This window comes from Teleopsis dalmanni, chromosome X (assembly GCF_002237135.1).
Source record: "Teleopsis dalmanni isolate 2A chromosome X, ASM223713v2, whole genome shotgun sequence".
Classification (NCBI taxonomy): Eukaryota; Metazoa; Arthropoda; class Insecta; order Diptera; family Diopsidae; genus Teleopsis; species Teleopsis dalmanni.
In genome coordinates this window covers 23,848,156-23,920,244 of record NC_051848.1, presented here as the reverse complement: position 1 = coordinate 23,920,244, position 72,089 = coordinate 23,848,156, and the positions used below count along the sequence as shown (strand labels likewise).

The 72,089-nt window shown below is 28.5% G+C and overlaps 4 protein-coding genes across 4 annotated transcripts; all 4 read left to right on the top strand.

Moving 5' to 3' along the window:
* Window positions 1-2,306: 2,306 nt before the first annotated feature.
* LOC119688007 (V-type proton ATPase catalytic subunit A) lies at window positions 2,307-10,376 on the top strand. Its single transcript, XM_038102605.1, has 5 exons — window positions 2,307-2,409; window positions 8,201-8,296; window positions 8,418-9,115; window positions 9,183-10,160; window positions 10,215-10,376. The coding sequence occupies exons 2-5, from the start codon at window positions 8,221-8,223 to the stop codon at window positions 10,305-10,307; spliced, it is 1,845 nt and encodes a 614-aa protein (XP_037958533.1). The 5' UTR covers window positions 2,307-2,409; window positions 8,201-8,220; the 3' UTR covers window positions 10,308-10,376.
* A 3,328-nt stretch (window positions 10,377-13,704) lies between these two features.
* On the top strand, window positions 13,705-45,438 carry LOC119687957 (protein YIPF5-like). The gene is made up of 7 exons (XM_038102521.1): window positions 13,705-13,806; window positions 14,213-14,302; window positions 14,368-14,531; window positions 14,969-15,003; window positions 33,450-33,560; window positions 33,946-34,130; window positions 45,103-45,438. Exons 2-7 carry the CDS (start codon window positions 14,217-14,219, stop codon window positions 45,263-45,265), a joined length of 744 nt encoding a protein of 247 aa, XP_037958449.1. The 5' UTR covers window positions 13,705-13,806; window positions 14,213-14,216; the 3' UTR covers window positions 45,266-45,438.
* Window positions 45,439-53,420: 7,982 nt separating this feature from the next.
* On the top strand, window positions 53,421-59,851 carry LOC119687956 (probable peroxisomal acyl-coenzyme A oxidase 1). Its single transcript, XM_038102520.1, has 2 exons — window positions 53,421-54,777; window positions 58,680-59,851. The coding sequence occupies exons 1-2, from the start codon at window positions 53,783-53,785 to the stop codon at window positions 59,734-59,736; spliced, it is 2,052 nt and encodes a 683-aa protein (XP_037958448.1). The 5' UTR covers window positions 53,421-53,782; the 3' UTR covers window positions 59,737-59,851.
* A 4,290-nt stretch (window positions 59,852-64,141) lies between these two features.
* LOC119688248 (proteasome subunit alpha type-7-1-like) lies at window positions 64,142-64,780 on the top strand. Its single transcript, XM_038102928.1, has one exon. It carries the CDS (start codon window positions 64,142-64,144, stop codon window positions 64,778-64,780), a length of 639 nt encoding a protein of 212 aa, XP_037958856.1.
* The last annotated feature ends 7,309 nt before the right edge of the window (window positions 64,781-72,089 follow it).

Here is a 72,089-nt window from a genome sequence, read left to right as displayed (position 1 = left end):
CTTTCTTCTTCGTGGGTAGAAAAATAAATTTTATAAAATAAAATAATAAATCTTTATATTAAAAAACCCTTATTTTTGAGAAGGAATAAGGGAATTCGAGAAAAGATGTCTAAGTTAAAAATATTCATCTATTTATACGTGAGAAGTCTGTTGGAAACACGCAATTGTTTCCTCTTAATATAATACATTATTTTTAACCTTTTAAAATTTAAATTTTTTAAAGAGGTTTTCGGAAAGTAGTGAACTACAACAACAAAAATATATTTTTATATCATTTAATTAATTGAATTTTTGGTTGACTATACAGCTGTTTTGAGTATTGCCAAATACCCATAATCAGTGGTATTGGAAATATGTAATTCTTGTATTTAACTATTCGTAAATAATTTTTTGAGACTGCAGGTACCAGGTATCAAACTCGTGCCCCGCCAAATTTGAAGCTCAGACTCAGCGCACCTTAACCAACTGAACCAAAACCGTACTTGACTTTTATATTCGGAAAGTTTTATTAACAAATTCACTTGCTATATTTATATTAGAACGAAATCATAAACCAGCTGTAGAATAATTGAATTAATTAATTATATTTTGTATTTTTAGTTATTAAATTTCAATACTATTCTGTTTGTAGAGGCATTATTTCTTGCATGTTTTATATATTAATTCTTATGTATAGAACCTAATCTAGGAATGTTGTACTGAGAAAATCATGTTAATGTTACTCCACGATTCGCATGGGCGAATGAAGTTAAATTATATAAGTTATAATTTAACTTCATATTTTTTTGACGGAAATGATTATTATATTTAATAGAAACTAGTATATTTCATAAAGAGGTTTTCGAAAAGTAGTGAACTTAAATTTTTGCAATTTAATCCGTAATTATTAGAGGCCCAGATGTCTACAATAAAATCAGTATGCAGATTTAAGTTCAGCAGTCTCAAATAATATAACTCATCTCGGTGATGAATTTGTCAAGTGTTAAGTATAAAAAATAAAAAAAAAATATGATATATAATATCACTTTTTGTTATGTTGGTTAAATCTTGTCTTTAGTTCCGTTACTTTTTCGGGGATTGCCACCTTGACAGGTTGAAGAGGTCCAGTAGTTACGTAGAATCTTCGAGTGATGCCGGCGTTAGCATGCTACTGGTAGGTCCCCCCTTCCTGGTAAGTTCGAATGGGGAGTAATAAAGCTAAGTATAGTCCGCAACGTGGTGACGGTACTCATAATGAGCGGCTGCAAAAGGCGTCTGTTCTCCATGTTAAGAGCGGCCTATTCAAAAGTGATCTGTCACTACAAGCAAAGTTTACAGGACTGGCATTGCGCTTGTAACCCATTGTCAGGGCTTTGTTCCATTCTTTAACTATTTTCTGAAAATAAAACATGAGTCTAAACCCGATGGAATCACACTCTCCAAGTGGTACTCTTACACATACGGCAAAACCACCTGTTCTGACAGCACACATAACGGATTTGGAGGTGCGAAACTCACGTTTACACAGAATCTCTTCGTTAGGTACAACTGTAACCTAGGAATGCAATGAAATGAAGAAAAAGAAAATAGTTCCGGTAGCCTTCCGGCGCTAAGGCTATGGTAAATAGTTGCGCATAGCTGTTTTCCTCTTATATATAGGGTGAACTATTGTTGTTAGTAATACAAAGATGTTTCTGTCGTGTTTTCGTGGTACGCTTATGTCCAACTATATATTTATTTATTATTTACATTTTATATTGTTTTGCATTTTTATTTCAAAATTAAAATTATTCACGCGTATATCACGCATATATTCTATATAAATTTTTGCTTTCCAAATTAAATCCAATTAAATCGAGCATAAACAGCAATGATTGTATACTCTTTTTGCTTTAATTAAATAATAATAGAGTAATTGAAAGTGAAATCTTGCGTGTTATATGCTCGAACCTTCTGACAAATACAGTCTTCACAGTCTGAACGGTGGTGCTACACAATGTTATTGTCTAACGAACATTCTGTACAATAAGAGGTGACCTTTTCCTGCAAATATACTCACGTCTAGTACGAACGTACACAACAAATCAGTAACGCAACACAGATATACAGATACACAGATTCGAGAAGATATATCAAGTGATTTTATAGTGGATTTTTTTAGTGAATTTTTTAGTTTCTAATATCAAACATAAATTAATTGAACGCATAATTATCTAGAGTAGGGTGCACTGCGATTGTGTCAAAGAATTTCACCACCAAACTTGAAGTTTGTTTTGTGTTGATTTGCGAAAATCCACCCTCAATAATCGATTCAGTTGTCATTTTCCTTCTGCAGTCGCAGGCCAAATAGAACTCGAGCACACCACGAATCAGTAGTTGTGTGTATTTTCAGCAGTGGAAGTGTGTTTAATACTTGTGCGCTGTAAAAAAGTGAGTGAAAATTCAAATAAAAATTGTTTTAATTCACAAAAATATGCAATAAAAATTAGTCAAATTAAACTAATTTCAATAAAATATATAACAATTTGAAAATATTTGGGTATAGTGAAAAGTCTTTATTCATCTTTGCCTGGACAAGAAATTATGAAAACAGTATAAAAACCTGCAAGTGTCAAATGGTGAAAAATCGAAATTTTCTTCGCCAAGCTTTTGAATGTTTATTATCACTTTCCCAAATTTTCTCAAAGAGCACATATATCAAGTGTATGCCAAGTGTATGCCGTGTATGTGTACGCTAATGCTCGACCAGTGTCTTACGTGGGGTGCAGGGTGTTGTTGCGAGAGCACAGCATTCTCAAAAACTGTGTAATGTGCAAGTCGGTGTAGGTCGGTGTAGGCTGTGGGCACAGCAGAAAAACAATTGCAAATTAAGTTTTTTTCCTTAATATCTTTTTGTTTGGTAATTTGTTGTGATTCCAATAAGAAATAAATTTTGTTATTAAATGTAAAAAACAAATTTCGATATTATAAAGTTTATCTTACAAAATTATTATTAAGTATTAAGCACTGAAAGACAACAAAATACTATTTGGATAAAGGATAAAGGAAAATCAATAAAATTGCGAACGAGGACGTTTTCACTATCAGCAAAAAATTTGCATAAAAAATTAAATTCAAATAACTGATATTGGTCTTAAAAAATTATGTTCAAGACTACGATTTAAGACTAGGATTAAGAATAAATTCTTCCTTAAAAACAATTCTAGATAACATCTTCAGTATACATATTTGTAATAACCGCTTCTCATATAGCGAAAATAGTTATATAAACTTGTTTTTATTTTTACTAAAATTGTATTTATCATGATAAAGCAGTTATGACCATCTTCCAATTAAAGTCTGCCTACGTAAGTAAATATATTAATTCCAAGAATTAAGCATCGTTCCACGGAAGAGCAAATAATTCAAAAACACATTAAATAACATTAATAACATTAATCAGATAGAGAATAGATTTAAGAATTTTATTAATTTTATTTTAAAGACCATTTTAACGAAAGAAACTAAATTCTTAATAGAAATTATTTTTTTTTCAATAGGGAGGTATTTTGAACAGTAGTAAATCACAACAACAAAATTTTATTAAATGTGTTGTTTAATTCTAAATAGACATTATTCCATAACATTTATGAGATAGAATAGGAATAGAAATAAACGGGGTACCAGCTCCCAATGGAGCGAAGCATTGCGACCATGGTTGATCTTTTGTGGTGTCAGATAGAAAATCGATTTAAGAATTTTATTAATTTTATTTTAAAGACCATTTTAACGAAAGAAACTAAATTCTTAATATAAACTATTTTTTTCAATAGAGGGGTATTTTGAACAGTAGTAAATCACAACAACAAAATTTTATTATTTATTAATATAATGAATTTTTGATTGACCAGTGGTCAGTGGAATCTTATTAACATGAATTATTTACTAATAATAAATACTAATAATAAATAAAACAACAGTAATTTTAAATTTTTTGATTAAATTCTAGTTAGTATATAACCAATTTCAAAAAAATAACATTAAAAATTTCAAAAAGTTTACACTTGTAGTCCAAACAAATTATATACGGACTATAAACTAATTAAGAAATTCGAATATTTCCTAAGATCATTGATGATGAGTACTTGGTAATACTCGAATTCGCGTTGTATGATCAGCTAAATTTCAATAAATTAAATAAAATTTTTGTTCCTGTCTTTTCTTTGCTATTCGAATCCGTATAACTTTTAAATAGTTTCTTTTTGTTATAAAGAAGCGTCACTCTAGACAAGAAAAAATTAACAATAAGAGAAAGATTTTCTTTTAGAGTAGTTGTGAGTTATCTTTCTTGAATGTTTCTGTTTTTGGAAAAGACTTATATGCATAAAATAAAAGATTGTAAATTAATTTATATTTTTATTTTGATTTTTATATAGTGCTCTATATAAATATCGCCGACGTTTTCAAGTTTGTTTGACTTCTGCTTAAAGGTGGAGTATTATTACAACTGTTCTTGGAAACATTTAAGGTGGTTATTTATAATGGAATCTATTTAGAAAATCAGTTTTATATAACAAACAAATAACAATAAATTACACACTGTACAATATATAAACAATATACAATATAAAGATTATACAATCATGGTTATAGTGGTAGCAGGTAGCTGTTGGTAATGTTGTCACTATTCTATTATTTATTAATGGTTCTGTATATGTTTCTTAGTTTTTTAAAAACAATTTCAGTTATATTTTCATTCACCACAATTAACAATTTTTCGTCATTTAATAATAACTTGTTGCTAAGCTATTCGTTTAAGTGTGGCGGTTTCTGAACGTACCGGAGTGGTCTGCGTACCAGCAAAGCCCAAACGTACGACTACCCCATTCAAGTAAAAGTGAACCAACCTTACAAGTCTATGAACTTGGAGTTCCAAATTTTTCAAAATGATAGCTCTGTCAGATCGATAAGATAAGAAAGGTCAAAGATTTTAAGTCTGTTCTTAGCCAATTATGAACACTAACACATTAGGTGGAGTACAGTTTCCTCCTTATCCGCTGAGCCACAACCACGACATATATATGTAATATATGTTTTGGGAATAATTTGGCGTTGACCAGAAAATATTCTTCCAGTAGTTTCGATATTTACGTCATTCCTGCATAAATGATTGATGCTTGAACTTGTTGTTTTCAATAAATTGTTGATAGTAAAACTTATTCGTTTCTTTTACAGATAGTACATTAGGTTAGGTTGGTTAGATTGGAGTGGCGGCCTTGTTTACCAAGAAAGCCCACTTGAGCACAAATAATGGCCCGTCGTGATACCACAGGAAAAAGCGATGCTTGTATATAGACAAATGATGGTACAATGGTTTTACTCTTATGGTGTTCAAACTACATTTAGGCTTATATCAGGTATGACTACCGTCATGCCTTCAGAGTTTACGCTTGTTATATATAACTCTGCCTTTATATATGTAAAAGTATATTTCTGCAACTGCTGTTAAATTTTTTGTAATATCTTGTTCAAAATTTCTAAATATTTTCTATTCAATTATCGTGAGCTCTCTAAATCATTGACGTATCTCTAAATCATTCAATTGCTTTTGTCGAAATCTGTAAAGAAAAAATAATTTATTTCGAAAATTTAATTAAATATTTTTATGTGTTGCCTTAATGTACGTATGTATCCAGTACTTATTGTCTATCAGTAATACATTTATTTTACATTTGTTGTTACGAAATTTCTTGACTTCAAATCATTGCTTAATTAAGAAAAAATTATTGCTCAAAAAATATCTAAAATTAAAAAATAAAAAAAAGATGTGCAGTTTAAAAATCTGAAATATTTTTTCTCTATTGATAGTTTTAGTGACAACTTTCATTTCAATTTTAATCATCGTTTGAAGGTTAGGTTGTTTACATCAATTATTTGACTGAGCCGTGATCTGGTACTTCATACGAACTTACTTATTCCAATACGTTTAGATTCTACAGGGCGCAATACATCCGTTTGTTGAAATTACAAACATTTGTAGGATGCAGGTATATTTTTCACAAAAACATATAGCGAATCGAAACACACTTTATTTATTTTATTTCGTATAAAACAGCTGTTAATTTTAGGGTAATCTTACTACTCTGGCAAAATATCTAGAGTGTTATAATTTAATCTGGAGTGTCATATATTTTGCTCCAGATTTACCGCCATTAGTATCTAATCATTTTGACTGATATTTTGAACTTTCAACGCAACTATGGTCGAGTTATAACAAATTTTGGTTTCAAAATGTTTATAAAACCTGTAAACTAAGCCATAGTGGATCAAAAAGCGGGACAATTGAGATTGTTACCATCAATTATTGTATTGTTGTTTACTCGAAGCTTTGTCAATAAAAAGATTTTATTGCATATTTTGCAATTTAAAAATATATATCTATCGTAAAAATACAACTTGTATATTTTAGCTAATTGTACCGGAATCTACGATCGAATAAGCATTTTATTCTTCACAATTTGTCCCAAGAGGTTTTTGTAAGTGTTCGTAAATGACGCATATATTGACAAAGCGATATAAATGAAATCCATATCAAAATCGTTTAATCAGGAAAAATCAATTTAGGAAGCAGGTTGGGTTAGACCCATTGTGCCGTATTATTAAAAACCCAATTGTTAAAACCATCTAGAACCTTTCGAAAAGCTTATGATTCTATTTAAAGGGAGATCCTAAAGTTCGCCAAGATTCTTAAAAACACTCCTAAAATGTTATGGCGGCGCCGTGCATGTGCCGGACAGAAGCAAAGCAGGTAAGAGGCACTCTCATCATCCTCACCGCAACTGCGTCAGATATGGCTGAAAGGGTGATTTAGTCTCCTAGCATGGTTTAACTAGAATACAATCTCCTGTAAGTAAGACTGATATCTCTAAGGGGCATCTCTATGAGAGAGTTCGATTTTCTTCTATTGGTGTGTCGTCAAATTGCATACAGATGCCTGCATATCGTAGATTCTTCCCATTTTTTTATTAAAAAGTTCAGCACAGGAAGAACTCAATTTACCAATCTCGAGTAATTTAGTTACTGTTGATTTATTGGTTGGTTCATGTGGTGCTCCTCCATGGGTCCAATAAGCGCTTTCGCATCAATTTGTTATCAAATTTTCGCTAGCGAAAATGTATTCACCAGTTATAGTATCATTTGTATGCAAATAAAAATTCAGAATTTTGAATGAGTCTTCTACTTAATTCTTGGAAGACTGATAAACAATTTCATCCACCGAACCTCATCATCACTTTCCGTTGCGCTTAGGATCGTATCCACTAATTCAGAGCTATAATGCTTAATAATATCGTTATCTGTAGGAAAGCTATAGATGTACGAATTTCATTGTCAATCTAAGTAGCATTGGAAGTTATTTTATTTACTTTAAACTACGCTTTATAATTATGTTCCATCAATTCAGGGTCTACATCAATATTATTCAAGAAAACTAAAGGAATATATCGTCCTATTCGTCCCATGTAGAAAATTAGCCAAATCCAGCATTTTATAGCAGTGCGCTATCGTTTGACTACTTACATCAATATCTCAAGCTTTTGTTACATGATTTATACAATCTATAAGTTTAATATCCTCCTTTTTGGTTGCTTCTACACGCTTTAGTACTTCTTTTAGGATTCTGTTGCGATAATTATACTTTAAATTTTGAATTACTCCCTGATCAAGCGTTTGCAATTTAGAGGTCATATTCGCGGAATTCCATGCTTTTGCATAGATATCAGCGTATTCCCATATTCCTATTTCTGACAATATCTTTATGCGAGTTACAGAAGTTCGAGTTCTAGAAGCAGAAATGTATGTAATTTGCTCTCTGAAACCCTGTTGCACTCTTTTTAGATCGAGTTATAGTGAATTCGAGTTATAGAAGTTCGAATTACGGAAGTTTGACTGTATTTAAAATAAACGAAATCTTATTAATTAATAATGATTTTATTAATAAATTAATAATGTTATTTTTATTGTCGTCTTTTATCTTTAAGGATCTCAATCACATAAATCTAGTTCTCAAGTGTTAGGTATAGTAAAATTGCGTATTTAATCTGTGGTAATTTTTATATACAAGAAATGTCTTAATATTAATATTAATTAATATTGTTTTAAAAAATATATTTAATTATTGTTTCAGTATTATTAATATAATATAAATTATTACTATAATTAAATTTTTTATGTTGGCTTTCAGAATATTTTAAATTAGTAGAGATGTCGAATTTAAAAAAATTCAGTGACGAGGATAGTGAATCCCAATATGGACGTGTCTACGCAGTATCAGGGCCAGGTAAATAATTATTGTAACAATTTGTTAGTAAAATATTTTATATAATTTTAAATATAGTTTTAGTTGTCACAATTAGTACATTTGTTAAGAATTTATTTTATTTATTTTAAAATGATATTAGTTGTCACTGCTGAATGTATGTCTGGTTCTGCTATGTACGAATTAGTTCGTGTTGGTTACTATGAACTCGTGGGTGAAATTATTCGCCTAGAGGGTGGCATGGCCACTATACAAGTATATGAGGAAACATCTGGTGTAACTGTTGGTGATCCAGTGTTGCGTACTGGAAAACCATTATCCGTCGAGTTAGGTCCTGGCATTATGGGGAGTATATTTGATGGTATACAACGTCCGCTGAAAGACATCGGTGAACTAACTAGTTCCATTTACATACCAAAAGGCGTTAATATACCAGCATTGTCACGTACGCAAAGCTGGGACTTTAATCCATTGAATGTCAGAGTTGGCGCACATATTACTGGTGGTGACTTATATGGCATTGTGCATGAAAACACATTAGTTAAGCATCGCATGATTGTAAGTCCACGCGCTAAAGGCACTGTACGCTACATAGCGCCAGCGGGCAATTATAATGTAGAAGATGTTGTACTGGAAACTGAATTTGATGGTGAAATTACTAAACATACCATGTTACAAGTGTGGCCTGTGCGACAACCACGTCCAGTTACCGAAAAATTACCAGCAAATCATCCACTGTTTACCGGGCAACGTGTGCTTGATTCATTATTTCCATGTGTTCAAGGTGGTACCACTGCTATACCTGGTGCTTTTGGTTGTGGTAAAACAGTTATTTCACAAGTAGGTATTCATAATTTTAATAAGTATACGATAGCTGATAGTTAATCTATTAACTACTTTATCGCAGGCTTTGTCAAAGTACTCTAACTCTGATGTGATTATCTACGTCGGTTGTGGTGAACGTGGTAACGAGATGTCAGAAGTATTACGAGATTTTCCTGAGTTGACTTGCGAAATTGATGGTGTAGTGGAATCTATAATGAAACGTACTGCACTGGTAGCGAATACGTCCAACATGCCTGTGGCTGCTCGTGAAGCATCTATTTATACAGGCATTACACTTTCTGAGTATTTTCGTGATATGGGCTATAACGTGGCTATGATGGCTGATTCAACATCTCGTTGGGCTGAAGCCTTGCGTGAAATATCAGGACGTCTTGCTGAAATGCCTGCTGATTCTGGTTACCCGGCTTACTTAGGTGCTCGCTTAGCATCCTTCTATGAACGTGCTGGTCGTGTTAAATGTTTGGGTAACCCTGAGCGTGAGGGTTCAGTATCAATAGTCGGCGCTGTATCTCCACCTGGTGGTGATTTTTCAGATCCTGTTACCTCAGCTACTTTGGGTATTGTGCAAGTATTTTGGGGCTTGGATAAAAAGTTGGCGCAACGTAAACATTTTCCTTCAATCAACTGGTTGATATCATATTCAAAATATATGCGCGCACTGGATGAATATTATGACAAGAACTTCCCCGAGTTTGTACCTTTACGTACTAAAGTTAAGGAAATCTTGCAAGAAGAAGAAGATTTGTCAGAAATTGTACAACTAGTTGGCAAGGCTTCGTTAGCGGAAACAGATAAAATCACATTAGAAGTTGCAAAATTGTTGAAAGATGACTTTTTGCAACAAAATTCATATTCGCCTTATGACCGAGTCTGCCCATTTTACAAGACTGTGGGTATGCTGCGTAACATAATGTCATTTTACGAATTAGCGCGCCATGCTGTTGAATCCACTGCCCAATCCGACAACAAGATCACATGGAATGTTATACGTGACGCTATGGGTAACATTCTATATCAGTTGTCGTCCATGAAGTTTAAGGTATGAACTGTTGCAAATCAATTTATCATAAATTAAATTTTGCTTTTCACATAGGATCCCGTTAAAGACGGTGAGACTAAAATTAAGGCAGACTATGATCAGTTACATGAAGACCTACAACAAGCCTTCAGGAACTTGGAAGATTAAATAACATTTAAATTTTATGCTTTAATATTACATAGAAAATTAATATTATTTTAAACAAACTGTTAAAGCAACCTCTCTAAAATTTTAATTACGAATGTTAGTTAAATTTTATTTTAAAAAGACGAACAATAATTAGTAGATAATAATTATTTAATTTTGGAACGGTTTAAGCTAATAAATGTTTTTAAATATATAAATACGTACAATGTAAAAGATATACTTATTAATTTATTGTAAAGATGGTTCATAAAACAAAAACAAAACAAAAAAAGTATCATAATATAAAACCAAAGTAAATAAATCCTGATTAAGTTAACCTCAAGAGTCTCAGGAGTTACTGCTTTACTCTCAAGTAAAATGCCCGTATTAATGTGTGTCACTAAAGTATTCATAAAATTTAATATACATAAAGTTGTTAATATTAAATGTACTGTTTCTATAATTTATAACTTCATTAAATTTACACTTTTTAAGAAAGTATTTACAGTATAAAATTTATATTGTTTATTTTATCAGTTGTAGTCTATTTATTGCAATTCATTAATATTATATAAAATATTTACTTTATTTAATAATTATTATTATATATACAAATAGAAAAACCTATGTATTATCAATGTTACTATTAAATCTAAAAACAAAATATAAATAAATATTTAAAAAAAAAACAAAAATTGTTGAAATATAGCTAATAATATATTTAATTGAAAACACAGTTTTTATTTATATTTTTTAATTTATTAAAAATCTTAAGGGAATATATTAATTCATATATTAAATATGTACAAAAGTTCTTATATAATTTCAGTTTATTAAGTTCCAATATGCATTAAAAAATAATTATATCTTCTATTTTCAATAATATATTTTCCGTCTACATGTTAAATAAATAATTATAATATGTGTTTAAGACAAACTCCCACATTCTTTTATTGTCAGTCCTCTATCTTAAAAGTGGTCTTTCACCTTTTCTCTTATTTTCTATTAAATAAAAAATTCAAGAATTTTTTTCGTCTATTGATTTTTGGTTAACTCATCGCCACTTTGATTTAGTTACTCTTTCTAAATGCATGGAAATGTATTAGTCCAAGCACTAAATGCATGGAAATGTATTACTTAATGATGTCGAAACGGTATAACAAATTTAGTAGTAACTAATTATTCGGTCAAAAATGGTCAACTAAGCGGAGCCTGAGGGATTTTATTCTAGTCCCAACTAAAAAAAAAGAGTTTTTAAATTTTTATTTAAAATTCTGCATTTAAATTCTGTATGTCTGTATTTTGTAAATGTAAACATTTGTAACAAAATATAAAATTTTAAATTGTTACAACCGAAATACAAACATTAATAAAAAGGTTAATAATTATAGAAACACTGTACCACGTTTCCACTGTGTCATTTGGGCAGTTTTGCTCATTAATACCGCTAAAAAAAATGGGTATAATTTGCTATACAAAGGGATTGCATATAAATGAACTAAATTTAAATAAGTTAACTGATTTAAGACAAAAAATGTCAAATGCAACCCCTAAAATTTATTTCTTACAAAGGAAATTTAAAATATTCTTCATAAATTTTATATATAAAATATAAACAAACAAGCTATTTCACATGCATAAAACAGTTCATGCCAATGTAAACGACTAAATCTTAATTTCATTAACACAAGTAGATTTATAGTGTCATTTAGGCACTTGCTCATTTATATAAATGAGTGGATGTGGACATTATAATATTAACGTAGTTGATAGAACTTTTATAAAATTCATTTAATAATATCTCACATAAAAAAAAATGTATAAATGACATATTAAATCATTTATATACATTTTATATTTCAATTACTTATTTAATTAATAAAAACAAAGATTTTATTAAATACTTTCTTCCTTAGTCCGTTTGTTTACAGCTCAGCTGTTGTTTACTTACATTTTACATATGAAATATATGACAAATATTTCAACTTTCAGTCATTAACCTTGTGGGAAATCTATTTTTAAGATTTGCATTCGACATTTTTCGCCTTAAATGAGTTGATTTATTGATAATGAGCTCATTTATATGAAAACTATTTGTATGGTAAATCATCCTCATTAGCGAAGTTAGTGAGTAATACCGCCTAAATGAAACAGTGTGAATATGCTCTTAGCTGCAGTGGAAAAATGATATTAAATACATTGATTTAGGTGCTATTGAGACTGGTGCATATCTTAGTGTCATTTATACCGCTACATTAAATATGTTTACTGGTTTTGAATTAAAAATAGAAGTTCAGTTCCATATATGAAATTCATATTTCGCATGATGCTTAATACAAAATTTGAAACAACTGAATAAAATCAAAATCGCAAGGAGGTTTGTGCAGTAACTACCAGTAACTATCAAACTGTAAAAACTCGCAGAATTCTCAAATGCATTTTTGCGTTTTCTGCTCGCTTAATAAAATTATGTTCACACCGACTCAATTTTTACGGTTCGAGCATTGTTTTTGTGTGACTTAACTAAACATATTTGTTTGGAAGTGCTATTTCACAGTTGTAAATATATCTCAATACTGATTTATGTCATGCCTAAGTCATCAACATTGTTGACTTTATTCGTTTTTAAGTTACAACTGTAAAATCAGCATTGCATTGAAGATTCTCACAGTTTGACAGCTATTGATAGTCACTGTGTAAGCCGTTTCTGATATACTGTGAGGACAAGTTCCTGATATCCTTTTAAAAATGTGCATTTTAGAATTATAGACACAAACCTTTTACTTTTTACTTTCGAACAAAAGAAAAGTGTCTGTCTGAAACTAATTTTTTTATGTGATATTCTGGTAATATAAGAAATGTTTCAGTTTGAACAGCACTAAACTTAAACATTCTAATGGCGTTTTCGACTGGTAAATCTGAATACAATCTAGACTTACTCTTGATCTGTTAAATTTTTTGCCCAATCAAATATTATTGGAGTAACAGTTTTCTAGTAATTCTAGTAGACATTTATATTTTCATATATTGAGTTTTTAATTTACATTTTATTTGTCAAGTCATATCAAACAGCCGTCAATTTCAGCGTAATCATGCTACTTTGACAAAATAACAAGTGTTATAAATTAATCTCAAGTGTTATACATTTCGCTTGAGATTTATCAGTCAAACATGAAAATTGCATTAAAAGTGAATCTCGATTAAAAAACTACCTCAGATTTATCAATCGGAAACGGCATAGCATTGCAACATACACACATTTTTTGAAGTAATATTAATATTTTAAACATGTATGCTTAGTATACTACTTTTTTTAATAGCCCACTATGAACCCTAAAATTTATTAGATTTTTTTCGCTTGCACAACTGATTGGATCTCGCCAAAAATGACGTTATTCGCCGTTCAAATGTCAACAAAGGCTTAAGCGTTTTAAAATTACTTCTAAATATTTTAATTAAAACCTTAAAGGGATTAAAAGTTTTTGTTTATTTTTTTTTTCTGCTTGACTTGTGCTAAAAAGTGAGTTAATAATAAATAAATATAAATAAAGTATTTCCAGTGATAAAAACCTAGATATATGCCGCTTTTTTGTATTTCACAATAAAACAGTTAATATTACTGTATTACCACATCAGTGGTAGAAATGAGTCTAAAAAATTGATCAATTAAGATATTTATAACGAAATGACTTAAATATTTATTATTAAGAGAAAATAGAGAAAAACGCGAAAATAATTGGAAAAAAATTCTGCTTAACTTAACCTTAAAATAAGTGTTATAGGAGTTCAAATGTGTCCCATTGATCACTTTGTGATATATGGTTAAATATCACAAAATTAATAAAAAAAACTATTGGTGATCATTTTAATGTTTATATATGCGTATCATATATTAATTAAATTTTTTGTTTTTATTTTATATAAAGTAACATGTCCTCATACGGTAAACCACATGACGCTTTCAATCCAGCGGTGCAAGTTGATAACTTTGCAATGTCAGATCTCGGTCAAGAGTTGTAAGTTGTTTTCATAATCAAATTAAGAAATTAATATTTATTTTAAAAAACTAATTTATTTGCAGAAACTTTCAGAATTTTAAAAACACGCAAAGTTCAATGCTATCATGTTATTTAGCACCAAATCAAACCTCTCTTTATAATCCCAATCAATTTGCTGATGATTCATTTAATGATTCCCAATGTGGTACTGATCTTGAATTTGATGATGAACCACCTTTACTGGAGGGTAATAATTATAAACATATATATTTTTGTTATTATAATTAGACCAGTGCCGTGTTAATTATAGAGACAAACGGTTTAGCTGTCTTAAGGCATCATGTTCTTGAAGGCACCACTAAAAGTGAAAAAGTATAAATCCAGATACGAAAATTTGATTTTGTGAAGTTCCAACAAGACTTGTGCGAGGGTAGCTCTTAAAAGTGTTTTATGGTGCCTAAAGAAAGATAAATTTTGAGATATTTATAGAAACAATTATGTTGTTTTTAATTCTAGACTTAATTAATTAGTTTATTATTTTATAATTTATACTACAATTGCGATTTTTTTTTTGAAAACATTTTTAAAGAGCACCAAATAACTGTTGCCCCCAGGGCACTAAGAAACATTAACTCAGGCACTGATCTATTAGCAACATAGAAAATAACATTTTTTTATTTTCAGAATTGGAAATAAACCCTCGACATATATTTCTAAAGGTAGGTCGTTTTTAATATTAAGTAATTTTGTATTTATTAATTTTATTATTGTGTTTCAAATTCTCTCTGCGTAATGTTTTTATTATTTATTTTTAAATAAGCGCTAATATATGATATCTATTTTATATCATATCTTTTGGCGATTATATATAAAAACTTAGTCAATTAATCGAAATGGTTTTATAAATAAAAAAAAATTTGCTATTTTAAAGACTAAATTTTATTTATATTTTGTACGATCTAATTGTTCACTGTTAAGAAAATACATTACTTTTTTAATTAAATTTTAACAAATATTTTATTATCACCATTATTTCAAATATAGTCAGTCTATAGTCATCTTTAAGGTACTGATATAATAAACAATTTTTTAAAGAGGTTTTTTCGAATAGTAGTGAATTACAACAACAAAAATTTTATTTTTTAAATTATTTTTAATTAATTGAATTTTTGGCTGACCAAAAAATTTTTATAATTTTATAATAAACGAATTTATATAAAAATATAAATTTATATAAAACAAATTTTATAATAAATAAATTTATATAAATATATAAATTTATATGAAACAAATTTTATAATAAAAAAATTTATATAAAATAAATTTTTTAATATTATAAATTTATAAAAAATTTTATAATAACAATTATATAATTATAGTTTATACAAACAATTTTTTAATAATTAATTTATTAAAATTATATATTTATATAAAACAATTTCATAATAACAATTTTATATAAATATATAACATAATTTTTATAAATAAATTAATATAAATATTAATTATATCATACAATATTAATACCAATTTATATAAATCAAATATTATAATAATAATTTATATAAACAATTTTATAATGAACAATTTATATATTATAAATTTATAGTCAATTTTATTATAACAATTTTAGAAATATAATAATAGTAAACAAATTTTAAAATAAACAAATTTTTATAAATATATAAGTTTATATAAAACAAATTTTGTAATAAATAAATTTATAAAAACATATATATTTATATAAAACAAATTTTATAATAAACAAATTAATATAAATATATATAAAATAAATTTTATAATAAACAAATTAATATAAATATATAAATTTATATAATACAAATATTATAATAAACAAATTTATATAAATTTATATAAATCAAATATTATAATAAATAAATTTATATAAAACAAATTTTATAATAAATAAATTTATAAAAATATATATATTTATATAAAACAAATTTTATAATAAATGAATTTATAAAAATATATAGATTTATATAAAACAAATTTTATAATCAACAAATCAATACAAATATATAAATTTATATCATACAAATATAATAAACAAATTTATATAAATTTATATCATACAAATATTGTAATAAACAAATTTATATAAATTTATATAATAAACAAATTTATATAAATTTATATCATACAAATATTGTAATAAACAAATTTATATAAATTTATATAAAACAAATTTTATAATAAATAAATTTATAAAAATATATAGATTTATATAAAACATATTTTATAATAAACAAATTAATATAAATATATAAATTTATATCATACAAATATTATAATAAACAAATTTATATAAATTTATATAAAACAAATTTATATAAATTTATATAAAACAAATTTTATAATAAATAAATTTTTAAAAATATATATATTTGTATAAAACAAATTTTATAATACAGCAACAATTTACGTACATAATATGTGTTTAGTTAGTTTTAGTTTTGAAATTTTTTTAAAGTAACTTTAAATAGTTGTGTATTATTAAACTTTTGTACCAACTAATTAGTTGGTACAAAAATATATAAAAAAAATATACTAATTATTATACAGTGTTAGTTATATCAAAAAAAAACCTAACTCTATATTTTTGCTAAATATCCAGCAAAATGTAAAAGTTTCAAAATGAATTGTAGTTTTACGATACAAATTTTTATAATAAAAACATATAAAATGACTCGTTAATTAATATGAAAATATCCTGCATGCATATTCAGGTTCATTGCAAAAATTAAATGCTTGAGGTAACTTATATTATTTTCGTAAATTCTAGTTTTGGTCTCGTTAAAAACATAAATGTATCGATGCACTATTGAATGTAATCATTCAGTATTTACAAATTAAAAGAATAGAATAACATCAAATTTGTGTAGTTTACGGGGAAAAAAGATGTAATATTGAATTATTACTACTGTAGTGTGACGACCGCACCAGGAAAGCATTTCAGTACTTGATATCTTGATTGTGTAGCATTTACAGTACCCAGTACGTTGTTTTCATGAATTTTCCATTTTATCATAATCAAAAACACACGATTTTATTTTATCCTAACGAGGATATTCTCGGACTTGAAATATGTTTCCATTTTCTATATAAAAGATTTAATTTCTGTTTATGTTGTAGAGTAATGATTATTTTATTAATAATTGTTATCTTATTAAAAGTTTAATAAAAAAAAAAAATACAAAGTAGTGCTCGGACATAGTATTAACATGATAACTGAATGCATCTTAAACATTATGATGCAATGTAATATATATATATATAAATAGATATAAGGATTTATATTGTTTTAAGATTTTGGAAGTTATTGATATAGATATTTTAGACATTTTCATATATATAAATGTAAATATACACATAAATATAATAAAAATAATTAATACGTATATTATTTCGTTTTACAATATATGTATCTGTGTCCTTAATGCAAAATAAACCAACTGCTTAAGATTTAAGATTTTTATTGAAGTTGATGTGATCAAATTGCCAAACTCAAGTAAATTCTACCGGTTTATTGTGTTTTCATCACTTAAAGCGACATCTACACAGTTTTTACTTTTAGAATTATTTCAAAGTTGTCACAAAGGCGCAGAATGTACACCTCTCTGAGAGAGCTACATGTATATTTATTTAAGAAGTTTGTCCTGCTTCTAGCTAGTGTTGGGAGCAACAGAATAAGTCTGCTACAGTATGTTTTTCCTCTTTTTCTGGACAACTTCTGTCGTATTTATAGAAGTAAACGCTAAACTCAAATTGTCAGGTTTCAAACCCTGTTACGTTAAGCATAGCAACACACTGAGGCAGCGTCAGATTTAAATTGTATTATTCAAATTTGAAGTTTAATTAATTTGTTGTTATTTATTAAACAACAAATACGCTATTTGCTATTATTAGAAGAAACGCACAAACTACAACTATATATATTTGCTTCAAATCGATTGCATTCTGTCTCTTTAGAGAGTTATCAATGTCAATTTCTATAGCTGATTGAACGACCCAGAGATAGAAAGAATATTGTTTAAATCTGTTATAAGGACAGTATCAGTGTTGTTTAGCGTGGGTACCTGCCCTAACGACTTAAGACCATGGTGCTCTACAAACACTTGTATCAAGATAATACGCCGATAAACTTCCCATTGGAAATTGCAAAGAATTTCCGCCTGTACTAATTAAGTTATGTATTCAGGACATAACTGTCATCTCGGTATAATGCGAGGCCTACCAAAACCTCTGCTGATCTTTGGGTCTCAGCACCCAGCATTCCACATTTTTCACACATGATACACTATATCTCAAATTAAATTCAAATCGGACCTCGCTATATGTTTTCGAAGATTTTCTTGAAATTTCTTAAGCCAAAAAATCACTTCCCATATTTGGAAAATATATGTATATTTATCTACGAGTATTTAAATGGATTTTTTTGAGGTACTTAGGATTTTATGATTTAAAGTTTTTTATATAGACTTCTTTTTGACGCACCATATCTGAAATTAACTTGAAATCGTACACTGCACATCTGTTGTTTAAAATATTTCTTGGGTTAAGAAATTACTTCCCTTGTTTGTAAAATATCTATTTATTTTAATGTGATGTTTAAAGGTACTAAGAATTTTATGATTAAAGTTTTTTTTTGGATAGACTTCTTTTTGACGCATTATCTCTTATTTTATGTTGAAATCGGGTCGTTCCATATGTTTTTTTAAACAATTTCTTGGGTCAAAGAATCACTTTCCAGATTTATGTCGTTTTGCTATGGATTGGATATTAAAATTATACTACTTGTGTGTTGTTGTTCTCCTAGGGTGGAACCTCTATTACAAGTTTAAATGTTGTTGACGATTATATGAGTGGGGAAGTGGGTGGTTAGTGGTTGGGGGTGATGGAGGAGGATAAAGGGGAATGAGGATGTGATGGAATGGGTAGGTTGGTGTTATTTAATTGAACATTAACCTGGGTTGAGACGGAGAAACTTGACCATTTCAATGGGGTGGATCTAAAGGACGATTGGGCGAAAGTCGTTTCATATTTTGCATTTTTTAATTTGGTTTTTCCTATTAGATATTAATTACAAAAAAATTACTGATTATTTAATTGAAGTCAAAGAGACTTCAAATATATTTAATTATATTTTTATTTCAATGATTTTATTGAAGTCAAAGAGACTTCAATTAAATTTAATTATATTTTGTTTTTCAATTATTAAAATGAAGTAATAAAGTCAAAGAGACTTCAAATAAATACAATTATATTTTTATTTCAATTACGTCAAATAAAATCAGACGTCAAATAAAAATAATTTCAGTTTTTAATAAACTTATGTTTTCTTAGTTTGTTATTAATTATTTTATAAGAAGCAATCTGTATTTAATGATTAAAACAACTTTGATGTCTCCGCAACTATTATCAATTGCAATTAAATGTAACCTTAGTGAAGTGAATTGAATTTTTCACAATTTACTTAACTATTTTACTTTTGAAAATAATTTACAGCAGAAGGACTTGTCCTCGTTGGTGCATCGTCAACAAGTGGATTAAAAGTAATTTTTTACATATACTTATATACTTTTAAAAGAACAGCGTACTCCTTAAATTTGTACATGTTTATGTATATATCTACACTTCATTATATTTTTTTTTAATTTTACTAAACGTTAAGTTTATAAAGAATAGTTAAAAAGTAGAAGTAAAACGTGCAAATCTTTTTCCACGTAATGATTGCAATATCGCCAAGTAACAAGACAATTTTCTTCTTAGGAAATTTTCGCCTCAGTTCATTATATCCTCTTTCTTCCCTTTATTTTTTTTATCTACTAAATGAACTAAAATATTTTGTGGCAATAAGGATGGATAAGATTCTATGCTCATTCGAGTGCACTTCTCACAGTTAATTGTCTTGAATGATTATAGTTTTTTTTGTTCTTCGTTACATTTTCATCCTATTTTCACTTACTTTAGTTTGCGAGCATCGCAAAATGTGGCCAATTTAGCAAAGTATCGCAGTAAATTTATTATTTTTCTTTAACATTCCTCAGTACAATTTTTAAGAAACTTTAAACCATTACATTACACAGGATATCTAATTAAGCGTTTTAACGAATGTCGATGTAATGATTATCGAATTTATTTAGTGGTCAGTGGTCTTTCAGTATGGACTCATTATTATAATTAAATTCTGTAAGGAGTGGTATTTAAGTTGTTCATATAAATAATTATTTTCAGTAACTATATATACCATTTTAAAGTGTTGAATGTCATTTTTATTATAGTTAATAAAAAATTAACAATAAAAAAGTTATAGTTTAAAGAGAGAGAGGTTTTTCAACAGTAGTGAATTACAACAACAAAAACAAATTTTTTTTTATTTTTTCTTAATTAATTGAATTTTTGGCTTAAAAAAAGGAATTGTTTATTATAGAGAAAGGTTTTTCAACAGTATGGAATTACAACAACAAAAAATTATTTCGTTATTTTTTCTTAATTAATTGAATTTTTGGCTGCAAAAAGTAATTGTTTATTATAGAGAGAGGTTTTTCAATAGTAGGGAATTACAACAAAAAATTATTTCTTTCTTTTTTCTTAATTAATTGAATTTTTGGCTGAAAAAAGTAATTGTTTATTATAGAAAGAGGTTTTACAACAGTAGTGAATTACATCAACAAACATTAATTTTTTATTTTTTCTTTATTAATTGAATTAATTAAGAATCTGTTTCTGCTAAAATATCCATCATCAGTTGTTTGGGAATTATTTCTTATATTTAATTTTTCGTAAATAATTTTTTGAGACTGCAAATATTAAGGGTTGAACTCGTACCCTGCCAAATTTTAAGCTCAGAGTCAATGTTCATTATTCAATTGACCTAAAACCATACTTGACTTGTATGTTTTAACTTGGAGTTTTGTTAATTTACTGTGAAAGTTGTATTAACAAATTCATTTGCTTAGTTATATTAGAACAAAAACATAAATCAGCTATAGACTAATTGAATTAATTAATTATAAATAGGTTTTTAGAACAGTAGTGAACTACAACAACAAACATTCTTTTTATATTATTTTAATTAATTGAATTTTTGGCTGTCTAGTGGTCTTAGAAATAATTCTTGTATTTAATTATTCGTAAATAATTTTTTAAGACTGCAAGTACTAGGAATCGAACTCGTAACCTGCCAAATTTGATGCTCAGAATCAGCGCACTTTAACCAAATATTTAATTATACTTATTTTTAATAATTATATTTGTTGTTATTTTTGTTATATTTGTTTATTTGAATCCTTCCATCATTTGTGTCTGTTGTTAGTTTTATCTCCTTCTATTTTACTAGACAGTTATCTTACTTTGTTTTATTAATTATTTCACTATCTTAGTTTATTAATTAGTTTATTAATAAAGAAATATTTGCTCTTGGTTGTGATTATGTATCTGTGATTCCCACATATTTTTAATTTTCATCTATCGTATATTTTTTTTTATGTTCGTAGATATTTTTTATCTCTATATTTTTTTTATATCAAAACTATATCCAAATTTCTATTTTTTTTAAAATTATGGTGTATTGTGCTCAGATGGTAGTATTATTAATATAATATAATTAATTTACGTTATGGCTTATTATTTGCAATTTGATTTTGCTATTGCTGTGCTTTTTGCCTATTTTCAGTCATTTTAATACCGTGTGTCCTAATATAGTACATGAATCTTTTTAGATGTACAAATTATTTGTTATTAAACTTGTACGTTTTTAACTCTCAGATAAAAGCAGTTATTAGTTTTCAATTAGTCGAAAATGCTTTTGATATAAGGATATGATAGCTCTTAATTTTGGACATACGCATTCCTTACCAAATATTGTTCTTGCTATAATCAATATGCTCTGGTTAACATGAAATATCCAAGAGCTGCCATCCACAAGTCGACATTTACTACGATGATAAATAAAAATGAAATAAAAGTTGGTCTCTTAGTTGCAAGTTAATTAATCAGAAATATTCTGATTAATATATTCTCAGTTTTATGTAATACTAAATTTTATGGAAAATATGTTGAGGTTGTTGTGTCAATCAGTTTAATTGACCAACACATTTAGACCCTATGGTCCATTGTGGCACTACTACTGTTTTAATTTTAAGAATTTTATTTTATTTTAGAGTTAATAGTGTGCAAAGTTTTGAAGTACGAAGAAATTAGTTTGAAATTAATGAAACCCTCTGGTTTGGACTGATATATGGAATCGAGCGCAAGCAAACAACTATAGAAGCAAATTTCAATAAGTTTTAATAATGTGTTATGAGTAAATACTTTTGCTAATTATCCTTACTATAGTTTTTAGTTTTATTTTATGGCTTAAAGTTTATATGAACCATAATTTAACTTTTTTTTAATTTATGTAATATATTTTATTTATTATTTTTTTTTTGCTTATACAATCTAATTTTTCCTCATCATCTTTTGCTTTTTATATTACTGATTTATTAAGAGCTTCAAATATTTTTATCTCTTAGTTCAGATTGTATGCTTTTGGCTTGATTGAAATTAAGTATTTTGATTATTTTTTAAAAATAATCAAGTCACTCTCTATTAAAAGATATTTCAATAAAAAATTGAAAAAAGGTTTACAGTTTGTTATGATGTAGGACTGAGTGTCTTGCTTTTATCCCGCCTTTCAATCAAAATAAAAAAAAGTATAATATAGGCCAGGGCTGATCAGACCAGATAATATCGAGGGTCAATTCGAATCATTGAATAGGTTGGAGGGCCGCAGAAATAACTACATACGTTTATAATTTTTCCGGAGAAAAATAAAAGTGGTTTCTATAACCACTTCCTGGATTTGTGCTAAAAAGATCACGAGTTCTTAAACTCTGGTCAGTGTAAAAATGTTTGTTATATGATTAAATATTTAGAAAACCGTAATCTTATTTTGTTTTTATTTTTAAAATTAATATTATACATTTTAATACTATTAAATTTAGTACATAAGTTATATTTAATAACGTATTTACATATAAATAAAACCTTTTTAAAGAGGAAACATTTCATTTTAATGACGTGCTGAACACCCCTTACCGCTTACGGTTTTACTATACATCCTCTTAATTTTTTTTGTGTTTAATTCTATATCCTTTCGTCAGTCTACTTATTTATTTGCCTTTTTTTATACATTTTTATATTTTTTTCAGTTTTAAGTTTACGTTTTAAAAAAGCAATTTTTTTTCTATTTCCCTTTTATAATATTATTCCCTTTGAAACGTTAAGTATTTAACTGAAATCCTTTTAATTGTTTATGATTATTTTTCGAGGCATAACTTTTGGCCATCAAAATGCTATAATTAAATAAAAAATATGTTTTGTACAATAAAAAGTCCTTGCTAATTTACAGAATTACATTAATTATATATAAAACAGCTTAACTAACTGTTGAAATATGTATAAATTATTTCAAATTTAAGAAATTCAATAAATTTAATATAATCATATTTTATATAATTATACTTTATATAAACGCTTCATATATAAACTCCACTCTTTCTATAGTATATGGTGACTTAGTGATGTTATAAAATAAACATTACCATTAGTTGTACTACCATTACTAGTAGGAGTACTACGGTTCTAAATAGAATATTATTTGTTGTGCTATAGAGTAAAGTTCTTTATTGCTTTACTAATTGCAAGTTTTCTGCTTAATTGAAAACTCAAAAATAAAATACATCGATAACTCCGTATTAATAACAAAGTGACCATTATATCGTTTGATAATATATTCATCACATCTAAGCTTTTACCAATTTGCCATACATTGTTTATTATGTTGAAGCTGTTGTGAGCTAGTGCACTTAAGCACTTTTACTCTTTTTTAACTCTTTTTTAACTTCTTTAAAATCCTCTCTACACCTTGACTAGATTATTGTTTATCACTTCATCAGACTAAGCAATAATTGACCTTAGATCTGCATACCTCCCCGAGGAGCCTGTAACCATTCCGAGATTTGATAACGCGGTGTTTAGTTAGATTAGATTTTGTTATACTTTTCTTATACTTATTATGAGGAAAAAGGTACGTCCAGTAATTAGAACATTTCGGACTTCTAATATAAGTACTCGAAAAGCACATTGGTTTTAATATCTGATATTTTAGTGTACATATATATATATATTAGAGAGTATAGATTAAATTCTATAATTCAAAAGTATGATGTCTTTAAAACTGAAAATATCCTTTTAATTTAAAGAAATTTTATTAATCAAAATAACACGTTCAATATTTAATGAAAATATTGAATATTTTTTTGGACACCTTTTAACGTTTTTCAAAATCAATCATCATTTCTTTATTATAGAGTTTACGTCTTTTCTTCCGGTTTTTTTTTTTAAGAATAAACGTAGGCACTTTTTACTACAGGTTTCTTTTCCCATATAAATACAGTTTGGAACACATTCTAATCTGATGATAATATATTAGGATAGTGGATGTATTAAAATTTCAAAGTCATTCTTAATTTTATCACGAGAAATATGTGTCGCCAAATGTTTTCTTGATAAAACACAACATCTTCCACCTGGATTAATTTCGGTTTTACTTTGCCAAATTTTAATCCACTTAAATACAATCGGCTAAGGTTCGTATGAAGAGATTTAAAACAATTAAAAATATTCATTTGATAAGGGGGTAATAGCGCTTATAATAGTTGTTATCCTTACGATTTTTATTTTTTTTATTATTATTTGAAACACAATACGTACAATAATAATGTTTCATTTGACTGAGACTAGTTCAAGTACAGAGAAATGTCAAGCAGTTTTGTTATATTTTACAATACGTTTTACAATTGTCAAGTTGTCAAAGACTTAATGCTAATAGAGTAGTAATCTAAATTATTATTGGATTACTAATTCGGGACTAGATCTGAAGGCTTAATTCGCTTAAGTCGCCTTAACAGGCCAGATGTATTAGACAGAAGGTGAGCTGCCTCGTTTGAGTACTATTGTGACCATTTTTGGTGCTTTACCGCAAACCTTTGTATTACTGTATCCACAGATTTGAACTTCAAGTACCGATGGAGGTTAGTATTCCTTATGAACCACAGAGTTTTGATTAAATTTCTTAAAACTTTGTTTTGGAAATTTTGGATAATTTGAATAGAAAATTTTGTTGCACATCCCCATAACTGGATTCCATACGCCTACACTGGAGCTAAGACTTGCTTGTATATCATTAATTTGTTCCTTAGAGAGGCGGGTGATTTTTTCCCAAGAAGTTAAATAAATTTTTGTATTTGGATTCTAGTTTAACACGTTTTTTTATATGTTCTTTTCATTTCAACTCTGCATCTAAGTTCAAGCCAAGGTATTTATAGCTGTGTTTGAGTATGATATTCATTAACTAATGTTACAAAATTATAGTTCCAATTTCGTGCAAAAATACTCTAATAAGATTTTTAACTAATTATTGATGTAGTTATTTTAAGTGAAGACGTTAATTTTTATTTAATAAACTTACATATAATATTATTAATAATTTTACAAATCCTCAGAATCCGTTGTACTTTAATTGTGTGTTGAAATGCACATAGGATCAAAATTAAAAATGCACAAACAAAACATGAAATTCAAAAACGTAAAAAAAATTATTTTAAACTAAACAATAAATAATGTTTATATAATAAAATAAAAAAAAAAATTTAAATGAAAATTGCAAACCTCATACGACCCAATGCAATAATATTTTTACCTCTTATTCTCAAAGCGTTTTAAATTCAAATCCCCTGTTTCAATGTTGCGCTCATATATCATAAATTTTCCACATATATTTTTATTATTAACATTTATAAACAGATATATACACATACGTTTATATATATATATTTAAATATATATATTTTTTTTAGTGTGCTTTTAGCGTAAATTTCGAAAACAAAATCTTTAAATAATATTCCAAAAAACGTATAAATTGAAAATATTTTTTTATGCCTTCCTTATAGATTATTTGCACTATACATTTATTTAGGGCAGGCAGTTCATAGATATGGTATATGTATTGTATGTATGGATTCATTTGTGTAAATGAAAATTTTTGTAAATCTCATAATGCAGTTAAATTATTTTTTGATTAGAGTAAGTAGTATTTATTGTTTATGTTTACATATACAATATTTAGAATGAATTTTGTAGAATAACATAATTTATTGTAAAGTTATTATAAAAAATTTATTAATTTAATTTAAAATCTCGAAGTTTTTAATATTAAATTTTAGAGAATATAATTATTTCTATCAAAATTATTATTGTAGATTTACTTTAAAGCCACCAAATGGCAGACATTTGGGCTTAGATAAGATTTAAATAAAAGCCAGCTGATTACTATTGTATATTAAAACAAATAAAAAAAAAATTAGATATGATTCTCAAGTGCTTTGGTTTAATTTTGGCTACCAATATTTATCATTAAGTGTTAAGACCGTTTGATAAAGCTGTTTTATGTTAACGTGTTTATTCCTAAATGAGTTAAAATATTATTTGCCCCTTTTCTAATCTAAGAGGAAAACGGCAATAAAATTTTGTGCATGTAAAAAATTTGTTTTATAATAATAAATATCAAAAACGCAAAAAAGGCTTCATTGCAGCTTTGTGTCTTTCATGACAAGTGTTGACAACTGATGCTGATGCTGATGCTGCTGCTCCTGCTCGGCTGCTTTCGTTCACCATTTATCATCAATTTCCATTTTTCAAACTGAATTTTTAGATATAAATAATATAAAAATAAAGGCAGACAGTATTCACTCATTCATTCATATATTCGTTTATGCCGATGCTTCCTTCCCTCCTTTCTTTTTTTTTTTTTTGTTTTTTTGCTTTAAAAGTGCTGGTCTATTGGTGTGTTGGTCGTGGCGCATTTACCCAAAAACCCGAAGTGTATAATATGACTGACGGTTCACTTTTATGGCCCAACACCCAGGGGAACATGTTCTATTAAATTTATACAAACGGTTGCGTTGTTTATTATTAAATAAAATATACCAAAATATTCGTTTACAACACATACAACATTAATTTGTTATTGCACATGTATATATATATATATATATATATGAATATTTCGATAAAATATAATTTATTGATACGAAAATATATGATCAATCCGTTGTTAATTGTGTTGAAAAATGAAAAATTGTTTACAAATTAAAAATTTCTAATAAATAATTCCCCTCGAGATTTTTAAAATAAATTTATTTAAACCTTACTTGTTTTTAATAGGTTTTGACATAAAATATAAGAACACTGATAGTCTATTAAATGCTCGTAAAATTTAAATAATTAAATCAAAATAATATAATATGGCAAAAGGTGTGCTCAATTTTAGTTTCTATATAAAATATGTACTAATATTAAATTTGATTTTAACATCAGTTATGATGGCACTGACTATTTTACTTAATAGAAACTATTGTATTTCAAAGAGAGAGAGAGAGGATTCGAACAGAAAAGATTTGTAATTACAAATTTTTTTATGTATTTTAGATTAAATGAGTTTTTGGCTCAGAGGTTTTGAACAGTAGTGATTTGTAACAACAAATTTTTTTTATATATTTTTAATTAATTGAATTTTTGGCTTAGCATATATGCATAAGTCGGCTGAAATTAAGTAAAATAAAAAGAGAAAATGAGCAACTACAAGTCCAATGCATCTAATACCCAAGTATGATTAGAGTGTTAACTTCTCATTGCAGTTTTCTGGTTTTAAAATAACCCTGTAGGAAGTTCAACTAGTTTAAAATCAGTCCTCAACTGAAGAGAACAATTTCTGTTTCATATAGGTACAAGTGGTTCATTTTTAACACCCACATGCTTGTCTTTGAACTTAAACTAATCCTAAAACTAAATTTGATATGTAATTAAGAATTATATAATTAAAATTCAATATCAAATATTAATAATTTAATTAAATATAATATAAAATTAAATATAATTAAAATCTGAATTCTATTTTATCTCTATTACTAATTATCTTTTCAACTCTATTTCATTTACGAATAATTAAATACAAGTATTTTTTCCAAGACCACTGATGATGGGTATTTGGGAATACTTGAAACAGCTGTATGGTCAGCCAAAAATTCAATTAATTAAAATAATATAATATGAATTTTTGATGTTGTATTTCTCTACTTTTCGAAACCTCTCTAACAAATACAATAGTTTCTATTTATTAAGTAAAATAGTGACTATCGTCAAAACAGACGTTAAATTACAATTTAAAATGTTTTTGAATTTTGAAGAATAAATATTTGAATTGAAGAATAATATAAATAAATAAATAATATAATATGTTTCACTCAGTTTTCCCTTATAAATTTAAAATAAATAATTTTGGCTTATTATGTATCTTTTTCTTATTAAAATCAATCATGCTACAAATAATGTCTCTACAAATAGTATTCAAATTTAACAATAAAAAATAAAAAATATAATTAAATAATTCAATTATTCAATACAGCTGGTTTATGATTTCGTACTAATATAAATATAGCAAGTGAATTTGTTAATAAAACTTTCACAGCAAATTAACAAAATTCCAGAAAAATGTGCGAACATAGAAGTCAAGTATGGTTTTGGTTCAGTTGGTTAAGTTGCGCTGACTTCGAGCTTCAAATTTGGCAGGGCACGAGTTCGATTCGTGGTACTTGTAGTCTCAAAAAATTATTTACGAATAATTAAATACAAGAATTATTTCCAAGACGACTGTTCAGCCAAACATTCAATTAAATAAAATAATATTAAAAGCATGTTTGTTGTTGTAGTTCACTACTTTTCGAAAAACCTCTTAATAAAATCAATCATTTAATATCAATTAATTAATCGTTGAGTTTTAACGAAAAGAACATAGCTTAATCGTTGCATATCATCATAACTATACGTCCTCTACGTTTTTTTCCATGTTATAAGTGTAATAATTCAAATTAATGGTATATTTGAGGTTTTTAATCCTTAATTTAAACATTAAATAAATATAAAAAAATACATATATAGTTATATGTACAAAAACTCATTTAAATATAATTAGTTTGAACTTTTCTCTTTAATTAGTAAAGTTAATGAAAATTAGTTGTTATAACAAAAAAATAAAAATGTAATAAAATACAAAAAGTGGTTAATTTTTTTCATAATTTCTTTTGTAATAATTAATAAAAAAATTTTCATTTACTCGACATTTCATATTTTTTTACGCCATTTTAAATGTGTTTTTTTTAATATGAAAACATTTTGAAATTTTCTGTTGGGATATGAGTTCAAATGTGAATTTCAAATTTTGCTGACGTATAAAACGTGTGTGTGTATGTGTATGTGTGAGTGTGAGTTATTTAAGTGGGGTGCAGACTATCATACTGGTATGTCATACGAGTTGCGCTCTCTCTTGCTCAAATTTCTTCTAGCGTCCGAATTTGAACACGTATGACACACAAGAGTAGGCAAAATTTTTGAAGAGTGCTTTTGCGGGTAGTGCTGTGAAAATTTGTGTGTTTAAAATAAAATTTTAAAATTGAAAAAATTGATAGTTAACGTATAGGTTGTGCTTTGCTTCTAATTGATTATAATTTTGTATATTTTATATATGCCCCGTTTTTTTTGCGATCTTTATATTCACAGCTTTGAACATCCCACAAACAGCGATTACCTTTGTTAACATTCGATGAAAGCATCTAAAAATGCTTTATCTGCATCCATATTCATATTTTTTTTAGGTTTATTGGTCATTAAGCACAGTAGTTAAAATGAAAAGATCAGTAAAGGACCGTAGTTAATTTCATTCACTACCTGTAAAGTTTCTTAATAAATTTTTCATAAATAGATCATATGTACAAATAATGTATATATATATATACATAAGAATGTATATATCTTCATTGTTTTTGAAGAAATTAATTCATTTCCATATATTTGTTAGTTAAAGGTTATTAACATTTAAAATTCTTTTATTTTAATAACAAGTTTTAACAAAGAAAAGCATATTTAGAATACAAAGTATTATATCTTAAATTTGGGTTATTAATTAATTGTTATTACGACCAATTTTCAATATGTTTTTTTATTACTGGGCTTAGATCATAAATTTAACGATGTTTATATTTAGATGTTTTTTTAAAAAAAATTTTACTTATAATCATCGTTTATAAATTAAAATAAAATAAAATAAAATATTTAATAAATTAAACAAAATATTTAATATATTACATAAAATATTTAATTGTATTTTAATTTTTTATAAGAATTTTATGTAAAAATTTATATTTTTTTTAACTAAGATACAATTAAATATTTAACACAAATTTATAAGTGTAATTTTAATAATAATAATAAATACATTAATAATAAAATAATATAAAACATATTAAATTTATATTATAATTCTACATATTCCACCTGCTTACAATAAATTTGCAAGGCAAAAATGCTCTTGTATGACGTATGAATCGTTAGGGGTGACAGACTATCATACACAACGCGTATGCGAGAGCTGTTCACCAAAATTTTGGTGAGCACGCCAACACGTTGGTAAAGGTGGCAGACTATCATACCTGTGTGTCATACGACGTTTTTCTCTCTCGTATGACATACCAGTATGATAGTCTGCACCCCACTTTAGAGTGCTCGTTTAAAGCGTATGTGTGATCGTATATTTTACGAAATATATGTGCTTTGAGAATTTGCAGCAGTGTGAGTGCATTAAGTTTCTACGTTTTGCAGCAGTATTTCTGCTGCAAAATAAATAAGTATAAAAGCAAACAAAAGCATGAGTACAATTGCAAGCGTAAATAGAAATGTAAATAAAACAACGACAGCAGCGGCAACAACAACAACAATCACGCAAATGAAAATGAACAAGAATGGCATACACAAATGACAAGTGCATAAATTTTATTTGTATTTGTTTGTTTATTAAAATGAAAGAACCATTCTTTTGTTCATTCGTCCACACATATGCAAACCTTCCACAATTCCCACAATTCTACACGTGCATCTCAGCATCTGAGCATCTGAACATCTGAACATCTGAACATATTTTCATGCTTATAGAAAAGCGAATTCTAATCGTTACACAATTAAAATTTAACTTGTAGAAAATTGAAATTGAAATTAAGCTTAAATAAATATTATCATTGTCCTGGCTAGTTCATACACATCTTTCTTCGGTTTATAAACGAATAATATGCTAATGAAATCTATGCTGGTAAAATCCACTAGAATAGATAGTTTTCATAAATAACTTGAAGAGATTTTACGAACAGTAGTGAACTACAACACCAAAAATTCATTTTTATATTATTTTAATTAATTGAATTTTTGGCTGATTTTGGAAATAATTCTTGTATTTAATTATTCGTAAATAATTTTTTGAGACTGTAAGTACGAGGAATCGAACTCTTGCCCTGCCAAATTTGAAGCTCAGAGTCAACGCTCCTTGACCAATTGACCCAAAGCCGTATTTGACTTTTATGTTCGCACATTTTTCTGGAATTTTATTAATTTACTGTGAAAGTTTTATTAACAAATTCACTTGCTATATTTATATTAGAACAATTAATAGATTTAATAGAGATAAGGCAGAATTTATTTAAAATGTTTAATATTTTATATAGAATTTAATGATACATTCAATTCAGAAATAAAAAGTAACATTGTGTGGTTTTTTGTGGGAAATTTATTTACAGTTTTTATGGTACGTATGAGTGTGGTGCAAGGTGCCTGAGAAATGAATTTTTTTTTAAATATTTTTAAAAACAATACCACATTGGAAATATTTATTTTCTGAGCAAAAATTATTCTTTAAACCGAATAAAAAATAAAACATAAAAATTTTTATGATATATTCCTCTTTCTTTTTTTTTTTTTACAAAAAAATCGGGTGTTTGTGTTTGATGTGAGGTGGAAGATAAATTAATGTTTAAAAAATGCTTTAAGGATAACACCGTCCTGAAATTTTCAGGTTTTGTGTTTTATCACAAAACAAAATAAAGAATAAAATACAATAATTTTTGTAGTATATTTTTTAAAAATTTATTCAACGAAAGTATAGTACACATGTGTTTGAATTTAAAATTTAATACTGAACCTATACGAGTAAATATGAGTAAAAAATGAAAATTTTCGGCATACATTTCAAAAATTTTATGAATGCATAGATGATGAACACCTTTTTAAGAGTACCCAGTAGTTCTCTGGAAGACAATTGTCGTTAGGCACTAGTACATGAATTTGTCCAAAGGAACTAGTAAAATGAGTGATCTGTGGGGATGACTAAAATCAGCATTCAAAATATATAAATTACTATTTACTATTTTTTTTTTGCACAATATTTAAAAACACATTCTATTATTTTTGAACAAGAAACAATGATATTCAACGACATATAAGAATTATGTGTTTTTGTCTTTGCTCTACTAGCTGCAACATATAATAACACATAAGTAAATAAAACTTGTCCTAAAATTCTTGTCTTCTTAAATATTTGTCTCTCTGATTTAAAATGAAGCATCGAAAGCCACAGTGCGAAACTTGAACCGACTAAAACTACCTTTTAGGAATAAATGGAGAAGATTTCCACAGCAATGTGGAATCTGCATTCCAGTAGACGGGGAAGAAAGAAGAGAGTAGATAGGCTTAATACCTAGTAAGTTAGATTCATCTAAGAGAGAAAGCATTGGCATGTACTAGAGAGATTGGAAGATAGTGAAGGGGGAGTGAATATTTATTGTTAATGCTAGAATCACTACGAATTGAATATGTTGAAAAGTGAGTAAAGATATCAGTAAAGATATGTAAAGATAAAGGGTAATGTCAAACTATCCAAAATGTTCCTTATTCTTTAACAAATGATGTGATTCTCTGTCCAATTATAAAAATATTTTTTGAAATGCATTTGAAATGAAAAAATAAGATTTCATAAAAATTTCTTACTTAAGAAAAAACTTAAGAAAAATAATTCATCATATCAAAATAATTTGTGAAAAATGTTCAAATAACTGAAAGTCTTTGTCGTGTTAAAATATATAAAATATTTGCTAGATTACTTCTGTGTAAATATATTTTTCTTTTTTTTAATTTGTAGTTTTTTGTTTTCTTCTTACAGATACTTGCTGTGCTTAATCCAATGCGTGAAGCTGATCGATTTGTTTTGGAAGATACAGATATGGCAGGACCATTGGTCATTTGTTTAGCATTAGGATGCTTTCATCTTCTGGTAGGTGGGCGTGCATATATATATTGTATGCACGTAACATAATATAACAAAAGAAAAAATGTATAATATACACATTCATATGAGCAATAAAAACAATTAAAATAATTGAAGTAAACAACGCAACAATAAACAAAAACAATAATAACTATATAATGCAATTATAAATATATATGTATGTGTATATCAATATTTGTGAAATTTTTAATTAAAAACTTTTTTCTTTTAATTTGATTTTCCTATTTTGTTTTTTGTTTTTTTTCATGTACTTTGTTGATGATTTACTTGCTTGCCTCTCATCTTGCTGCCTGCACCACGAACCATTGTTGCTTGTGGTCCATACATTGGCTGTTCTGTTGCCTGTGACTTTTGTTGAAACGTTGTGCAGAGTGGCAAAGTGACATTCTCTTATATTTATGGTATTGGAGTTATGGGCTGCATCGCGTTCTATTGCCTGCTTTCGATAATGGCAGAGAAGTCGTTAGTGACCTTCGGTGCTGTGGTGTCAGTGCTTGGGTATTGTTTGTTGCCCATGGTCATGTTGTCAGGCATGAATGTTTTAATAATCGTACAGTAAGTATAACTTTATTTCTATATAGAGTGGTTTGTTTGTTTGCCTTTAGTGTAAGTATGAGTGGGAGTGTGTTTGTGTGCACTGCACTGTATTGTGCATTTTACAATTTTCATTATTTTTATTACGCGTATTATTCTCATTATTATTAAGTTTTTTTTTTGTTTTGCATTATGATTTTTTTGTTTTTATTTATTTATTTTTTTTCTTTCTTTTGTATGGTATGGATTTTCATTGCAGTTGTTGTTGGTATTTGCTGTTCGCCATTTTTATGCTTGGGTTTATTAACTTATGCGCATAATTGAAAACTTTTATTATCCTTGCTATGTTTGCTATTTACTGTTTACTGTTTGTTGTATGCTACTTGCTGCCTCCTGCCTTCTGCCTCCTGCTTACTGCCTGTTGCAGCCTTTATACATTATTATGTATGTGTTCATTGAATTTATTGTAATGTATATAATATCCATTGCTTTTGTAATATTTAAATCGTTTTAATTACTGCATTTTTTCATAATCAATTTGAAGTTACTTAAAGTAAAAATTGCAGAATGGCAATTTTTACATGCTTGTTTTTTAATGCCATTCACACAGTTTTTCACTTAATGAGAACGAAAAGTAGCTTAAATTAAAAAAAAAAAAAAGAATACAAAGGCCAATTGTGGACGTTCATAAATTATGCAATTAAAAATATAAAGGAATTAAATTTTTTTCTTATATTTCTGATATGTAATATCAGGTTTCATGTATCGGTATTTGCACTACAAATTTTTAATATTTTTTAAATAGCAATCATTGTAAACAAAATGAGCGGATTTGCCCTGAAGCAGGACTCGAAAATGATTTTAAAAACCTTTTGCTGCTATCAGTTATACGCTCGAAATGATTAAAAACACAAATATATTTAATTTGTAAAACATACAAATATGTTTTATACGATTTTTGTTTTTTTTTTGTTTGTTATAATTTGAAACACAATACATACAATATCATAAATACATGTTTCAGATATTTGATACTGACGAAACTGGTTTGTTTTGCAAAAAAATGTCTAACCGAACATTTATCGCTAAATCGGAGAAGAACGGCAAGTGGTCTTAAAGTTGCAAAAGATAGTGTAACATTTTTACTCTCTACTAATACTTCTGGAGCGAAAATGTTAAAACATGATAATATAATATAAAAGCAGAGGTCACAACTGCAGAGGTTTCAACAAATGGTTTACAATTGCTTGGTTCCAGAAGTTAAATAATATACGACTGATATTGTAGCATACATAATATAAACAAATACATCCGTTACTCATTTCGTGTGTAGTCAACTCGAGAAAAGTATTATTCACTTATTTTTAAGTCACACTGTATACGCAACAACATTAATTGCTGATCTTGTAATAATGAGTCCAAGCACCTTGAGCTGCTTGTGTATGCTGCGCCGCTCTTAGAGACAGAAACATTCGAGATGTTGCATGAGCAAAACGGATTGCAAATTCTAAAAGATCTAAACTTAAAAAAAAGAGCTTCAATTTTTATCTGGCTGTTTATCTGGCTATCGAGGCATATACAAGCGTCTTGTGAATCAATAGTCGTCGCAGAAACTGATCATCGACTATATGGTAACTCAAAAAATTTCAAGTTAAATCGAGGTAGTATCTTTAAGTGCCGATTTTGAACTGCTTAAGTTTCATTGAAGAAACTTTACGTTGAAATTTGTACCCAGTGGGATGACGTTTGATAGATGTGAAAACCAGTGAAGGTTCACGATTTAGTTAAAAAAATTAGATAATTACTATATATATGTTATATATTTTTTTTTTATAAAATTTTTTTATTTTATATTTATAAAAAATATGTTTAATTAAATAAATTATATAATTAATTCTATAAACTATTTTGTTATAACCATTAATTTTAAATTTAATAGGAAATGTTAAAAAAAATAATAATTTATACTACTGTAGCGAGTAATACTAGCTACTAGTAAAAAAAATCGAAATTGATAATTGAAAAAAAAAACATGTTTATAATACAATAATTGAGGCCTACTGACTTTATGGTGCTTAAATATGGGTTATATAATATAAGTCTCATATGAAGATGAAGATTTCAATCAAAATTTCAAAGGCTCACCATTAATGCAGCTTAACCTTTTATCTAGGTGTATTAACGATTCTTAATCTAAAGAAGAAGTTGGTACACAGGTCTGCGATCCCAATTCTAGAAATACGTTCGCGCTGAGGATGTAGCTTACTGTGATCTTACCTTACCAAAGTGTTAAAAGGCGCCTATATGTGATTGTATAGGTACAGCTGTTAAAGTATTGTCGTGCAAGTTCTCGTCTTGAATTTTTTTCGAGTACTACGACATACTGCTAAGCAAAAACAGCGTGATCACACAACAACCAATGGCAATGAATCGGCGGACAATCCTTTCGTCGTCCTTATGAGGACTAGACAAGTCATTCGATTCAGTAGACCCGAATCTTATTGTGCAATAAGTTGGGATCTTTGAAAGAAAAGCAGTTTATAATCAAAAGAAGGAACTACTGGTGTGACACTTTAGGTAACTACCGAATGCAAGACATGGTTAGTCTCCGTACCTGCGGTAGGGCGTTCCTCCTAAGTAGACTAGATAAGTCATTCGATTCAGTGGGCCAGAACCTTATTGCGAAAAAGTTGGTTCGTAATAAGATCTCTGAAAGAAAAGCAGTTTGTAATCAAAAGAAGGAACTGCCGGTGCGACACTTTAGGTAACTATCGGCCGGAAGACAGGGTTAGTCGCTATACCTGTGTTATGGCGTCTCTTTTTAATAGAACAAAACTGAGTTCGTTGGCAGATTATCTAACCGGTCATCACCCATTCAAGAGCCAGTTCGTGCCTACATCTTTAATATTTTTTAGTAGAATAGGGTAAAATTTTTTTTGGCAGGTTATCTGACTGGTTATCATGGCTTATGTCACTATCTTTATAATATAGGTGTTTCTTTCAGAATGTTGGTTTTGCTTGGAGGAGAATTATACTTTCTTTCAGACTGTCCGGCTTTGATGTGAACCAGGAAAAGATTACTAGAATTAACTATTCCTGATGTGGGGATATATTCAACAACTGGTACTTTAGTTTCCATTAGAAGGGTGAAGTATATTATGTTTCATTGCGGTCATTTACCAGCACCGGTCAGATCAGTCATGGTTGCAATGTTGCGTAATCTTATAGTATAAAAATTATTTATATACGTAAAAAGCTCAAAATAAATCTGAAGCCCATAGTAATAATAGCCATAGTAATAATAATAATGAAATGGTATATTGAAAGTTTCTTAAAATTGTAAAATTCGAAATTTAAATTCAAGTGGCTTACTGTATTTTAGTAAAGCTTCTATTTCTATACAAAAAATTTCATTTTAATATAAACTTTAATTTCATCTTTATATAATATTCAAGTAGGATTTGCACAAGTAGCATTTAATGATACTTATTTGTATTATAATTTGAAATCCACAGAGTTGCCAACATTTCCTCATGGTTTTAGCAGTAAGTGAATAAATTTTAGTAAAGCTGCTTTCGAACGTTGCAATAGTATGTTGATTTTTTTCTGCAATACTTGCATTTATTTCGCAGAACTAAAATATCACAATGAACCCGATTTTTTAACATTAATAAACAAGCAAAATTGTACTGTAACTGCAGGGAACTAACGAAGTACTTTTAAAATCTATTTTTTGATATAGAATTTGGACTCATACCATGTACAAGTATTATGCCATTTTTTCATTATAGATTTAAATTTTTCTTTTTCGAAAATTGAAATGAAAATGCTGCATTCATAACATGTAAATTTACTTAGACTCAACGGAAAAATGGTATGTAAAATTTTGCGCAAATGTTCACAGTCCAAATGGCGGATTATAAATTTTCACTTGTTATGCATATGACTGCATACATGCAAAAGTTCACTGTAAAGGAAACAAGCATAAAACTCACCACACACATATACTGCACTGACACTAATACTAACGGTGCCGCACCAAAGTGACACCAAAGCATGCCTTGCACATAAAATGGACAATTTTATTGCATATGTATATGTTTGTCTGATTGGATTTCGATGATTAAAAACTTAATTGAGAGCAACATAAAATCGCAAAAAATGTGCAAATAAATTTACAAAAAGAAAATTCTAAAGAAAAAAACAAAAAATTCTAAAGCACAAAAAGAATGAAGAAAATTGGAGTACAAAAAACAAAGTCAAAAGAATTTTCCGAAAACAACAAACGTATGCATAACATAACATAGGATAGAAGAAGGGCATAAAATACAACAAACACAATAAAGAGAAAAAAAATTACAATAGTATATATAAACAACAATGGCTAGCATGGCTAGTATGGGTAGTATGGGTAGTATGGCTAGCATGAGTGGCATTGAGCAAGTGGACCAGTGGATTCCAATTATTGAGGCAAATCAATTGAAATTGGTACGTGCAAATGTATAAAAACTTCTGCTTAGTAGGAAACATGACACAGACACAACATAACACAGCCCAACGAATGCAAGCAACAGTAGCAAGCAAAAAGGTTAAATCAAATAAAAAAAATGTAATTGCCGCAGTGCCAGTAAAACTCATGACACATACACATATGCATACACCTACACATAAACATACACTGCACATAGCACATAGCACACAGCAGAGAACAACTACAACTACACGTAGTAAGGCAATGCAATGCAATGCAATGCAAAGCACATTCACTGTAACATTTTCATAATGACAAAATAATGCAATCGAAATCACACATTTCATGGGAAATTATTTTCCCAAAAAAAAAGTTAAAAAACTTTTGCGAAATAAAAAATACACAAAACATTTTCAAATAAACCGAAAACCATAAAATTTCCGTAGAAAATTTTTAAATATTTTTTGAACTTTTATATCAAGCATAAATTTGAATGAAAGCATTGCAAGGATTTAAACGGATTTATCAGTAACCATAAGCAATATGTATTAGTAAAATGAAATACTTTTATTATTATTTGCATATTTAAATTATTATGCGATGAATAACTCGCATTTATAAGTGGACCGTTAAGCGTTTTAAAAATCGCATATCCGTAAAATAAATAAATTTTTATAAAAATTTTAAGTGCTTTCCTTTCCATACGTTGAAATGCCACAGCTAAAAATATTGATTTTAGCTATAAATCATACTCGTTTTCGCCTAGTTTTTAACTAATACTTAGTTTAAGCTTGACGTTTGGTCTTTCTATCTTATACGCTTTTATTCAAGGGGATTTTAAAATGATCGAAATATAGTAAATTTACAACCAATCCCAATTACAGAGTGGCCCAATTAAAATGCAATGCAAGTTTTTTCAAATAATTAATTTTTTCACTTTGTAGTTTTCGTATAGCCGCCTTTGTTTTGTTGTCAAGGTAAACACTCTTCTCTCTGAAATTCATTTCTCGGATATTGTTATCACAATAGCAACACCAAACTCAGTATAATTAAACAAACGTTAGGAGATGAAAACTCTTGTCAGATCTCAAGCTCAACATACTCTAAATTAAACAAGAAACAACAGTCAGCTGCGTCAACTTAAGCGTAACTTGCTTAGCAATATGTTATGAGTGCTGACAGATCGCTGTGTAATAGGAAGACATGCTATGAGACTGTGTCTTTGATGAGTTTTGTCAAGGTTGTGGTTCTGCGGACGAGGAGGAAATTGTGCTCCATCTTATATGTCAGTGCCAATTATTTGCTGCAAGAAGATTTAATATCTTTAGTGGCCTTTTTCTAACCGATTTGACAGAGATATCATTCTGTACAATTAGGAACTTGATCAATTTTATAGACTTACTAGGTTTCTTTCACTTTATTTGATTTAGCGTTAGTCGTATGACCACCACTGTGGTCCTTTTGAATATCCTACTTGTCTGCATATAAATAATGCTAATCTGTGGTGTCACGACAGGTTATTATTTGAGCTCAAGTGAGCTCTCGACACAAGGCCATGATTTAAAACCAATCTTATTTACCAGTATTAGATTTCGATTTTAAACGAAAAAAAATTATCACTTACTTATAAGTCGAGTAAAGATCTTACTCTTTACAAATTCATAATGTATTAATTGTTTAATAATTGATTATAAATATAACAATTACTTAAACTATTTCTCAATTAATCTTAAACTAATACTCAATCAGTTAACTTAATAATGCAAAAAATTTAATTTCTATCATTTATGGTCTTTTATTTTAATTTGAATATAATATTTGAAAATTGGTAAATACTCAAAACCCTGTTTTTAAGTCGACATCTTCTAGTCAAAATTTTATACTTTTCTTCCGAGATATGAGTATTTTTAGTTTTATTTTAAAATAATTACTCCCATTCTAAATCACATGGGAATGGCAGTTTTTTTCCAATTCCCTTATTTTGAATTAAATGAGAATAGGAATTTCGTTCCCTATTCCCGATATCCTTATTCTGAATCATATGGGAATGGGATAAAAATATTATTAAAATAAAATGATTATTATAATAAAATTATTATTATAATAAAATTATTTTTAGTAGAATAACAAATTCAATATATTTAAATTTTTATTTATTTATATTATCCACACGGGTTTTTTTCACAAACTAAAGCTTTAACTATTATTATTTAAAATAATAGAATTATGAAAGGAACCCAAATTCTAGAATGAGCTTCCTTGAATAAGTTTAACATAATTTCTTTTAAATAATACACAGGTAAAACATTACTTCTTTTTAATTGTGACATCTGGGCAATTATAAATTATTATTACAGTTTATTAAATGAAGTACATTTTTATCCTAATTATAAAAATAAATACGACTTTTGGAGAGGAACTGAAATTTTAGTTAAAACATTAATAATTCCAATTATTAAATAAGATATTTTACTTAATTTTATTGTATATAAGAAAAAAAACAAATTATGTAGAAATTTGAAAAATAAAATAAATAATTAAGAGGTCTTTTCGAACAGTAGTAAACTACAACAACAAAAATTCTTTTTATATTATTTTAATTAATTGAATTTTTGGCTGACCATACAGCTGCTTCGAGTATTACCAAATACCCATCATCAGTGACTTTGGAAATAAATAATTAAAATAAATAAACTAAAGGTTTTTTTATTATTTACTTATAAAGTATTCATTATATCAATTCTGATATTTTATTTTACTGACAAATAATGCGATTTTTTAATTTAAATCAACATATGATACGCTATTCTATTCGTTTGTTTTGCTCATTTTCGTATCTTTCGCCATTAAAAAGTGCCATAGTTGCCAAAGTTCAACAAAACAAATTTGAAATTTTTGTTGTTCCCAAAAACAGCTGTCTCCCCAGCAATTCAGAATAAGGGAATTCCATTCGAGGGAATAAACGAGCGAAAAGGGAGACTTATTCTCTGGAAGTATTCAGAATAGGGGTGAATTTATTTTAAAAACGGGGCTTATAAAAAAAACTTTCTGCATCTTTTAGAAAAAAATTTTAAAAATTTTTTCCCGGGATACGAGTGTTTTTATTATTATTTTAAAATAATTAATCTTGATTTTATTTTAAAAAAGAAGATTATAAAAAATTTTCATTTAAATCGGCCTTTTTGCCTGTAAAATAATGACCCATATGCATTGCTGTATTCATTTTAGTTAGAACTTAGTTATGAATTTCAACCAATTTAAATATTTCACATTCCATTTATATTAGAATATTATTAATAATAAAAAATTTAATAAATTTTTTTCAATTTTCTATTTGTTGCAAAGCTTGTAGTGTTTGCTTTAATATTAAGAGCAATCATACGCTACGTTGTACGTATATTTAAATTGAGCAGTGTAAGCTTTTCACTAAAATTTTTGTTTGTCTTACATTTATATTTTAATTATTTGGATTTTTTTGTTAAAGCTTATCTTTCTCCATTTTTATTAGTTTTAAGTTTATTTTTTGTTAATTTTTTTTTTAATTCATATCCGTATTTCAAATTCTATTTAGTTTGCTTTGCTAGTGCAATATTTAGCACTGTCTGGTCGTTAGTAAATTTTGAACACATGTTTGATGTAAACCTCAATACGAGGTGAACTTATTTGCTCCAATGTTGCAATGGTTCCCCGGTGTATAGTCCGTCCAATCGAATGTCCTGGTGGTGCATTTTCTCTAAGTTTTTACGTTTTAATTTATGCTGTAGTGCAAATCTCTGCTGTCTGATATACATAGTGTTTTATACTACGCGAACGGTAGTTTTAGTTTTTAGTGTTCAGTGTTCAGTTTTCTTTTTTATATTTTATATGTTTTTTATTATCACGAATCTCTTCTTGCTAAAGTGGAGTAAAGTGGAGTGTTGCCACTTGTTTAGTGTGTGGCTACAACACACACGTTTTCATTTCACTCTAAAGTCATAATTTTGCGCTTTTTTTTCTCACTGCAACACTTTTGTGTTTTTGTTTATTGTTTACTTTTTGTTGCTTTTTATTGTTTTTAATTTTGTTTTTTCTTTTTGTTTTTCTTTTTCTTTTTTGTTTTTGTTTTTGATTTTGTTATTTGTTATTTTATTTGGATTTTTTGTTTACGACAGTAGTTTCATTTTTATATTTTTCCTACTTGTTTACCCAGCTAAAGTTTACAATTAAAACAGTTTTACTTAAAGTTTAAGTGTAAATAAAAAGGGTACAATCAAGAACTTCTACAACTAATTAAATTTTTATTATTTAATCAAGAACTTTTTGAAAAAATATTAAAAGCACATCAGAAAGCTTTGACAATTCGTGTTCGCAGTTTTGTTATATTGCATCGCGAGTGTTTATTTTTTTATTTATTTTATTTTGTTGAATAAATAATGAGTCTTAAATGTACATTTTGTACATTTTAAATGCTTTAATAAATGTCATAAAAGGAATGAAAATGGGTAAATAAAAATGAAATGGATAACTACAAACACATTTATTTTCTTATATTATTATATTTAATTTTATATTATTAATTTCCTTCACTTTTCAAAGAAAAGTAGGTTTAGTACCTAGAATTCAAAGCTTATCTAAGCCAAGAATTTTGACGTTTGCGAACAGTAGTGAATTACAACAACAAAATTTAATTGTTTTTGATTAATTTAATTTTTAGCTGACCATACAATTCTTATGTTATATTTAATTTTATATTATTAATTTCCTTCACTTTTCAAAGAAAAGTAGGTTTAGTACCTAGAATTCAAAGCTTATCTAAGCCAAGAATTTTGACGTTTGCGAGCAGTAGTGAATTACAACAACAAAATTTAATTGTTTTTGATTAATTTAATTTTTAGCTGACCATACAGCTTTTTCGAATATTACCAAATACCTATCATTAATGGCTTTTCTTATATTAAATTTATATTTCTTATATCTAATTATTCGTAAATAATTTTAAGAGTCTATAAGTACCAAGATTTGAGCTTGTACTCCGTCAAATTTGTAATTCACTATATTTAAGAATCTCTCTATTAAAAAAAAAATAGTTTCTACTAGTATTAAGAAAATACATAGTTTCTTTCGTCATAATTAAAAATAATTTAAAATCATCATATGTACATAAATATTAGTTTGGCCCTCAATTGTATAGGAAAATATTTTTTTTCTGTTTTGATTAGGTATATCATTTTCTAGTTCCTTAATGAAAAGGTATGTGATGTGGAAAAAGTTAAAAATGTTAAAAAAAACTTGATTTGGAGGCATGCCAGGACGCTCTTGACAATAGAAAAGTAATTTACGAAGAAGTGAACGTTTATTTTAAATCTATAAACTTATCATACATTTTTATTATCATAAAATATCAATTATAATTTTATTTTAATATTATTATAAATATATAAATTATTATGTTGAGGCTAGTTGAGTCATTGCACTTGAGAGCAGTTTTACTCTCTATTAACAGTGAGGTTTTTTCACAACCCCACTCTACGCCTTGACTGGGTTATTGTTTACCACTTCATCAGACTAAGCAATAATTGACCTCAGATCTGTACACCTCCCCGAGGAGCCTGTAACCTGTATTCAATAACGCGGTCTTAGTAAGTCTGTCAGTTTTCGTAAATAATTTCAGGGCTCTATCCTTTATGTTTTTTTTTTTGATCGAATCCAGCTTGAGGTCCCTGAGGATGTCATTTTTCTTAATGCACCATGGCATCTTGAAAAGTCTTCTCAGAAAACAATAACGCTAAAATAATAATAAAATAGTATGTATTCTTTAGGGTGGTTCTGAAAAACATTTTTTCTGATCAGTTTGATTATATCACTTTTTAGTACCTTATTGATCTTAGTACCTTAGTGCCTTTTTTTACATTATCTTCCTTTTCACTAAGGTTCTAGGAAACGATATAACCAGTCTGATCAGAAAAACCGTTCAGAGAGTCACTTTTATGAATATAAATCATTTTAGTACAAACAATTAAACTTAATAAATAATATTAACAATAGATTTTATTTCTCAACTTGATAAAAGTTCTCTCAAATGTTGATATATGAAAATTTTGTGTCTCAAATTCAATTTATATGTAAACCAATAACTTCATATAATTCTTTACTTTTAATTGACTACTACTTACTGGATACTACCATTCACTTCTTTTAAGTACAAGGAAGGCTATTTGGTGAAGTATGGAATTCATGATTTAAAAATTGTTATTTCTTTCAGATTCAGAAATACGCAGTTCTTAATTCCACTTATTTTTATATCTGCATTTCAATAGGATATTTTATTTAAACTTAAGTCGTGTAGTGTGTGTGTGTGTGTGTGTGTGTGTGTGTGTGAGTATGTATGTGAATTTATGTTTAACCTTTAGCTTTGAGCTTAAATTTATATGAAAAAATATTTATCCTTCAGTGTGTCCGTGTTTCCGTGCTTCAATGTTTCAATGTTTCAATGTTAAAAATTCTTAATAATTTTTTCGATGCTCTGCTCTTTTCCATTAACAGGGGTACTATCGGCTTAATTGTTGCTGGAATCGTAATTCTCTGGTGTGCTATATCGGCTTCAAAACTATTTGTAACTGCATATTCGATGGACCATCAACAAGTGTTGATTGCATATCCTTGTGCACTGCTGTATGGAGTTTTTGCATTGATTACAATTTTTTGAGAATAAATGTAAAAATTTACACAAAATAAGGAAGAGAAAGCAGAAAATGAAAACGAAATATCAACACCAATTTAAATTGAAATGGCGGCAAAGTGTAAAGATACAAAAATAACAACACATAAAAAATACGCTGTATTAAAATGGAAACAATGAAACAAATGAAAATAACAATAGTTTACGCAAAAACAATATTAAAAACATAATAAAAATAATAAAAATAATAAAAATGTCGATATATGCAAAATACGAGTTATATGTGCTCTTCATTTTTTTTGTTTTTGCATTTCGGTTTGTGTTATTATTATTAAAACACAGGATAAAGAAAAAATTCATAAAAGTTTTATGTAAACATAAACAATAGAGAAATTAATTGCAAAATTGTAAAACAAAAAAAAATTGTAACAAAGAAAGAATATTAAATTTTTAAGAGAAAGATTTAAAGCATAAAAAGAAGCTGTAAAAAATAATGTTTACTGGTTGGCAAGTGAGTAAATTTATTTTTGGCATATTCTGTACAGTCCAACCATATTTTTCCCATATTTTTTCGCCACAATTTTTTCTTGTAGTTTTGCATTGCAAAATTATCATTGTTCAACACTGTGTGGCGCGTAAATTCCGTTTCCGATACACGTTCATACCCGCATTGTTACTTACGTTTCAGGTACAATCGTACATTCAAAATGTTCATTTTCATTTCTGATTTCATTATTTTGGTTTCTGTTTATACTCGTACGTACAGGGGTAACTCGATATTTTGGAACCCTTTATTTATATTACAAGTGGAATTGATGATCTCTACTCGGCGATGTTGATACTCGACTCTCTTGTAGCTGTAAAAGAACGTAACAAGTTACTGCAGGGTAGCCCAATTAAATGACGATATTTCTTTTATTTATAATTGAATTGTATTAAATCAATAGGAAAAATTAAATTAATTTTAAATTTTATATATAATCAACTTTATCGCGAAGTATACTTATAACTTAGTCGATCGACAAATAAGTTACGGTATGTTTTCAGCAAGTGTAAGTGTAACTTACTAAGTAAATTTCATTAACCATACAAAGAGCTTTCATGCAAACCTTAAAAATAAATTTCCCATAAGGGTAATGACCAAAATTTTAAATATTTGTCATTTGTTTTATATGTAAAATGTAAATAAATAACAGCTGACCTGTAAACAAACATACTGAGAAAATAAATATTTAATAACATCTTTGATTTTATTAATTGTGTATGTCAGGACGGTCTGTGACTAATGTTTTCGCGGTCCGAGACATATTTTTAATCAACCACAATTACGTATATTTTCTTTTGGATTACTGGTAAAACTGCACTATTTTATTTTTATGGTATACCAAATAAATGAAGAGCAACCATGCTTTTTAACTTACTTAATAATAAAGCAAGGAAAATTAGAACAAAATGTCGAATGCAACCCTTAAAAAATAAATCAATAAAATTATGAAATTTTTTATTGGTTTACTGGTAAAACTACATTATTTTATTTTTATGATATATATAACTAATACCAAATATATGAATTTAAATTGATAAATCAATAAAACTAAATTTAAAATTATAAATATATTATTATTTATGTTGATAACAACTATGAACGTATGTATATGTTTCTGCGGTCCTCCAATTTGCTCAGTGATTTGTATTGGCCCGCGAACGCATCTGGTCTGGACAGCCCTGTCATATATAATAAATTTGTATAATATATATATATATATATAAGTGATTTAATATATCAATTATTATATAATTTTTTGTGTGAATAGTTATTAAGTGAAATTTTTTTAAACAAACCGAAGTTCTCTTAAAACTCTTAAAGAACTTTATGACACATATAAGCTCTTTCACATTTAATAAGTTACTTATGTCAATGAAAAGGATAAAATCTTAAAGTTACTTAAGTAACGTACTAGAGAGTCTCTTACATACTAGAGAGCTGCATACATACAATCATTTTTGCTGTTTTTTACTATTTTTTACTAATATTTGGAGTTTTAGTAAATAATTCCTAAATAGAGTTATACGATGTTTGCACTGCAGCCAAATCTATGAAAACTCTTTTCAGTTTCCATCATATAAAAATAATATATTATACCTATAACAAAGATTTATAAATTTCGTGCTTTTGATTTCGTGGCATTGCTTTGGTGACAAGTATAAAACAGTCAATGACATCAAATAAAAAACAAATAAAAATTTAATTTAATTTATTCTTAACTAAGATGTTTGGCACGAAAGCTCTTTTAACTGTAAATTAACTTTATTAGCGATCTAAATCAAATAAACTGATTTAATCAAGACAATGGGAACAGACTATTACTCTGATTTATAATAATGGTATGTTTCCATTGCTCTTTTATAAGTGGAAAATTTTATAAAGAACTAATGATTTTCTTTGCATTTTCCACTTAAAAAATTTTACTGTTTATGTATTATAATTTTTAAATTTGAATCAATATTTTAAGGTTTAAAAAACGAAAAACTCATAATTTTTCAATAAGAAAAAAAAACAAAGTTGAACCAATTTTTACGAAAACTCAAATTTGCTAATAAAACTTAACAAAATTGCAAATAACTTAAAAACTGATGGGAGTTCACACACATTTTTGTTCTGCAGTTGTACTTTTATACATATATGTAATAAATGTATATAGTCCAACAGATGTATGAAAAACTTTTTTTTTAAGTAATAAAAATATTTTTAAGAAAATTTAGTACGAGATGTAGGTGTGTAGTAAGTGAAATATCATGAAATTTTCTGAACCTTAGTAATATAGTACAAGTATTTTATAATCCATTTTTTTGTTTATCAATTTCATGCCAAAAAAAATTGGAAACTGTCTTTTTGTAAAGACAATTACGCGCCTGTGCTATACCATATACTGTCTTTTAGTGGATGCAAAGGTCTTTGATAGCTGCATATTTGATATGAAACGTATTTTTCTGCTCAGTGGTTGCTAAACGATCTATATTAAATGGCAAAATCTATAAATATGTATAATATATGTCACTTCATCAGTGCCACCATATCGAAATCATGAAATTAACAACACATTATATTATATTATATATTATTGTTCTATGATGGAAAATGACTGTAGTTTCAACGAATTAAGGACTAATTACGGTCATTAAGTCTTAACGTGAATTTTCAACTTCTAAATGGAAGCTAGATCAATGAATTTATATTAAACTAAGTTGTACATTGTCTTTACTGTAAAAATGTTGATTTATAGTAATATCCATTACTATTTTTCATAAAGTGCTTTTTAATAGCAATTGTATGATTTATAATTGTACATGTGAGATACATAAGTATTACATGAATTTTATTTTAATATTTTTTAATTACATTCAATAAGTAGACAGATATCACTAATACAAATATTTTGTTTTATTAATAAAGAATATTATTCTAAGTTCTTCTACCGGCAAAAATCCCAGCTTGGTAGAACCCTATTGCTCTGCGCAAAGCTTATCAAGGGTACAAATGTCATATGTAATGCTTTTCATTTAGTGGCTCCAAACGTTAATATGTAACATGCTTTTCCTTAATATAAAAAATATTATAGTTATTCTGCATCCATCTATTATATATGACCAAGAAAGTCTTGATACACCCCCAAGTTTTAAATTGTTATCATTGAAGCATTTCAAAAGTAAAATTAAACACAGTTTCACAATTTTACAAAATATATTAAAACTGAGAAATCTTCTTACTTGTCTGTGAAAATTGATTTATTTTTAAGATGATAAGCTACTGCGGTCTCTAATATACAATACTTCATTTCATCACTATAGGGAATCTGGCCGATAGTTTTATCTATTCAAAGCAATTATATTCTTAACATGACAGCCTTGGGTAAGTTAAAACTTACTTTAGCATTTATTTCCAGACATATATATTATCGAATTCGTCTGTGATCTGCAACATTAATATTTTTAGGGTCATTTTCAATCACATTATTTCATCATTTTTGGAATCTTCGTTTTACTCTTGCATGAAAACTTAACATATCTTTCCGAAATTAATATTAAAAATAATTTTTTGCTGTGATAGAAAGATTATGTACTGGGATTTATATTTAAGAAAAATATTTATATGTTAAACAAAATATCTATTTAATTGTAATTGATTAAAAATATATTAGTTTAAATATCTTATTGTATTTGTTTGTTTTTAGTCAAAATTAAGTTTATCTTATAAATTGTTAATGAAATTCGCTCTACGATAGATAGAAAGCATCGAACGCCTCAGTGTAAGACTGGAACCTACTAAAACCACCTAAAGTACTTAGGAAGGATAATGTCTCATTTGGCGTAGATTGCCTATCTTAGTTTACTAAAAGCCTGCAAACTATAAATAGATATATTATTTAGTTTGTAGTGATGTTCAAGTTTATAGAACTATCTATAATTTATTTTATAAGTTACGACTATATCAGTTCTTCCAATTTACTATACCACAAAAAGTGTCAAAATTAGATTTTTATCATAATAAAATTAATTAAATTTTTATATATCTAAAAGATTTATTAAATTGAATATATTAATTGTTTTTTATACAACAATGCGACATTTTAATAAAATAAATAAATGTATAAATGTATATAAATAAATAAAAAAAAGTTAAGACAAGAAAAGATAACTTATAATAAATAATTAAAAATAAATAATTGAAAATAAATAAATACAAAAAAAAAATAAATAAATAAAAATAAATAATTAAAAATAAATAATTGAATATAAAAAAAATACAAAAAACAATAATTTGAAATAAATAATTGAATATAACAAAATACACAAAAAAAATACATAAATAAAAAAAACAAAATAAAAAAAATAAATAAATAAAAATAAAACAAAGTATTTGTTTTAGTGATATTTGTCTACTTATCCAATGTAATTAAAAATTATTAAAAGAAAATTCATGTATTTTTCATGTATCTTACGTGTAAAATTATAAATCATACAATTGCTATTAAAAAGCATTTTTTTTTTTAAAAAGTAATGGATATTACTATAAATTTACATTTTTACAGTAAAGAAAGTGTGTAACTTAGTTTAATATAAAATAATAAAATTGTCAAGTTCAAGTTAAAGCTAAATGATGGTTTATAGTTTTTGGATAAACTAGTTGAAGCTCCTGTCAGTTTCCGTCATATAAAGATAGTATGTAATATAATGCGTTATGAATTTTATGATTTTAATTTGGTGGCACTATTTTAGTGACATATATTTTATTTTTTTTTTTGCCATTTTGTGATGTGAATCGTTTAGCAACCACTGAGCATGATAAGTGCAAGTATAAATTTAATATAGAAAAAATATTCACAACAAAATTTCTTTCGTGTTGAGACTCAGTATTTGCTTGGTGAAGAAAATAGTAAATAACAACAAATAAAATAGTCGAATTTGTTTCAATGAAAATCTATATGCAGCTATCGAAGAGTTTTGCATCCACTAAAAGTCATTATGTGGTGTAGACTAGGCGCGTATTTTTTTCAAAAAAACAATCATGAATTTATTTTGGCATGAAATTAAAAGCATGTGGACCAAATGTGGTATCAACAGCACAGTGCCATAACACACATCTTGTTTTGGTGTTCTTTCGCAACAATTTTTCGGACCATATAATAATAATATAGTGGTATTGTCAATTAGCTATCAAAATCATGTGATTTATCGTAATTTTAAACTTTTTTGGGAGTTTAACCAAAAAATTCATGTTTATGGTGAATCTTCAAACTATCGACAATTTGAAACACTTTGGTGAACTTTTTATCGAAAATCAAAAAATTATAAGACCTGATACCTCAGTAATGCGTTAACCTTATAACGTTCACTTTACCTATTTAATGAGCACGTTTGAACACCTCCAATGTTTTTTAATTTTATGCAAAAAAGCGCATATGATAGTTCTTTCTAACTAATACTTACTGACTTACTTACTTAGTTGACCATTACAGACGTGAGACGTCCTTGGTCGCGTCGAGCAGCCTCTGTCAGCTTGCTGTAGCCAGTTGGTAGTACCTTTCGCCTCCAAATCGTTGGATACCTGGTCTTTTCACCAAAGATGCGGACGTTCTCTACCGCGTTTTCCACCTACGAGTACCGATCCAAACACTTTTCTAGTCGGAGTATTTTCTTTCATTCACACGACATGACCAAGCCAGCGAATCCGCTGAATTTTAATGCGCTTTACTATGTCAATGTGGCGGTATAGCTAATGCAGCACATTTTTTCATCTAATTCGATACTCGTCGCCAGCGCGTAAGAGACCTTAGATCTTCCGAAGAATTTTTCTCTCGAATACTCATAATGCCTTCTCATCACTGTTGGTAATTGTCCAAGCTTCTGCAGCACATAGTGTGCTGCTGTATCATAAGAGATTTGTAGAGCGTGATTTTTGTTTGTCGAGAGAGAGAGAGCTTTATTTCTCAATTGCATACTTATCCCGAAGTGAGTGATTCTTCGTTGAATCTTTCGGCGGACGTCATTTCTGGTGTTCAAGCTGGTACCTAAATAAACAAAGTCTTTTACAACTTTAAACTTATAATTGTCAACAGTGACGTGGGTCCCAAGACGCTCAGGAGATTTGTTTGTTGACATAGAGTACTTTGTTTTGTGAATGAGGACAAAACAAAGTACAAAGTACCTCCGAACTAATAATTACTTTTAATACGATTACGGAACCCTATTTTAATCTGGTGCCGAAATGTTTAGTATAGAAACGTTTAAAGTTCTTCCACTTGTTAATTATTCGTTAACATGTAGGTGTGTGCATATATGTCTGTGTATGTGTTGGGGCATAAGCAGTAATGGTGGTCCATTTTTTTTTATTTTTTGCTTTGTTGCCATTTCGTACTCCATTTTTTGTTTGAAGTTTGCTTCTAATTTTAACAACTTTTACAAAATATTTGTCTTCCGGTTCTTTTTCTTTTTTTTTCTAATTTTTGAAATTTCTATTTTCATTTTATATTTTACCATTTTACCATTTTTTCATATTTTTGTTTATTTTCATATAAAAACATAAAAATATACAATTTCATTTCGGTCGTTATTTAAAAATCGAAGAGCGCAATTTTAGAAATTTATTTTCGTTCCTTTTTCGCCTTTTCACGTACACTTTCTCCTTTTGTTTGTTGTTAAAGTGAGCTTAAATTGTTCAATTGGCAAATTTTAATTGAGTTTGTCCAACTGAGCGTATATTTCCGTAGATAAATATTTTTTTCTGTTTTTGTAGAATATAAACGTAGTAGTAAAAATGTCAGTAATTGGCAACGCCGCAATATTCATTTTCATATATTTTTATAAGATTTTATGTAAAGCATTTTCGCTTGTAAAGCACGAACTTCAAAGGTTTTAATTAAAATAATATTTTTCTTATAAAAAGATGTGAAATTTACAATAGTTTTTTGCATGTATTCATACGTATTATGCTTTAAGATTTGCTAAAATGCGTGTGTCATAATAATCCTCAGAGGATCCAGTGATGTGGTGATAAGTTCCCAACCCGTAACATAATATAATATATGTAATATAAATAATTTTGTGTACAAGTTGCAATATAATTAAATACTTAACATAATTTAATGAGTGCAATTTTTTAATTAAAAAAAAACATTTATAACTAAATGTGTTAAATAAATGACCTAAGCCCAGTAACAATAGAAAAACTAATTGAATATTGGTCATAATAATAATTTATTATAAATTAACTAAGTTATGAAATTAATTCTACAAAAACGAAAAAGTTTTTTTGAGAAAATAAAATAATACAAATTTCATTTAGTATTAAATTAAATTATTAATATTATTTCTTTAAAAACTTAGTAAATTTTTCGGGAAAAAGATATGTATTTGTATCAATATTAATTTATTAAGATCAATTAAGCATTAACATCAGTTTTTCAAAACCTGCATAGAAACATTCATATTTCTATGTTTTTAGTTTTTTACAGAATAATATGTTTTATTTTTTAAAATTGTGAATAATTGTGATTAATAATTTTTAATAATCATATAAAGTATAACTGTCATGTTAATAAACAATTCAAAATAATTTCTTATGTTTTCGTTTTAACTTGTCATATGCAACTAAAAAATATTTTTTTTACATATAAATATTTTTCTTAATTTTGCTATGGCGATGTTTTCAGTTTTTTCAATGTTTTGGCAACTTTCTTTTACGATCAATTAAGTTGGTTTGACGTATAGATGGCGTTGATTATTTTCAGTCACAGCTAGGGGGCGACGTAAAAACTTGTTCTACTTGATAAGCTATTTGCTTTGTAAATCTATTTTTATTAGTTTGTTTACTTATCGCATTCGCTAGTATTGTTGCGAAGTTTCGTTTGATGGGTTGGTTCGCAATCTTATAAAAGAAACTGTTAATTATAGTTGCTGGTTAAATAAGATAAAGCTTTCAAATATTGAACACAAAGTGATTACATTTAATTTGCTGTTTTATAATTTTAATTTTACGCAAAAAAAATGGACACGATGAAAGTGAAAGAGAACGTTGACCTACAGCGAGCGCGTCAAAATACAGCTGTTGACAGCGGTTTATTTGCGGAATGGTGGGCTGGTGGGCGGGACGCCTTACAAAAACGTAGAGATTTAGAAAAATTGTTTTTTGATGATCCAGCATTCAATGACGAGAAGCATATCTCTTATATGTCGCATAAGGAATTGTATGAACACTCAGTGGCGAAAGCAACGAAATTCCTAACCAAACTTCGTGCATGGCACAAAGAGCAGGAACGTGTCGAAAGAGCGGCTGGTAAACCAGCAAAAGGTGCCATACAATCAATGTACGATTTTCGTATGATTCTAAGTGGTTCATTGGGAACTTCACTTTTTCAACAAAGTTTCCCGTTGCGTTTACATTTCTCAATGTTTTTGCCAACATTGTTAGGACAAGGCACCGAAGAACAACAACGAACATGGCTGAATAAAGCATGGAATCTGGACGGCATGATTGGTACATATGCGCAAACAGAATTGGGTCATGGCACATTTCTGAGAGGTTTGGAAACGCGCGCTGATTATGATATTGAACGAGAGGAATTCATTTTGAATACACCTACGCTAACAGCCTATAAATGGTGGCCTGGTGGTTTGGGGCATACGGCAAATGTTGTTGTTATTATGGCGCAACTTTACATTAAAGGCAAACATTGTGGCTTGCATCCGTTTTTGGTACGCATACGAAGTGAGGATACCCATGAACCGGTTCCGGGAGTAGATGTTGGTGAAATTGGTACAAAAATCGGTATAAATGGTGTAAATAATGGATACTTAGGCTTCACAAACGTGCGTATATCGCGTACGCAAATGTTGATGAAAAATGCACAAGTGTTGCCAGATGGCACCTTTGTGAAAGGTCCAGAACCTCTATTACTTTATGGCACAATGGTTTTTACTCGTGTGATGATTGTACGGGATGTTATGTTCGGACTTCTTCAAGCCGCGACTATTGCTACACGGTAAGATTTATATATGTATATATAATTTTATTTGTTGTTGTTGTAGCCTACAGTGATCTATAAGGCAGGTAACATGAAAGAAATTACAAAGACGTATATATGAGTTAGAATGTAGATAGGTTATGGTAGTTTGAGAGGGGAGGGAAAAATTGTTAAGGAGTAAAAATAGATTGAAAATAGTATTTGTTGTGTAAGAGACTTTGTTTGTAAATGACCATAAAATTTTTGTTACATTAGCAGTGGAGAGTTGTATATAGAACCATATAACCATTTTTTATAGACAGAACCATATTAAATATAAGATCTATTAATTGCTTTATGAGTTTTAAATATTCTATGAAAAAAATATTTATAGGCTTATAGCTAACTGTTCTAATATATAATTTATTTTTCTTTTTAACTTTTTAATTACACAGTATGTGTCTCTTTCTTCCTTATCATCTGATAAATTGGGGTTCATTAAAATTTTAACTACTATTTGTCTTATTTTGAAGTCTTGGCTTGAGGAGATTTTAAATATATTTAAATATATAATGTGGTTCAAATTAAAAAGTAAAAATAAAAAATTTAATAAATTATCGGTTAGATTTTATTATCTTAAGAAAACAAGACAAAAAAATTAACAAAACTTATAATAATAAAACCTGTGGAGTAGACCGGTGATAAGAAACTCAAATAAGAAAAAAGTTTAAAATCTTTTTTTTTTTGGTACTTTGAAATCTTATCAATTATAGTCAACAACAATTTTACACAAAAAAATGTTCGTATTTTTAGTTTATTTTATAATCAGTAAAGTTTATTGCATTAATCTTTCATGAATTTTTTTTTTCATTGTGAAGCTATTTAAGCCAGTGCACTAGTGCACTTTTACTCTTTATTACTCGATGTATCTTCAAAACCCCTCTTTACGTCTTGACTGGATTAATGTTTATCACTTTATCAGACTAAGCAATAAATGACCTTAGATCTGCATACCTCGCCGAGGAGCCTGTAACCGTTCTGAGAGTCGATAACGCGGTGTTAGTAAGTCTGTCAGTTTTCGCAAATAATTTCAGGGCTCTACTTTTTATGTATTTTTTGATCGGATCAATCTTTCGGGTATTGTGGATTAGACATTGTTAACTATTTCTTTAAGAAAAGCTAAAGATTATAAACGAAAAAAAATAATTCTTTAAAACAGATGTAAATAAGTTTCTGTTTTCATTTTCCTCTTCACTCTTTCACTCTGGGTTTAAAATTTGATAGACTAGTGATATAGTTCATGATTATATTTAATTATAGGTTTAATTAACACTAAAAAGCAGTAGGTTTCCTTTAAAATTGGTTTATACTCGTAGCACTTTTAAAATGCAAAAATATTTTATTTAATAATTACCTTACCCACAGTGGGGGAGGAGGAATAGTCGCCCGTAGTAATATCTGAGTTGTATGAGCTCCTCCTGTATCTGAGAACGTTTTCATGGTTCGATATTTTAACAAGGCTTCATTTTTAGTACAGGATTTGATTGAAATAATCTTAAAAAATAAACAGGAGGTGTCGGTTCAAATTAAGTTCATAACCCAGTTTTAAAATACAAAAACAGTCGCTTTAAACATGGTTCCGATATTGTTTTTGATTTCAGTGTTCAAATTAAAAATGCTCTTATTTTTGGATAGATCTTAGATGTTATCTGTGGATATAAAAGTTGAATATGAAACTATTGAAATATCTTTCTTTAATCGATGCAGTATATGTGCATGTTTCCATAAATATAATTTTTAACTTCTTTCATTATCACAGTCTCTATTATAATTCTGTTATTATTTATACTATTATTTCATTTTACAACCCTTATTCTATTTTCTACACCCTTTTTTACTACATTGTTAAGACTTTATCGTACATGCTAGTATTATTTTTTAGAAAATTTTAACATTATTCTGTAGTGTTGATAGGTTAGTAGTTGATTGGGTTAATTATATCTTTAGTTTTTGATTTTATGTTAGTCCTTCCATTGAAAAATGGCTACTGGACGCATCTCAACTGATTTTGACATTGTTTATGAGTGACATGCGTGTACTGATTCTTGTGAACTTCTGGATTCCATCAGGTCCTAGACATTTTTAATTATGGTCATTATGTACATGAGTGTGCTGATTATTGAGGTAAATGAGCGAAATCAGAACTTCTGGATTCCATCAGGTCCTAGACATTTCTAATTATGTTTGTGCTTTATGGCTTCTATTAGAATTTCACAATGCCATCGATATTGTATATATATTGTTCTTTCTCTTCCTTTCTGCTTTTTTATGCTCTTTCATCTTTTCATTTTCGAGAGTGTGGATGTAAATTCGTACAATTCTATACTTATCATCTGTTACGCATACTATTTATTTTATATAGTTTCTAGTTGGTATTGCTTGATCCTGTATTGTTAGTTTTTCAGTTACGTGTTAGATATTAATACATTGGAATCAGTTGTATGTACTGTTTTGACAATTACAGTGATTCTATATACAGTATAAATATTTGTCATATACTAACTTCGTCGATTGTTGTTATTTTTAAACCAGTAGGTAATTATAGTATGTTATGTTCTATGTAGTTATTGATAGATGTACTAAATATTTCAATATGCATATCGGATAATCTTCTGGTATCAATGTTCTTTTTGAACTTCTTTAGTATAGTCTGGGAAGGAAGGACCACATGGGAGGTTATAAGATTACTGCGCATACAAATATAATTTATATTTTTTTTTATTTTTATAATCATTTAAATGTTATCAACATCAACTAATGCAATATAAAGTTTATCTCGTATTTTGAAACTTAAAAAAAGTTAAAATAAAAAAATACTCAGTTTCAAAGGTATTTTTTTTGAGTTTTATCAGTTTGTCAATAATTGTGTGAGTACTAATCTAAAGTCTACTGATAGTACTAATGTTTTTAAATGAATGCATTTAAATATTTCTCACAGTATGTATATAAAATTATGAAAAATATTGCTTGACTTAATACTAAAGATGTTGGACTAAATTATTTTTGAATCAACGTAAAAACCATATTCAAGACAAATTGTAGAAGTAAATGAAGCTCTACAGTTTTTTCAAGTCCCTTAAATCCTTTCTTGTGACTCGCTAGGACCTAAAAGCATATAATATGAAAGGTTTTGGAAGACGAATACATTGGTTAGGATGTGGAGGGGTGATGGATGAGGTTACCGGAATGGGGAATAAGGAAGAAAAGGTAGATTATGGATGGGTGAGATTTAAACTGCAATCAACTTGGATCCAGACAGAGGAATCTGGCCATTTCAAAGGAGGTGGGTCTAAAGGTCGATTGGATGGAGGCTTGTGTGTATAGTGAGGCAAGAGAATAGATGGGCAACGTTATGGGGATAGAGCTGCAATTTAGGTATAATAGAGTTCAAAGAAATCCTTTCATGTTAACTGCATTTTAGAGTCCAGCGGGTTGCAACAACAACAACCATTTTTAATTTCAATCAATTAAGTAAAACAAATCTTTCTTAATTTTGAAATGTAAAATTTTTTGTTGTGCTTATAAAACCTTCTGTTTATTCTTGAAATATCGTGTATATGCTGTTCTATATCTTCTTCACAGCTTTTAGATATCTCTTCTGATATACTCTTATTATACGATTTGTATGAACTGTATACAAATTATAGCTGATACTGACTGAAGTCAATATTGCTAACTTATCACCAAATCTATCCATATAAACAATTTAGAGTTTGAGAAAGAATTGTTTACTCAGTACTCTCAGTAAATTTGTGGTTTATAGTATTACTTATTTATTTTCTTATTTTTAAAGCAATTTATTATATTTATATGAAACTTAAATTTACTGCCCTTTTAATACCGATATTTGTTTCAATAATAATAATTCATAATTTTTACAGATACTCTTTTGTACGACGACAAAGTCCCATTGCGCCTGACCAGCCTGAACCTCAAATCATTGATCATTTAACACAACAACAGAAAGTGTTTCCGCAAATAGCCAAAGGGGTCTTCTTTCGTATAGCCGCCGATTATGTATGGAAGCTTTATCAGGAGGTTGCGAAAGAACTCGATGCTGGCAATCGAAGCAATTTGGCTGAGTTGCATGCACTTTCCTGTTGCCTGAAAGCCGTTTGCTCGCATGAATCAACAACTGGTATTGAAATATTACGTCGAGCATGCGGAGGTCAAGGTTATTTGACATCAGCAAATTTCTCACAAATTTATGGTGTTGCAACGGCTGCCTGCACCTACGAAGGTGAAAATACGGTTCTCTTATTGCAGACAGCACGTTTTCTAGTGAAAAATTGCTTTGCCACAAATAACAACAATACGTTTCCGAAAACTTTAACGTATTTGGGTGACACAAAGCCATTGAATTGGTCAAATGATTTGGTAACATTGGTGCGTGCCTTGGAAATTGCCGCCAGTCAGAAGGTACAAAATGCAGCTAAATATCAAAATTTGAAACGTGTAAAAAATCAAATCAAACAAGAAGTGGCAGCTAATCTGGCGGGAATTAAACTTACAGAAGCGGCAACATTGCATGGTCGTGCCTTCTTGGCACGTGTATCCTACGAGGAAATACACAATCTGAAAAATCGCATTGAGCCAACTTTGTACACAGTTTTAATTCAACTGTTGGAAATATTTTTATTGGACATGTTCTTGTCGAGTTTGGGTGATGTGTTGCGTTCTAACACAATCACTTCAGAGCAATTATCCCAGGTTGAATTACGTTTTGAACAGGTTTTGGGTGAATTCCGAGATAACGCAATTGCCGTAGTGGATGGTTTTGATTTTCACGACCGTGTTTTGGGCTCAACTTTGGGTTGCTATGATGGACGCGTTTATGAGCGTCTCATGGAAGAGGCCAAGAAGAGTCCGCTCAATCAAGAAACTGTAAATAGCAGCTTTCATAAATATTTAAAGCCATTTATGCAGAACAAACTTTGATTGTAATTATATATGTGTGTGTGTACTTAGAACTGTGTAAAATTGCTTAATAGTGAAAAACAGCATTTAATTACGCTATATAATCTAATTATTTTTTTCTAGAATTTAATTAATTGTACATAATTTTATTGTGTTTGCACGTTGAAGTAAAAAAATTATTGAAAATCTTTTGTTGCCAACTAAATTGGCTTCGAAGTTTTTCTGATTAAAAACAGAATTTCTATAGTAGATTATATAAAGGTTTATGTTATCTATTTAAAAATGATTAACATTTCTATTTAAAGACTAAAACTATGTCGAGTAAGAAAATGTTATCATTTAATTATATCACTTTTTATTTGCATTTTTTTAAACAATTAAATTTAGAAACAAAAAATGTTCTAGTATTAATTAATATTACATTTATTTTGTTTGAGTTTCCATTTGTAAATGAAGTATAGGAAATTTATTAATATAAATAAATAACAAATTGAATTTCTCTTTATAATAAATATTTTTAAATTTAAATTTTTAAGTGGTATATGATGTGATATATACTGCTTAATTGTGTTAAACTTTGAATATTTGTCTCTATTCTATTATATTTTTCTATACAATAATAAATACCTTATAAGCATGTCTTTGTTATTATAATAGCCAGCAGGGTACTGCTTGTAAAATTCCTTTGGGTCCGGGATCACTTTATAAGTGATCAAATAAGCATCAAATAATTTGGTTGACTAATTTGTAATATTTATTATTCTCAATTGTTTAACAAGAGACCTCAGTCACAAAGTTTACCGCTAACCTCGCCCCCGCTCATCTGCTCTAACTCCACTCCACTCCCTTCTCTATAAGCCAATTTCCCTAATGTACGCCCTTGCTTTTTGGCTTAGATAAATCGAGCTCGCTAGGTAGTAAGTTAATTTTTTCTCCTCTCTCCCTTGACGGCTGGAATGAAGTTTTTACAATGCTGTGGCAAACTTCTCCATTCATTCCTAAGAGGTGGTTTAGTGGGTTCACGTTTCACACGGTGGCTTTCGATGCTTCCATCTACTGTCAAAAAAAAAAAAAAAAAAATCGGTGAGGCTGCACCTTTCCTGTCAGCTACATATAATATATAGACAGAAATCATGTTGTCTTCACTGGTTTTGTATAGAAGTGTAAATAGACTTAAATAAATTTCATATTTTTATTTAAATAATTCTTGCATGAAATTTAAGTATATAATTTTGAGGCAAATGATTTTCTCTTTCCATACACGTCGTATATATATTTATGTTTTTGCTGTTTACATTAACATTTTGGATAGAATGACAAACCTAAAACTTTTGCTAATGTAAATCGCTTTTTAAACAAAACAAAAAGAAACCCAAGCTTGATTAACTACCACCAAAAGTAGCTCAACAACAACAACAACAACAACAAAAATTGTTAACAAATTTTCTTCAATTTTTCACCCCAAACTCGAATTTCGCTCGTTCGCTTCACTTCCGTTCCGTGTTAATTATTACAGTATCAGATATTTTGTGTGTTAATTGCAGCCAATATAAAACAGCCGCTTCGCATTATGTATGCAGATTTGTTAATGAGGGCGGGCGTCTATAAAAAATGTCCTCTTTATGCTGCCTCAAACCAAGTCCATTGAAATACTGAAATACTGAAATCCAAAACTTGGAAAAAAAAGTTTTGGTTTATTTTCTTTGGCTTGGACATTGGCATTGATTCCAACTTTATTTGCATTTTTTTCATAATTAATTTGTATAATTAAGAAATATGCCACGGCATGTACGAGTTTATTTTTTTAAAAATATTTTAGTATATTTATTACTTATAATTTCATAATTTTTTATTTAGTTTTTGCTTCTAAAATATAAATAATTTTGTTTTTATTCTAGCTATTTTTATTTTCATATTCATTTTTATTTTGTTGTAAAAGTTAAAAAGTTAGTTATAGACGATGAATCCAAAGTTCAGCTTTACGAAGCTCTTTAAAAGTGAACTAACCAACAAAACAAGCTGAAAGGACATCAATCAGACCTACCAGTTAACTAATAGCACAATTGTATGGTTCACTGATGGCTTGCTTACGGAGGAAGGTGCCGGAGCAGGCATAGTCGGACCAGGCAAGAAACATTGAGAAGGGCTGGGTTGAAATACTAGCATTTTCCAAGCGGATATGTACACAATATTCAAGTGCGTACTTATCAATATTGAACAGATTTATCAAGAAAAAAAATATCGCAATATTGACACACAGCCAAGCGACGATCAAGACACTAAACTCACATTAGTTGACTTCAAGACTAACGCCAGAACACCTTAATAAGCTAAATCTGTTAGGCGAATCAAATCAGGTGTCGATTTTCTGGGTACCGGGATATAGTGGCGTACAAAAACATGATTGGAGGCATGATGAAATGACTTCGGCTTAAACAATATGTGATTTTAATACGATAGTGCAAAATGTCACACATTTTCTGACACAATCTATTCAATGCGAGAACAGTTCAGATAATATAATTTTATATTGATCGTTCGATACTAAATATATTCTTCTTAACTGAATTATAAAGCTTACCTATATTCTTAAGTTTCTGCTTTAAAACGTGTTCATTCTTCGTCCGTGGTTTCTGTGACCTAGGTGCCTGGAGAGAGGATTTTGTTTGAAATAAAACACAAATGAAGATTAAAAGATGAATCTTTAAAATAATAATAAATATAAAAGGATAAATAATTTTAGAAAACTGAAAATTAGATTTTACAATAATCATATTTTTTTACATGCCAATTGGAGGTTCCGGAGAACCGGAGAATGGCCCATTAGGCGAAGCGATTTCCTTACACTTACTTTATCCATCTTTAATGCAAAATTAAAATGAGTGAATGTGAAAGATTTGAGTAAAGGGTATATCTGACTGTACAGTTGTTTCGAATATTGCGAAATCTCTAAAAACTACTGATGATGAATATATGGTTATATTCGAAATAGCTGTATGGGCCAGACCGAAAAATACATTTTGGATATTTATTTTGTAATTTTATTCTCTTATTATCACTTTTTCCATTCTAAATAGATTCCTTGTCGTAAATAGAAACATTTACAATAAAACTGATGGTATAATTTGGAACTGCATGCCATGCAGGAGTCGCAGAGGTGTTAAATAATACAAAATAAGGCAAATTAAAATGATTGTATTCTCTAACATCTCACAATTAAACATTAAATTGTTGTACTTTCCTTTCGCTGTTAATCAGACGCAACACTGCTCTGCAGACTCTTCCACGTCGGAAACACCTTTTTCAATTGCTTTACCAGAATTCGGCTTCTCCTGACGGTTCTAAGTTTTCTTCTTCTAACTTCCGCTTCAAGCATATTTCTCCCTGGAGAATGGGAATGGGCGTTTTTGAATATATCTTTTATTAAAATACAGATAGGATTACTTGCGATATTTGCGATAGCAAATCTGTTGAATTGTAAGTAAAAAATCTCCATTGTTTTGTTAGAATGGGTGAAGATGAAGATTTACAGTCAGATTTTGATTTCAGTAAATTTTAAGAGGATTAGAATATTCATCTCTGCAACGGACTTGCTGTGTATGTTGTGTGTGGTTATATCATCAAGTGACTCTGTAGAGATAAAATAATTGATATATATGAACACAATGATAATAAATTTGTAAATATTCAAACACGTAAGTCTGTCACTATACATACGTATATATTCCTAAAGTAAGAGTTCCTTGTAGGAACTACGGTTATTAACGAAGATTGCCAGGACAAAGTCTGTAATGAAAATATTCATCAACTTAAACGTTTGATGAAAGTGCAAAGTTAATACAATATTTTGACAAAAAAATTAAAACAAAAAAAGGGAAAAGAAAGGTATAGTCGTCCTTTTCCATTATCAGTTTTAAATATTTAAGTTAAAAAATCCTAATTTATTCTATATTAGCACCAAATAAACATTTTTACGAAAGTTAATTTGAAATGTCAAAATGGACATTTATTTCTTTTAAATGAGGATAAAAATGAAGAAAATTTTGATTGCAACTCTGAAAGACAAGTTCCTCAGAATAGTTCTGATAAGACAATGACAATAATCTAAAATTGTTTTATAAAATATCTGATATTAATAAGACCGATAAAACACAACTGTGGGCGTAACCAAGAGGAGGAATATAAGAGTGTGGCTCATATATTTCCCATATCTGGCTTGGCTCTGTATCTGCCCCTCTATTGGACCGATAGTGAAATTATGAAATTTTAACAGTCAAGTTATCTTTGAATTTCAACTCTAAATTTAAGTAAAAGTAATCACATTTTTAAAAATAAATTTCAAAATATTTCTGTTGAATTGCTAATGAATACTCGTATGTCTAATACTCTTATTGCATCCATAAAGGCTTAACAGAAATTCGTAGACATGGCAAGACCAAATTCTAAATTAATAAATTCCACGTGTATTGCAATACGTGGTGATGAAACATTAATATTTGCTGTATATAATATCTATCCGAGTGCGCTTATTGTTCCTCGTACCGCCAGTAGAATCCATGCTCTAAACAATAATATAATCATGGCTTATGCGGGTGATCAGACAGCTGGGAGAAGCTTGTGTGAGGCTGGTATGAAGGAGTGCGTTCTTATGTATCCTGATAGTGATCGCAATGTAGGACATATTGCGAATTACATATTCGGGACGTTGCATAAGAATACATTGTGTGGCAACACTCCATTATCGCTCCTAAATTGTGTTATTGGCGGATTCGATGCTGACAAATCGTCGATTTTTAAGGTAAATAAGAATAATGTGGAAGTGGGTGAAAAGGCTGTTGTTATCGGTTGCGAGGAGAAGAAGGCTCAAAAATTTCTAGATCGCTACTCTAATCACGATATTGATGAATTAACAGGTATCATGCTTGCTTTGGGATGCTTCAAGCACTGTGGACAAACTGTTGTGAATAATATAGAAGTTGGGGTGTTGAACAAAGGAAATTTACTAAGAATGATCAGTAAAAGCGATATTACGGATTACATAAATAACGTGGAGGTTGACAAGTGATGATTGACGACTGCCAAGTAAATTATATTTTATTAAATCTGTTTATAAAATCTTAAACTTATTCTTTTTTTTAACTGTTCGATTAAAAACAAAGTGGTTTTTAAAAAACCGAGAATAGTGAGAATTATTTATTTAAATATAAATTATTCACGCACACATCATTTAATAATAATAATTACAACTTATTTCATAGTGAAAGGCTTTTTTGAATTAATATTTTTGGGTTTGGTTGATTAGATGGTTGTAGTGGTTGATCGACAGTTACCATTGAACCTCTCCTGTATATAATGTATTCTATTCTATTCTATTCAGTAGAGTTTTATAGTTAACAGATCGTTTGTTCTGAATGATGATGACAGGCTAATAAGCTTGTTTTGATTGAAAAACAAGACATGTGTTTTTGCTAAATACAATACTAAATAAATCGCCTGTAAATCACATAATCTAGGAAACCATGTAAAAGCACTATTCGTGCAATATGTAATCATCAAATACTTTCTATTATAATTCATTGATTTTTTTACAATAGAGCATCTAGCACAGATTAAAACTAAAAGTCAATGAGAGCTGTCCTTTACTCTCTCCTGGGTGCCATTGACGATCATCTTTCGATTTTTTCTATTTTTGAAGATAGATCTCTCATTCCATCAGTTCATAAACATCATCAAACAGGATGCGACGTCAGTAACTGATGAATCGAGTTCTGTTGTTCTTTATTCCAAATATGGATACAATGACTAGATAAATAATTTCTAGACGCTGCCTCGATCTAAATTCGCGTACAGTGAATTGTTTTTAGTCCGATTGGTAATGGTATTTAGATATTTAATAGATTTAGATTTAGATATTTAGTATCTCGAGGAATCGAATCAACTCCTTCGGAGGGAGTTTTCAAAGGTCTTCATCCTCTAGTTGGTATGCACCTAAAATTTTGTTTCTTCTGTGGTCTAGTGTATCACAGTTCGTGATCAGATGTTCCATAGACTCTTCCTCATAACAGCAGAATCTGCAAATATTAGTATCGGATACGCCTATTTTCTGTAGGTGTCTGTTACATGCGGTGTGGCCGATTTTTATAAAAGTTAATATTCCTCTGCTATTCCACTGCTTGAATATATGTTCAATTCCTCAACGGTACCCGCTTAATGATTCATAATAATCATCAGTCTTTAAAAATATTGTGTTTTACACATGATTGCAAATCTTTAAGCCATCTTTAAAAAAATTTTATTGTAGATTTGTAAAAAAAGTTGCAAAAAAGTAACAAAAAAAAATTTTTTTTTAAAGAAAATGAATTTTTTGAACTTCATAAAAATGACCATCCTTATGGAAACTGTTGATTCAGGTTATCAGAGACGAAAATTGTTCACATAAGTCATGATTGATTTTTCACGCAGGTACCCGACGGAACGCATACATAACGATACTTCCAAGTGCTAGGAAAATGAGCAAAAACCAAAGAAATACTATTATTCTGTTGTGGGACAAGTGAATCTCATTAAAACCATTAGTGTCTTGCAAAGCGTCAGGAAGGCGTGGAACAAATCCAATATGTTTTGTATTATTCTGCAACCCCAAAGTAGTTTCCATGATAGTGTAATGAAGTTATATTATTACTTTCTTATAAAACAACTTCTCAGAATTGCCTCTTCAATTTAATATATGCAGAGACAAAATATATCCTTCTGTCTTGAAACTAAAAGTAACTATAGATAAAAATTATATATTTAAGGACAAATTGAAATTACTAGTAATAAAAATTTTTTTAATGAATTTGAAAATTGTATACATGCTTAGAAAATATTTTATATAAAATTATTTCAAATAGTGTTTTTCTAATCTGTCTTATTGATACAAGGAGTAATAGATCTATAATACCTTCTGCTCAAAAAGTATCCGGATTTTGACATAAGAATGCTAAAATGCTTCATTCTTAATACTATGGTTGCATATCTTTATAAGAGCATATTAGAATATTAAAACTAGTTACTTTTACATAGCAATTATGTGCTTTATTCCAGTTTAAATTAAATACTGTTTATAGTTCCAGACGTCATTGACAGGTACATTCCAATTTGCTTTATTTCTGGACACCAGGTCCAAGATTATGTGGGCAGTAATGATTCTGTATAAATCATATCGATTGTAACAGCAAGTCAAGTCGACGTCTTGCTGCCGCTGGGCGTTAAATTTCATAGATTATATACTGATATTTCCTTCTCCTCATGACACAGTCGATAGGAATAATTTTCTACCGCACCTATAAACTTCATGCGGTAATTGACTCTACAGTGTCCTGTAAGAAGTTCAGTGTAGATTTTAATATCGATTTTGTTAAGGTTAAAGATGGTGACAACTTTGATGTGTTCAGGAATAATAAATCTTCTTGACTGTCACATGCTTGTTTGGGCTCTTCAGTGTGCAAGTAGATTTTGTTCAAGTTATTTGTGAAGCTATTTATTACCCCGTATAAGGGCTCTGGACGAATGAAAGGAGTACATGCACGGTACCCACATAGCCGTAACATAGTTTCTCGATGCTAGAGTATTGAAAAGTTGGAATGAAAGATCGGAATGAAGAGTTTGCTAAAGATTTTAAAGCTGCTTGGCCGTCCAAAAGAATTCATATTTTGGTACATCGTGTGTGCCTGCGTAGACACTCTCTCGCACATAGCTCTAAGGCATGGACCTCTGCCTAAAAAATGGAAATAATTTTGGTCGTTGCTATTGGTTTGCGGAATTTCTGTCGTTTAATTCCCGCTACTTCACTGCCATCTTCCATTTTGGATCCATCAGTAAAGCATAATTCACAACAAGCATTTTACTTACGACTATTATTTTCAAGTCACGAGCTCTCTTGTTAGAATGGTATATTTATGTTAAGTATTCATTTTTAAAGAATTATTTCAGTTGACAGCTTAATTCCAGTTTTAAAATTATTACCATTAATTAAAAAAGGATATATGCGCTTATACACCTGAATTAAATGATTTTAATTTTTAACCATTTTAATTGGTAGAATGCTACGTTCAAATATTCGTATGTTTGAAGGGAGACAACCTAGTTACCATGCACTAGACTGACTGACTAACTAGTCCTCTTTGGACTCAAAGTGCCGGACTCAGAGCAATACAAAGGCAGACGTGGCTTGTGTGCAATTATGTGTCCATGCTTTGCAGTTCATTAATGCAAAAAGCAAACCTTAAATAACCTAAAATTAAAAGCGTATAAAGTTACTGCAACACGCAATGTTGCACCTGGGTCAGGTATTAAAATTAAATTGCCATTTCCTGCACCAGTGGCCAATGCTGACTTAAGTACTCGTATTTTTAAAAATCAGAATAAACTTTTTCATTTCTCAAATGCTTCCATTTTTTTTATCTGCAAATTGTTAATTGTGTTCTTGACATGCACAAGGATTGGTACGTGTATTCGTAGGCAATTTATACAAAAAGCTCTCTGTAGGATTATGCAGAAGAAAATCTATTTTTAATCTAGACAATTTCACATAAAATCACGTAAATTTGCTATTTTCAAATAAGCTGCTAAGCAAGACGCAAGAAGAAAGATTACTATAGTCCATAAGAAGATGCTAGGAGGATCATGTATTTTCGGTTCATATTTCAATATTTTGCACTTCAAGTGCAAACCTGTACAGAATCCTTCATAGAGCAGTGTATGAATATGCTGGATGTAATATATATGGTACATGTATAGCTAGAGAAACTTTAGTTAAACAGTTTGAGAATTTGTTTAACTAATTTAAATGAATTTTTAAATAGACATAGAACATTGTCAAGACAGAAAGTCTCAATGCTTTAATATTACCAGCGATGAATACCACTTCATGACTAAGTTTAGAAAATAAATACATCGTAATAAGAACACTAGATTATGTCAAGTTGTAGCAATGATCCTATGAACACAGTTAGGTCTATTGTGTTGTCATATAAAACTCAAAGCGCTTAAAACTTCTGGAACAACTAACGAGTAAATTAGAAATAGAAATAAGAGTAGAACTATAAGTGAAAATAGATGTGAAAATAGAAGTAAATATAGAAATAAAAGTGGGTATAAAAATAGAAATATCAGTTGAAGTAGAACCAGAAGAAAAAGTAAAAAAAGTATAAGTAGAAAAAAAATCTACAGAAAAGTAGAAGTAAGTTAAGAAGAAGTACGAGGATCATTATTTATATTTTGAGTCTTGGCATAACTGATTGTTGTCAGGTGGGATCTCACATTTTCATACGAAAGTTTGACGTTATTAAACATAACCTACCTTAGACCTACCTTGTGTCAAAAGAACGTTATTTGTGCTACTCATATTTGCAGTGTTTTGTAAATTGAGTGTTAGCGAAAAAATGAGATTAACGACTTTCGAAGTGGATAATCAAGAGAAGAGTGCATCGAACAACTTACTTTCACATTTCGCAATGAAGCTCCACTATGAAGATACTTTGTCACTGTGAAACACTGGTAGAATAATTTTAATCGTGACCGCAGCTCGTTCACTAACCTTACTGAAATTTGTGAAAGTCGTTCAAAATCATTTGTGCCAGAAAACATTGATGCTGATGCAAAACCTGATACGAGTAATGAAAGATCATCATGCGACATATTGTGAAATGAAGAGAACCTCAAACTACTATGCATTAGTTTCACCAGCACTTCAAAACAGATGGTAACTTGTTTTTTGGGAAAACTGGTCATGTAGCAACTATACGGACACCATTACAGGAATATAAAGCGGTCAATTCCGAATGGTATATAACCATTCGTTTACCGGAAGCTATCAGTGAAATATTTTTTGAACATTCAAGAAATCGAATTGATGGGTCATCCGCCGTACAATCTTATTTTGGCACCCAATGACTTCTTCTTGTTATCGAAAGTCAAGAATAAATTGCGTGGACAACGAGTTTTGTTGTCTAACGTCGGAAGAAGCAGTTGTTGCATTTACGAGTAAGAAGCATGGTCTTGAGGTGCCTGAAGAAGATTGGAGAGAATGTTTTGACAAATATTTCGAACACATGTAAAAGTGCATTAATCATACGAAGAAAGGAGAATACTCCGAGAAACAATTAAGCAATTTTCAACGACAAGTTTGAATATTTTCATCACTAAGACTAAAATATAAATAGTGACCCTATTAGTAGTAGTATTAGCAGTGACGACGCGTGCCCTATCTGGAAGGGTGTGCGGCCCTTCTTTAATGTTGTTTTTACATGTACCAATTATATTAAAATATATGAGATCTTTTATTAATAATAACTATATTATATAAGGCAATAATATAGTCGCAATATTATATTAACAATTCATTAACAAAAGAACATATTAAACAAATTAAATTAATAATTTATATATAAATTTAATATTATATCAATATGGAAGAAACAAAACTTTTCATATACTTGTAACATCAAACCAACTTTTTTCAAACAAAAGAGTTTTAACTCAGAACCATACATGTTTATCCAGTGATCAAACAAAATCAAACCCACTTGCAACGTACAAATGTGCGCACAAGTACTCCGCACAGTAAGAACAGAAATTCGTGGGTGCTACTGTTAAAAGGGGAGAGACGAAATGTGATAGAAATGTATGCTGAGATGAGCTGCAAACTTCAGCCGCTCACGCAACCACTTTGGCAAATCATCATGTTGGATTCGTATGCATGCAGTTGATATTCGAATACAACAAAAATTTACTCTCATACAATTCCCACTATATAAATCTCTATCTCTGATATTACGAATGGGAGCACACGCACATTATTTTGTTCATATGCAACGTATGAATATGCGGCCAACTTCTTTGCACACAAAGGGGAGAGACGAAATAAAATAGAAATGTTCTGTGATTTGAGCTGCAAATATATGAGCACAACTAACAAGTATAGCAGCTAACAGAAGCAAATTGATTGAGTTTTCATAGACAATTATATTTAATTGTTTTTGCTAAAACTTTAAAAAAATATATATGGAAATGTAATAAATAATAATAATTCTTGATGTGAAGATACTTAATAAATTTATATTTCAATGTTATTTGACATTTTGGAAATTATGTTAGAAGTTGAGATAGATATAGAAATATAAGTAGAAGTAAAAATAGAAATAGGATATTTCTAAATTAGAAAGAGAAATATAAATGAAAGTATATATAGAAATATAGTAAAGTTGAAAGAAGTATATGTATAAAAGGAAATAAAAATAAAAGTAAAAATCGAAACTGAAGTAGAAGTAGAAATTAAAACAAAAATCTAAAAAGAAGTAGAGATTTAAGTAGAAATCAAAATAGAAGTAGAAAAAAAAATAGTAGTAGATATAGAAGGGGGAGAAGTAGTACGAATTTATAAATTAGTAGCTGTCGTGATCAGTAATTTATGTTGATGCAGTAGAAGCAAAAATATAAACAGGTGTAATAGCAGAAGTTAAAGTAAAATTTGGAGAACTAGTATGAGTATATAATTTAGTAACTGTGGTGACTAATAATTCATATCTGGGACTTCACGCCAAAAAAAAAATTATGATTGAGTACATTGAAGAGAATTAAACCATAGTGTCTAAACCATAGTGATTAAACCATAGTCAAACCATAGTGACTTTTTGTGTGGACTTTAAAACATCTCTTACCAGCATCAATCTGCAAACGAATAATATGTAAAAAATTATATTAATGCTAAAATGCTTCATTCTTAATAATATGGTTGCATATCTTTATACGAGTATATTAGAATATTGAAACTAATGGCTTTTACATAGCATTTATGTGCTTTATTCTAGTTTACATTAAATAGTGTTAACTGCTCCACACGACATTTGCAGGTACATTCCAATTTACTTTATTTCTGGACATTAACACCCAATTATATTACTAGTCCATATACAGGTTCCCATAGTGCAGCGGTGCATCATCCTTTGGTGTTTTTACATTTCCTTATATCTTTCAATCAATTTTAATCGGTTAAATTTAAACACTCTCGTCTGTTTTGGTTTCAGTCCATTGAATAGATATGAAAAGATTTAGATATAGAAATGAATAATATAAGTTTTTTTATTTTTAGGAATTGATTATATATAAATTTATTTCAAATTTCATACTCAAACACAACATGCTGTTATTTTTTTTCCTTCATAAATCACTTGCGTCATGTAATAATCCTTAAACGGCTAATTATACCGTCACTTTGCCTTCATTATATAAATATAACATTTCGTAATTATCGTGTCCCATTCCTAATCATCACCAGCACATCATCCTATGTAGCAATTTCACATAATGAAATTTGTTGAAGTCGTACTTGA

What these genes read in the sequence shown, in the direction of transcription:
- LOC119688007 (XM_038102605.1), top strand. Translation starts at nt 8,221, where the DNA reads ATGTCGAATTTAAAAAAATTCAGTGACGAGGATAGTGAATCCCAATAT. An exon ending in CTACGCAGTATCAGGGCCAG is followed by an intron (nt 8,297 to 8,417) that starts GTAAATAATTAT and finishes AAATGATATTAG; the next exon opens with TTGTCACTGCTGAATGTATG. An exon ending in GTAAAACAGTTATTTCACAA is followed by an intron (nt 9,116 to 9,182) that starts GTAGGTATTCAT and finishes ACTTTATCGCAG; the next exon opens with GCTTTGTCAAAGTACTCTAA.
- LOC119687956 (XM_038102520.1), top strand. Translation starts at nt 53,783, where the DNA reads ATGGACACGATGAAAGTGAAAGAGAACGTTGACCTACAGCGAGCGCGT. An exon ending in GCCGCGACTATTGCTACACG is followed by an intron (nt 54,778 to 58,679) that starts GTAAGATTTATA and finishes TAATTTTTACAG; the next exon opens with ATACTCTTTTGTACGACGAC.
- LOC119688248 (XM_038102928.1), top strand. Translation starts at nt 64,142, where the DNA reads ATGGCAAGACCAAATTCTAAATTAATAAATTCCACGTGTATTGCAATA.
- LOC119687957 (XM_038102521.1), top strand. Translation starts at nt 14,217, where the DNA reads ATGTCCTCATACGGTAAACCACATGACGCTTTCAATCCAGCGGTGCAA. An exon ending in TGAACCACCTTTACTGGAGG is followed by an intron (nt 14,532 to 14,968) that starts GTAATAATTATA and finishes TTTTATTTTCAG; the next exon opens with AATTGGAAATAAACCCTCGA. An exon ending in TAGGATGCTTTCATCTTCTG is followed by an intron (nt 33,561 to 33,945) that starts GTAGGTGGGCGT and finishes AACGTTGTGCAG; the next exon opens with AGTGGCAAAGTGACATTCTC.